A 52,608-nucleotide genomic window follows, 5' to 3' on the forward strand; every position below is an offset into this window, starting at 1 on the left:
CCATCACCAGAGGGATCAGTAAAAATCTCAGTTGTGTATTTCGAGTGATGGGGATGATAAATGTAGTTCATGGTACAAGTTTACACTACACATTCTGTTCTCATTCCCTCCTCAGCCACAGGCACTAAAAGGTTTTCTTACCTGGCATATTTTACTCCTTGCAACATTCCTGACAAACACTGCTCCTGGGATTCCTTTGGAAAGTTTTCCTTTGTTCTGCTGTGCATCCCTGTAAAGCTGAGGTGTTAACCCCATGACACCAGCCCCTCTCCATCTAATGAACTGGTCAGTTCAGCAGTTTTTCTACCCACTTCATCATCTTGAAAGGCAGTATTGAAGGGTTCAGCAGGGTAGGAAGCAGCACTGTGAGAAAAACATTCTTTTCTCAATGGAAGACAAATTTTTCATGCTTTTGCAGAGTGTCGATTTTCTGTGCTGAGTCTCGGCTGTGCTGGTTTGTGTCACACACTCACAGGTGAATTGGAGCTGCAGAGCAAACATCCTGCACAGGGGACTGGTGCCACTTTGATGAGAAATTCATCATTCAGGATTTAAAATAACAAATATTTTGTAGTCATCATATGTGAAAGTAGGGTGGAAATGGGGGATTTTAGACATGCTCATAGGTGGAGGGCTCAGCATAACTCCAGTGGAGGTGGATTCCCCAGCTGAAGGCTTGTTAAGTTGCCTCTGGTTTGTGCTGAACGTAGCTCTCTGTGGGGCATCATTCTTGATGGCTCATGGACCATTGCTTTCATTTTTGGTCTGCACCTCCTTTCCCTGTAGGTAGGGGGCTGTTGGATACGAGCTGGGGGGAAGGTGAATCCCTTGTCACTGGGAGCTGTAGCAGAGCCAGTGTGAGATCCCAGCCCTGCTTCAGAGCTCACTGGGCTCTTCCACAGCCACCTGGCAACAGGCAAAGGCAGCAGGGCCTTGCCTAGGGAGGGGAGCTGCTGGTACCAGCCCCTCTGAGGGGGCCAGAGGCAGGGCTGGATTCTGCCCTCCCTCCCTGGAGCAGAGCAGTCGTGGCTCAGCCTGACCTGCAGCCTGGGCTAAGGACTGCTGCTGGGCCAGCTGGATCCTGCACCTGCTGGAGAAGCCTTGCTGTGACATGAACCTGTGTCTCCCCAGCTCCTGGGAGCTTCCTCTCCTCCTTCCTTAGAAGTGGGATAGGTTTTGTGGTGTGGCCTGGGGAAATGCTTGCTCCACATGCAGTGCCTTGGGGTTAGGGGCTCTGCCCTCTTTACCATAGCTGGGTGCAGTGCAGACTGGGCAGAGCACAGTGGAACTCGCAGCACTTTGTGGGGACAGGGGCAGAGCCTTACCCTCTTTGAGCCCTGTATTTTTGTGGGTGCTGCAGCTGTGGAGGGTGCAGGATTAACTCAGTGTTAGGGGATGGACAGGGCTTCACTGCAGGGAAAAGCCTCCAAAAAGATATTTGATAAGTGCAGGTAATATAGATCAATAATCAGCCTCAAAAAGCAGGCAGAGTAAGAATAGGACCCTGTTTGAAAATGTGGAGACAGACTGTGAGAAGAGAGTAACTGTCCCAGCTCACATCTGGTTCCTTTGCTGCTGTGTAGCATCAACAGAACAGATTTTAGGGGATTCAGTAAAGCAGAGACCTTCCCATTCTTGTGTTGACTGAGGCTCCTCTTAGCTTTCAAAAAGAATAATATTTCAATGCTGAGACAGCCTCAAGAGAGCAGTTAGAGGAATAGGAGGGGGGTGGAGGGGCCAGGGGCTTGAATGTTCTTATGCTCAGAGTCCATCTTTCATGGGCTATAAATAGACTACTACTCCCCTGAGGCTTTCCCCCTTGTTCATAATGCTCAGCCCTGCTTCTGAAGGGAGTTTAATCCTGCCAATTGCTGGAGTGAAAGTCATCCCAAATAGGGATGAGGATGATCCTCAGTCACAAGCAGGAATTAAAGACAGTGATTCACAAGCTACACCAGCCTGCTTGAATACAGCTGATGGCACGTCATGGCAGCTTCTGGGAAGCTTAATGAAGATGTACTGGTGAAGGCATATCCTCAGTTCAGAGACAGAAAGACAAACTGCTCCTTGTGTCAGCTCAGGAGCTCCTGGAGTCTGGGAAGCTGGCTTCCAAGGCATTAAATGCAATATCACCACATGTATTTGCACTGTGGCAGCCCCAGCAATCCCAGGTGCTGGGAGCTGTACAAACACGATGCAGGACACAGTCTTGCCATGCCGAGCTAAAAAGACTAGAAAGAAAGAGAAAGATTTCTTTTTTCCCTTTGATAGGTGGGAGTTATGGGCTAAAGAGATTAATTAACTACATTCAACCCCTAGACACGGAGGCATGGAACAGTGTTCCAGGCTGGGAACACTCCTGCTGGGCAAGGCTGAGTCTGGATGAGCACACAGGCCACAGCTGCCCAAGGGCAGAGCACTTTCTGGGAGAGGTTCTCAAGCCACATTCTCTGCAGGTCAGAGAGGAGGGTCTGTGGAGGGACAGCCTCAGCATGGGTCATGGGGAGGTTAGGGGCTGTGATGATCCACACTCAGATGATTCATCTCCCCTCTTGCACTTGGTGCCCTGGACAGACTCGGGCAATGCCCCTCCAGCAGGTACCTTCATCAGCAGGTGATTCATCTGAGGCAATGTAGGGAAAAGTGCATAAGGAACAACATAAAAGGGCTTGAAACTGCTGCCTGAAGAGTTGCCCTTAATGAAAACCAGAAAAGCCTGGAAACACACATCCCCCGTGGGAAGTCAGTGAGGAGCTTTGCAGCCAACCCCAAAGGCAAAGCCTCCAATGATGCTCGGGGATGTCTCTTGATCTAGCAAGAAGGCCAAGATTGTTTTTTATGTGCAGTTCTAATTGGAAAAAAAGGGAAGTCTTCCTTGGTCCAGAAGGCTTGTTGGGGACAAATAGCTTGAAGTGATCCTAGCTGTGCTGCAGAGGAAATACCTGTGGGATCCAGATTTCATATCCGGAGTCCACTCTGGCACCATCAAACTCCTTTTGGTTCTGTAGAAAAGACCAAGAACCCGGACCCATGGGCACAAGTTTCCTCCCCGCAGAAGAGCCCATAAGATACTTTGTGGTGCCCTTGCCTTTACTCTGCCTCTGGGGCTCCTCACAAGAATTGCACCAGCTGATTGCAGCCACAGGGAGCATCTCTGATTGCCAGAGCTCTGCTTGCACCACAGGAAAGCTCCCTTTGATCCCACCCAGCTCCCAGCATCTCTGGGGAGCACCAGATCTGCCCCCAGCCCCTGTATGGGAGAGCACCAGGCACTTGGAGAGAAGCATTCACTGCTGCAACAGAGTCCTAATTCTCAGCAAGCAAAGCAGCAGGATGTTTATTGAGCAGGATAAGAGAAGATATACCTAGGCAATAAAAGTTATTATGATGAAGGAACAGACTGTACTCTTTGTTCACTGAACATCTTCTGACTCTTCGTCAGCTTATCACCAGAATAACAAAATAAAAAGCACTTTTATTCCTTTTCCCCTCACCTTTGTCTTTATTTTATTAGGGAACTATTTGGTTTTTTTCCCAACACCCAATTCCCCTTCTTAGAATAGCTGTTTGGCTGGACACTGTGGGTATCTCAAAAAACTTTTTGTATTCCAGTCTTAGGAAACTTACCCCATAAACAACTTGTAGAATACAAGAAAAAATTAACAAAGTTACAAAAAAACCCCAAACCCACAAGTTCCGTTTTCTTCATATATATAGTGAAAATGCCAGTTTGTGCCATGAACTATTACTTCCAGCATCATCTGATAAAGAAACACACCTAGTCATTCAAGTAACAAAATTAATTTAATGAAGGTCTCTAGTATTTTCTACAAATATGTCCCCCGAGAAAACACAAAGTAATGCAAACCCAGGCTTTGTTTAGCACCTAGACTGGCTGCTGGACAAGAGAGAGAGTGACTTGGTCCCACATACAGAAACAGAGCATCCCTCCTGATGCTCTCCACTGCTTTCCTCTCCCTCCCTTGCAGCTGGCTCTTGCAGACAGCAGCCTGCTGTGCTCTGTGGTGCAGAAGGATGGAGCGCTGCTGGCCTCCAGCCCTGGAAAAGCATTCCCAGGAGGTGAGCTGAAAGATGCTCCGGGCCCTCCATACTCATCCCACAACCCCTGTTAGGAGGTGTCCCAGGCACAGAGCCAAAGTCAGTGATTCCCTCCCAGCCCTGCAATAAGCCCAGTGCTGCTCTGCCCCAAGGTAGATCGTTTGCTCCCTTACACAGAGCTCTGTACTTTGCCTTCAAGGAAAATCTCTCCTTCGGCACATGACTGAGGTTTAGGAAGAAAAAGGATCCCTCTGGAAATCGGTTGTCACATTTGCAGAGCTCTTTTGTAAACCTTTTCTGGCAGCTCTTTTTTCCTGCTTTACTTCTTGTGCCTGTCAGGTTTCGGATTCTTCCCAGGGGCTTGAACGCAATGTTCCTCACCCTGTGTGTCTGTCCCCCACAGCAGCGTGTTCCCCGGAGGGTGCCATGTGTGGGGAGCACAAGCCCAGGACCGGGGTGCTCTGCAGCCAGCAGAGAGAGCCAAAGAGCACAGAGAGCCCCGCTCCAGGTCCGTGCGTGCCCGAGCAGATGCTGAGGATTAGGGTCTTCTGAGCCACGAGCTGCTCCACCTCTGGCTGCGAGCTCACCCCAGCGAGATGGGCTGCAGTCAGAGCTCCTGCAAAGAGGGGCTTTCCATGGAGCAGCACTTCTGAGGGCCAGAGCTGTCTCAGGATACAGGCAGTGCTGTTGCCCTGACAAGGATTTTTTTTTTCCCCCAAATTAAGTGCCTGCTTCTCGTTTCTAAAGGGCATTTATCATGCCACAGCTGCCAGTTTTTAACATGTCAGAATAAAGTTAAATAACATAATAATAAGTTAAGTGTTCTACCTAGGGTAAAATGCTGTGGGTTTTGTCCTAATGGTAACTTTCAATAGACTGCTTCTATGCAAATCTGCTTCCTTTGTCATTTTTCGTTTTTTCATTCTTTCCTTATTCACTCAGATCTTCTGAAACTTCACAGTCTAAGCAGCAGTGGCAGAGGCAGAGGAAGGAATTGGCCTGTTAAAAACAGTTGGGGATCTTCCTGAAGAATATGTGAGGATGCTGGGTCATATTGCAAAACAGGAACCTGGCAGATCAAGAGTTTCTTCAACAATGTGTTTCAATGAGAAGCCTCAGCATGGCTTAAACACAAGATGTGAAGTCTCTTGTCAGCATGCAGACATCCATCCTTGACGTCAAAGCCCACCTGCTCTCAAGGAGGAAATTTCAGTGGTGGATATGGCTCCCCAGACACTGCCTCCACATGCAAGTAAGCGAGCAGGCTGGTCTGCAGAAAACACAATCTCTATAGACTGAAAAATATAATCCACTTAGATATAAACCCTGAGTTCCAAACCCTGCTTATCTCCTCAGACAGTGATGACACATGTCATAACGTCACCTCCACCACCAATTCCCTTATTTGTCACATTAGCAGGGGTGATACTGACACCAGCAACAAGGCAAAGAAAGAAATTGAGGAGATCCTGAGACAGAGGAACAAAGTAGAAGCCATGTCTGGGCACATTAATGAGTTCCTTGTAGCCAGCTTTCAATCAATCAAGTTTATCAACCAGTGGCAGGAGGAAGATAAGAAATGAGGGAAGGAACGAATCATTCTGTGATGTAATTCTGTCATCCTGTAACTCTGTCTTCCAGGAGAAGAAACTGGCTCAGGAGGCCTTAGTGGAAATGCTTAAGGATGTAATGAACAACCTCTTTACCTTAATGCTAGAATTCCTGAATGGAGACATGGAGGAAAATTAAAAACTAACGCAGCCATTAATGTCCTCATGAAGAGAATGTTGGAAAAATCTGACCCATGCCGATTTTTTGTGCTCCAAGTCATGCTCCATCCTGACAGCTGAGGGCAAGCCAGATAAGTTTTCTGAACTGCTGGCCAAGTGCCTGTGGAGGATCACATGGCTTCTGCCAGGCACATTCAGCACCAACCTGGATGTGATCCTGCTGGATGCCCACACGCTCATGAAGACTTTCCTAAGGAAACACCAAGGCAACACACGAACAAACTCCCACTGCAGACCCTGAAAACTGTTGCATAACTTGTGCAAGCTGTGAAAAAAGTGAGGATGCTGGATCACCTCATCCTGACTGATGCAACTGGCTCTGAGGTAGAAGCTTCTCTCCAAAAGACAGGCAGTCCTACAGCCAAGCACAGGGCAAGTGAAGTAACTGTAGAAGGAGGGGAGGTGCTCAGGGCAGCTCACAGAATTGCAAAGCACAAAGCAGGTGATATTTTAGAAATAATTTTCTAGAAAATTTTCTCCAAATAGAGTTTGAAGGTCTGGAGGAGTTATATATACCAATGTAAGAAAAAGTGGCATGGGGGAAGTTGGAGTTTTTCATAGAAAACCCCTCTCTCTTCTTGCAGAGCTGTGTGAAGCAAAGCCTGGACATCATCCAGACAGAACAGGACACCAGAGAAACTTCGTCCTCGTCCTCCCTTGGGGAATACCCTGAGATGGAAAAATCTCCTTTTAGATCCATGGAGATCACAGGAGGGTCCATGAACGGGAAGGAGTTGATGCTGTCCTGCCACCTGGAAGACTGCAGCAACAGCCATTATCCTGCAGAAACAACACAACCTTGCAAGCTAAACAGCCCACAACAGATTCCCTGCCAGTCACATCCCCTCGAAGGATGCTAATATCATGTTTCTCCCTGGGTTGATATCCCTGGGAGTAGGAAGAACTACCAGCAGAAAAAGCACTGGGACCTCAGAATTATCCAGGTCTTCACACACACATCAGTGAGCAGATGGTGAGAACCACAAACCAATAAAGAATAAACTCTAGCATGAAAAACCGTGTGAAAGAAAGGTGGGCAACACTGAAACCTTGGGTCAAAACTGGGCACAGAGCACAAAAATCTGGCCAGGGCAGAGAACTACTTGTGTGCTGACCCTTCCTGGACAGCCTTCACAGGAGTCCTGCCATGGGAATTTCCAGCATTCCAACATTCATAGCGAAGTATCAGACCAACGGTGCCCTGGTTCCCAATTGAAAGAGAAATCATGGCATCCAAACAGCATCTCTACCTTCCTGAACATTGACCATCAGTTGCCCAGGGAGCCTGTCAAAGACAAAGGTTGCAAGAGGAAATTCATAGGAGAAAGAGATTTGTAAAAGTTGCAGGTTTCTCTTAGGTAAAATCAATATATAGACTTTCAAACCCACTTTCACTTGTCAGACTGAAAGAGTTTGAGAGAGCAGAGTTGCTATGGATGATTGCAGAATGCCAATGCCTCACCCTGGCCCATCCATCAGCTCCACTTTTCCAAGTACACTGCTATTCTCATGTAAAATTGACTTAATTTGTCTTTAACACCCCTCTTGTCTCTAAGTCCTGAAGGTGGGAGTCCTTAGCTTTGTGTCAGGTATAACAGTAAGCACTTCAATGATGCTCACTAAATTACAAGGCTTTTTTACTAATAGACAATTCAGTCAATTACAAAATGCTATTAAGCATTTGTGCTCAGGCAGAGCGAGCTAGGTGCCTAGTGAACATGGCAAACCAATATTTTTAATTAAAATAAGAAGAAAGGAATACACAGGCTGATTACCAGCCAACAAGAAAATTACCTCCCAGAGATCTCAAAGTGTAATTACCCTTTCTGAATGACCAAAATGACTGGTTTGCTGCAGACTATAATTCTCTCTAATGCTGCTACAAAATCATGGCCACCCTCTCACCTATCCCATTCATCCAGTGCTGTATCTGCCCAGGGGCTGCTCAAGTACTCATGAAATCATGCTTTGGTGCTCATATGTGGTTTCTGCCTAATTTTCTGGCTATGTAGCTAGAGGATTCACAATGAGAACATGGCTGATGCCTGCAGAGTTTCTGTTCTTCTATTCCTTCCTGCTCTGTCCTTGTGACACTCTCTGTTTTTGTGCTAAAGGACATACCTGGAGTGGAGCTGTGTCACTCACATGCAACATAATTGGCTGCCCTGTATGTGGCCTTCTAAGAGCAAATTCATATCCATCTTGAGCTCTGAGGTCATGCAACTGGATGAGCTGTTCCAAGAGGCTTCCTTCAGTGCTGTGCTCACTTTTTCCTAGTAGCAAATGCGCCATGAGCAGCCATTCCTGGAAATGCTCTCTACAGATCCCCAAACACCATTCCAGACCTGGTAAGTCTGACCATTCACTGCCTTGTCTCTCAGTCCACACCAAAATTTGCCCAGTAAGAATGTTCCCTTTGCAAAAGCCCCCCTGGCCATAGGCTCTCACCAGGCTTCCTCCTGCCCCACACAGCAGCTGCAGTGCTGCATCTGGCTCACTGCTAGAGGAAAAACCATTGAAAAGCTGACAGAGCACACTATGATGCAGCCGGGGGACACATGTAGACTCCTTTTCTATTATGCTGAAGGTCTGATCCATTCCTTAAGGGTTCCAGAGACTTGAAAATGTGTAGAAAATGGGGGAAATTGTTTGGAAGTTTTGCAGTATTTGGTTGGCAGACAAACTATGCATTCATGCTTTCAGAGTGCCTCAGAGCCCTTGCCAGCCTCCTACAGTGGGTTCAGAACAAAGTCAGAGCAAGTGACAGTCCTTGTCCTGCAGATATTGCATGTGATAGGAGCTCCTACAGGAACAAGCAGCCTCTCGAATATTCTCAGTGTGTTCTCCCAGGTGCCCCCCAGCACATCCTCACAGCAGCACTCAGGAGTGCCCTGAGCACCCAAATCATGATCTCTACAAGTCATTCTTGCTTGCAGCTCCTTGCCCCTGACAGACAACAATAAGGGGGTATCATGGGTCTAAGTGCTTATTCTGGATCTTACACCAGAGGAGCAGGTTCCTGCCTGTGAAGCAATGGTTAAGGAATGAGTCCTAACACACGGGATGATGCTCTTGCCAGCTCCACAGGCTGAGCTTTGCTAGATAACAATTCAATTTTCCCCTCTCCTGCCTCCCAGCCAGACAGTACTCCAGGCTGTTCATCTTCCCCCACAGCCCTGGGGAAGAAAAAAGAGCAGAAGAGCACCTGGGTCATGAGAGAAAGAAGGAGAGTTGCAAAGATCTCATAAGGGAAAGCTGACCTGGTACCTTTTGCTCTTTCCTGGTTCAGTCCTCTTCCATTTGCTGGAATCACAATCAAACTGTGCTCTCAGGAGGTAGCAGGGTCAGGGAGATCAAGGAATTATGAATAAATACAGTATAAACAAATCAATCAGAGGGATAAAAACATTCAACAGAGACACACTAATTAAAAATATAATAATCCAGATAGTGGACATTTATTTAAAATGGTGCAATTACAGCTTTTAATCATCCAGGTTTAAATTAACAGCAGCATTGAAGTGGCTGCACAAATGTGTTCTCTGTAATGAACTGATATTAGAAAGCCAGCCTGCTGATCTCTCCCTCTCTCAGGCTAATTCTCCCTCCTCTCATTGTAAAATAACCTTTTGGTGTCATTTTCTTGTAGAGTCTTGAAGATGAAGACACAATATTGGAGCTAAATTAAATCCCCTTCACATATTTCTCTTCTTTCAAGCTGTAAAAATTGCTGGTATCAGTCATTCAATCTCTAGTGCTGACGCAACCACACTTGAGGAGAACATCTGGGGGCCCCAAGAGTCATTATAGGGAAAATAAAATCCTATATTACAATCAGTCAGCAATTAAAAGGCAGGATGCAAGAGGGCAAATCCTGAAAGATGCTGAGCAGGCTTGATGGGGAAATCAAATGTTAGACCTATGATGCTCTGGGACTCTTTTCTTCTCAACCAAGTCTTTTGAGAGGAGGTTAGAAAATTTCTACATCTGCTCCTGCCCAGAAAAAATGGTCTTGGAAACAGCTTGTGTTAATCTGAGCCAGTACTGATCCAGAGGATACAGGTTTCATATCAACTGGCCTCGTCTGCAGGGCTGTGGGAACAATCTTGCCTTGGCTTGGCAGGTGCCAGCCAGGCTTGGGATTCCAACAGCCATGGTGTGATGAAGGCAGCACTCAGCATCTCATGTGAAGCCCACATGGTTACAGTGGGCTCAACTCAGGCACAGGCAAGTCAGAGACAGGAAAGCTCTCTGCCCCTGTTGTGGTTCTGACTTAGGAACACGATGGGTCTGACCTGCCTGGCAGCTGTCATGGCCTTTCTCCCACAAGTGGATCCCTGCTAATGCATCTTTCCTACAGAAAGCCCTGTGCCTACCAGGCAAGATGCTGAGGAGCTCACTGCAGTGGTGGAAGTGAGCAGATTTACAGACACATGGCAAGAAAAACTGTTGGAGGAAAATCCTTTCAGACATGACTGTCCTGAGATGGGTTCAAACTCACAGGTGAGACAATTCTGCAGTGCCTGCTAAAGCCCTGCTGGTCTGCAACCCCTGCTGCTACCAGCCAGCAAGTGCAGCTCTGTCCTTGTGTCATCTTCTACACAGGGAAAGTCACAGCAAGCCAGAAACAGACCCAAAAGTTCCTGAACTCAAGACTCAGCTTCCAGAAATGTCCCACAACTCTTGTTGGTGACAGCGTAGGTCCTGCTCACAGCGTTAGGATGCTTCACATCTCAGCTCGATTTGCTTCAAGACTGCAAGAAAAGGGACAAGAATTAAAAAACAACATTAAAAAAAACCCCAAATTTTGGAAGTATGGAATGATTTCTGTATGGGAAATGACTACCATACAGAAGAGTAGATGTGTAACTCTGCGTGTGTGGATGACACTCTGCGTGTCCCAGAGCTGCTGAGCCACTCCTGGACTCTGGCCATGGTCACCAAACATGATTACCTACCTGCATCCTTAGGCCTGAGCACATGATTAAAATCAGGAGCCCTTTGGAAAGAGAATTTCAACTCATTAGCACCAAACCTTCCTCTCCTTCCTGTTTACCCGAAGGGTGTGCAAACATACAGTGAGAGAGCAAAAGTCACACAGCCCTCACTGCTGTGGTGGGCTCTGCAATTACCAGGCAGGCACATTAAGATTAATAAATATTAACTTTACTTATGTTTATACTGTCCACCTAAAATGGAAACAACATGCTTTGCTACTTAATCAAATTAGAGTTATAAAACTATTTCCATTTTAAAAGGTTCATTTCTGTTTGGTTGGCAATTAATGTTGATGATTTGAGTCCCATCTTTGAAGCATTTTGAAATACAGAAAAAATGGCAGAAGTGCAACAGGGCTTTTATGGAGTTATAGCACACATCAGGTAATAAAGCATAACAGACTGTTTACTTTGAGTGCTCTAATTATTTGAGAGCTTTTTTAAAAACAGAAAACCGATACGTGAAAACTGTAATTTCACTTGAATTAAGTTTTTTAAAGAAGCTGGGAAAAAAAAAAAAAAAAACAAATAAAAAATCCCAAAACCTGGTTTTTTAAGATGTTTGTTTCCAATTCCCTGCAGTCAGGCCAAGTCCCAGGCTAACACTGAGGAGCAAATTTTCCCTTTTTTTTTTCTCTAGCTTTTCTCTCTTCAGGGTGTGCAGGACAGGGATGACCAGCTGAATCCTGGGTCCTCACATAACCACTCCTGCACCATCATTGAAAACATCTCAAGGAATCATTGTCCCACCCCTCTCTGAGCTGCAGGGGACAAAGTCACTGTCATTGCCTCACATAAGAGACACAAAAACCCCTTCAAGATGTTTAGCACAACCAACAAAGTATTTATCAGATGTACCTTCGCCTGGGACACAACTCTCTGGTGAGGCAGAGTGCATCTCCCACAGCTTCCCTGCCTCTGCAGAATGAGCAAGGTTTAATTCCTCTTCTTTTCAAGCCAGCACCAAAGCAGCAGCACAACTGAGGCAGGATGGGACCTCTGGAGGCCTCAGTTCCTCTCCCCTGCACAAAGGGTCCACCTTTAAAGTTAGATTGTGCTGCTCTGGTCTCGTCATGCTGAGTCTTTAATATCTCCAAAGACAGAGATCCTCACAGTCACCATTTGACTACAGCCACAGAGAAGACAAAATTACATGGAAGACACGGAAAGGCTGGTTCCAGCAAGAGGAAGCAAGACCACACAAAGAGGGAGGTGCAGAATCTGGCCCCAAATCTGGTGGCCTGGTTTCCCGAAGCACAGCTGTTCCTCCTTTGCAGTACATGGGCTGTTTCACAACTAAATCTATTTGCAAGGCAGTACAAGCCAAGACAAATTTGCCCCCAAAGTAATAACTTTTCAATTACCTTCGTTATGCCTTGCTCAACACAACAGCACAGCACCTCTTGAGGGAGCAGCTGAGTATTTCTCTCCAGGGTGCACATTTATTATTTTAAGAATCATTTAATTTTCCATCTGAACAAAAGGGGCAAATGTAGGTCCTGAATGACTCCAGGGCCCTGTTCAATACATTGCTGTGCTATCCATCACAGCAATTAGACATGGTAATTCATCTCTAGGAAACTTCAGTGCACAGATCTGAGAGCATTTGACATATCTGGCATGGCTCAAAAGTCTGGGAGCCCGTGGAAAAAAGGGATCATGACTGGGAAATGTGCCATTATGCCCAAGAAACGCAGGCAGAAGTTTCAGAACTGGGACTAGCACACTGACAGCCTGCACCTGGCTTCCAGTACCTTTCCCAAACTCTGGCTTCCCATAGCACACACTCATCCCTGCAAGCCCCATTGCTGGAGCCAATTGGATTTACAGTATTTGTGTGATGATGTTCTTCAAAACGGGTTCCCTGTTGGCTCTGACAGTGAGAGAAATGTGACCAAACACCACCACAGCAAATAGTCCTTTAGAGACACCATTAACTCTCTGAGGTCTGTGTGTGTCTGTTACTCTCTGAGTGTCCATAATTCACTGTCTCTTCATCAGTGACCTGCAGGGCTTGAACCAAAACCCACTGAGGGACAAATAGAAAAGTTTAATTACAATTTCCATATCTAAAGGAATTACCAAGACAGCTCTGATCTCGTAGCTGAGATCTCTCCATGCTTCCAACCACTCTCTCCCCTGTTTATCTGCCTCCCAGTATCCATTTAGAAAAGGCTGCCTGGGACAGAGATTCCAGGATCAGATATCCAGGATATTCTCCAGATTCTCCTCACCTGGCTGCCTGTTAGTGGTGTGAGCACAGTCCTGGTCTGTAAGGCTGGTCCCTCAGCACTGCACATAATTTCATGGTGCTTATTCAGAAGCTCTCCCTGCCAGCTGGGAGTGAGTGGATGGGCTCCTGCCAGCTCCTCAGAAGCAGAAGAAACATCTCAGATGAAGCAACAGAGTTGTGGGGCCAGACTCAGAAAATAATGAGAACCTCAGCTTGTTTCAAACTGCTTCAGCTACAGGCACATACCTCATGCTGAGAGGCCACTCTGCATGACTATGCCAAGTGCTGATGACTGAGGACAGGAGCCCCCAGACATTCTCCTCAGTGTTGCTGCCACTCTGTCAGCACTCAGCAGTGATGAGTGCAAACTGGGCACACGAGTGGTGTCCTGACTCTGTGATCAGACATCTAAGGAACATCCCCTCCCAGACCCCTGAGCCCATCACACAGACTGGGAGTCCCCTGTCACCAGGCACAACAAGCAGCAGTTTCATTGGAAAGTTAAAGGTTAGCAGTACTTTTCATTAGGTCACATTTGCCTCCTTATGGTTATTCATTCTCCTGTTCTGCCCAGGCAGGTCACCAGAGTGAGCATCCTCACTGATCCCAAGGAAAGGGTGGCTTGAATCCTTCCTAAAGGAAAAGGTGAAAGTCAGCCTCTGGGATTCTATTTCTCTGAGTCCTAGGAAGAATAAAGGTAGTAGAAAATCTGGTTCCATGTTGTCTTTGGTCAGGGGAAGCCAAACAACAGAGAAGCAATGGATTTTAGTAAATCTTATGTTTAGAAATATTAATCTCACCCTTTCTTTTGACATTGTGGACTACACAGTTCAGAAAGCTCTACCCAGATATCCAATGAGCACACCTGATTGAATAGACCATATGTTTTCAGGAAGATTTCCCATCAGTGTTCGGGCTGTTGAACACCTGCAAACCTGAAAAGTCCTGCCCTGCTGCAATTTCAACTATAATTCAGAACAGCCAATAGGGAGACCTCAATCTCCTCAGCCAGGGTACTTTGGCAGACACAGAAGCTGTATTGGAAAAGCCACATGAAAGCCTCTGAGATGCAGACTAAAAGAAGAAAATGCATTAAATTAGTTGGTACTCACAGCCCAGGTGTGCTCAAAGCAAGACCCACCCTCGAGGCTGTGGCAGTTTGTATCTATCAGCAAGGAATTGCTGCTGTGAGGCAGTGGGTTTCTTTTATTTTCACCAGGACAGGTTTCTCTGTTCTGCAGGAGCTGATTGAGATCAGTGGGTGCTTGGGGGCCAGCAGATCCTCTCCCTGAGCCCAAGGCTTTTGCCACTGAGGTTTCTGAGACTGGCATTCATGCAGTAGCATTTGCAGGAGTCCAAAACACAGGACAAAGCCCAGAGAGAGCAGCAGAGTCCCTTTACCTTCATTTCTTCCCCATTGCCACAACAGTTGTAAAGCAGATCTCTGGCATTTTCCTGGATATGGAACATATCCAGATATGAACCTGTTCTTGACTCTCCTAGTTTTTGAAGAGCAGAAAGAAGGTGAATTGAAAGTGTAGAAATGACAAGCAGATCTGCATAATGCATTGGTGAGTTCTCCACAGAGCTCACGGGAGGTGACCTGCAAGTTTGGCTAATTGGAAAATCATCTCTGTCAGGTAAAGGGCTGCTCCTGAATTATCATTTCTCAGAGTATCATTACTAGTAGGGGAGCAGAGAACAGATACCTCAAGTGCTTGCATTCCTGGTTCCTCTCCTTTCTCTCTCCAGCTGGTAAACAATTTATTTCTTTACAATTCCCCAAATTATCACAAGTCTGGAAAAACCTGTCTGCTGTGTCATTTGCAAGCAGTCCCTCACTGTGCCAAAAAAGCACTCAGTGTCACTTGGCTCAGTTAGGAGAGAAGCATGGCAATGCTCAGCTGCTATTATTATTCCCACTATCATGCCCTATCAAATTGTCCAAGGAATAGGGCTTTTCCACAGCCCACCGGGTGACACTGCTTTTGCTGGAAGTGTGTGCAACTGGGAGCCATCTTCTCTGCCTGCAGGAATAGGAGAAATCCCCTCTCACCCTGCTGCTGCTCGCTGCCTGGTGTGACATTGTTTGTGGTTAGAAGGGCAAGAACAGGTCTGAAAACAGATTTAATTTGTAATGTGCACCTTTTCTGCCAATGATGAGGTCCCATTCTCATATTCTCTGAAAGGGCTAGTACCAAGTTCCTCCCACTGCTGAAGGTTTCATTCTGTGTACCAAAATATTTGGCTGGGGTTTTGAAGGCAACAATTTGTTGTCTGATACAAACCAAATTATCACATTCAGGTGAAGGTTTCCCAAACTCTTTTAAGGTTTACAAGTGGATTTCTTCTCCTTTTACCATCTTGGTGCACTTCTACCACACACAGTTCATTGATGGCTCAGCTAGGCAGAGTCAGGACAAAAATTTTTTTTTTTATTGGCCTCTTTGCCAATGGGCTCCTTCAGAGTGGCCATAAGAACCTTTTTGCTGCTCTACTTAAACCTCTGCAAGGGCTAAATCAAGGTGTATGCAAATACAAAACATGAGAAATGTGTAGCTCTCATCTGCCTCCATCTCCCTCTTGAAAAATAAAGCACTTAAGTTTAATTGTGTGGACTTGCTGTCAGCTACAGGGATGGCAGCAGGGTGAGTTGCAGAGCAAGGAGTTTGGCAGACTTTTTTATCAGTGTGAGGTAGGCTGTATCCAGGAATACCAGAGCATGTGAGCACTGCCAAACACATGAAACAGGGAGAACCACTGTATTTTCTTAGCACTGACAGACCAAGGAGCTGTGTAGAGAAGCTGATCTCCCAGAGTCTTGCACAGATTAGGATGAGGTAGAGTGAACTTTCTTCCAGTGTCATGTTTAGTGGACGCTCTTTTTTTCCTTTTGCTGGTAACTGGAATATAGTCACTATAAACATTTGATACCATGCAGGGTACACAGAAATAACAAGAAAATAACATGCCTAATTAGCCTTGTGGATTATTTTAACCAGCTCCCTCTGGAATACCCTCATTGAACAGGGTTAGATTTCTTCCCTTCCCCCTACAACAGATCCTCACATTTAATTAAGCTGGAAACCTGGCTGTGCCTGGCTCACATGGAGTGTTTTACCACTTATATCATCTTTGCAGACAAGAGACACTGCTGCTATTGCACAAGTGGAGATGTGGCTGCTTTGTACATTTCCTTTGGGAGGCTGCTGCTCCAGCCACCTCAAACAGTGGCAGATGAAGGCAGAAATAAAAGATTAGAAGCATTAATTTCCATTACTTCTGTAGGTAAAACAATGCTGTCATTAATCCTTGATCCTTTCACCTAATTGGAGGGGCTAAAGATAAAAAATTGTCAGGTGAATGGGAGAGAAGAGATGGGTTCAAGCTCAGATTCCACAAGAATAGTGATCTTCTCCAATAGCTTACTCCAAGAATGATGTCAGGCAGTGTTTGGAGGAAACAGGGTGGCCATCCCTTCCAGACAAGGATATTCCAGGCAATGAAATTGATATAATTGACAGCCAAGGTGAAATAGCACTATACAAAATCCCCTCTCCCATGACCTGATCAACACATTTTCAAAGAACATAAAATCAAGTTCCTCCAGAGAGGGAGGGATCATCCCATAAATAACACAAGATACTGGGTGGAAAACTCAGCATTTCCTCTGGACTAGCCCCTGATAAGACCTTAAAATGGGAACAACATTATGGTCTTTTTCCCCAAAATATTTGTTTATTTAGATCATAAATTCTTTGATGTCCAGACCTCGACCTTGTCCTTTTTTCCATGCTGTCACCATTTGTCACCCATATGCTGTGTCCACCCACAGCCAGAGACTGTGTCTGCCCCAAGCCAAGCCTTGCAGAGGGCTCACTGGCATCCTGGAGCTCTTTGTGCTACAGTTGGATTTGGTTTCCATGTTACACTAGCAAGAATTGTTTGAATCACATAACTGTACAAATTTTTGCCTTCTCAAAAGTAATTTTCTTCTGACAGGCTCAATTCCTCCCCTGCGTCTCTTCTTACACTAATATGCAGCTTTTCAGACAAAGACTTCAAACTAATTGTGAACAGCAGCAGGTTAATGTGATCAAAGGAGCTAATAGGCTTTCATACGTATTTACATGATATAAGCTCCCAGATTCAAAGAGTGGATCAAGAGATTTGAGATAAATTGTGTGAGGATGATTTGTCTGCCTGTTGTGCAGCAGAGAACTTGTCTCTGCTCTGTTGGAAGAATCAATGGAGTATTTGCCTGGGGTGGGAAATGGAAGCTTTCTCAATAACACCACCCAGCTTTCCTCATGCATTATAAACACAGGGAAAGCTGGGGAGGGGCATTACCCTGACCGAGATCTTTGTGCAACAGAGGAGAGAAACAACCTCAGCTGTGGCCAGGCTTTGAAATGCTGGGACGGTGCTCACAGGCACATTCTACTGAGCAAGGAACACTGAGGGAAACACAACAGGAGAAATGTGGGGGTTTTAACTGGAGGACTGGGAAATTTCATCTAACGAAAGCAAAGGCATCTTCTGTCTGCATAAAATTAGTCAGGCTAGGGAAGAGGAAAACACCTTGATGGAGGGATGCTGCACTAAGCAGGGTCCAGGCAAAGCCTAACAGATCTGTTCTATTTACCTTGTAGAAAATTGAAACAATAGGACAAAATGAGAGAAGTCCGTGACAGAAAAATAAAGCTTTTTATTTTTAATAAGAGGCATCCAAATCTCCAAACTACGTATGTAAGGGATGTGAACTCTGGCTTCATCCTTCCATCCTGCCAGCCCATCAGTAGAAGAGTACTGTGGGAGCCTCATATTTTTTTCATCAAAATTCGACAAATCCTGCTCTTTTTTTTCCCCAGTTCTGAAGTAGAAAATCACGAAGTTTTAAACTCTCCCAATGTTCTCAGCTCGTAAAAACTGTTTTAATTGCAATGTTTAGTTTTAGTGAATTCAAGCTGCTTTTTGGGTTGACCTTTAAAGCTATATGAGAAGTATACACATTATAAACTGTGGATTTGTTTTTGAATCAAAACAGATGAAAAATTAAAATCATCCAATGCCAGGATATGAATACAGGATAATTTGAGCCTCTTTTCCATAGATAATATTGTGCTGAAATTGATATGTTTTGAAAAAGATTTTCATTTAAATCAAAATAGCCTTTTTTTCATCCAAAACTGCAAAGCTTTTCTGGCCATCTCTCTTAGGGGCACAGCTGATTATCATCTCCCTTCTCTGGGTATGACTTTACTGAACACAGTGGAACCCACTGTGCAGCTGGGATGTGACAGGGAGCTGTGCCTTGCAGCAATGCTGGTGCAATAAAGGCGGACAGTGGGTTTGAGGAGGGGGGGGAAATGTCCCAGTGCCAGCAATGTGACTTTGTCATCTCCCTTCATGCCCTCTGTGTCTCAGTTTTTGACCAGTTTCTATGAGAGCTTTGCAAAGCTCTGCTAGATCTCCTCAGGAAACACGCTGCTTAACAAAGCCTTTGCACGGCCTTTTTATTTCACCAGGAGATTTGTGGTTTGGTTCCAGAGTAGCACTATCTCAAATGAGAAAAATTGTCTGAAATTTGTCATCTGCTTAGAAAACAGAGAGAAGAAGAAAAGTAAGAAGGAGGGGAAGATGTGCTTTTCTGATATTCACACTGCATGGACCACAGTGCTCCACAGTGCAGCCCCAAGACTTCCCAGCATCCTGCATGGGCAGAGGGTATTAGGCAATGAATTCCTCTTCTTGTAACATAATTGTAATTTCTGCATAGAGATACACAACCTTCAGAGATGAAAGCCCATTTCCTGGAAATTGGGAGCACATTAAATGTGCCGATCCTTTTTGGGGAAAGAGAAAGAAGGGACATGTCCTGGGAGGTAGAGAAGAGGCCAAAGCCAGTGAGATGGGAGCCTTGGTGTCAAGCAGTGTCTAAAATATCCTCCTTGCATCATATTGGTTCTTTAATTGTCACCAACCACGGAGGAACTGATTGAGCCCAGCAAGGGTCCAGAAAAATAGATAATTTCTCGCAGGCATCTAAAATTCATGAACGCGGTGGTGGTCCTGTCACACCATTGCTATGTTGTTCCACGGCCCAGAGTCTCCCTTGAAGGGCAAAAATATCCGGGGTAATATTTTTTTCCTGGGAGTGGAATACATTTGGGTTGTTAATGCACGGCTCTCACTTCAGGCGGATCCTCACCGAAGGGCCGAGAGCTCGCCTCAAACCGCGTGTTGTAAATTAACTCTTAATGTGATGAATGCATTAAAGGGCTGTAGGGCCTGAAGGATGTGCTCGGAAACCCGACGTCCTGATTAAAGGCTTGATTCATGAAAGCTTTACGCACTATTTGCGCAGGTTTCTTTATTGGAATTGTTACTTGGAAAGAGCTCTTGAGTAGCTCCTTCCCAGAGAAATGGGGTTCGGAGTCTGGACACGTGTGCTTGCAAGCATATGTGTTTGCAGAGGCAAGGACAAGGAGTGGACACATGCAGAGACCCCCAGGCACTCATCACACACTCCTAGAGCATGTGGCTGCTGGCCCTGAGCTGCCCATGAGGCTGAGCTTTGTGGGGTGGGTCCTGCTTCAGGCTCAGAGCCAGGCATTGCTCAGTCCACAACCTTGGTCCCGCTCAGGGATGTGTGGCTACTGCAGGCTGTGACTGGGCCAGAGATTCCCCAGACACAAGGATGCCTTCTCTGCTGGGCTTTGGGCCACAGAGCTGCCCTGATGCTCAAGGCTTGGAGAAGCAAATCCTGCTGGGCTGGGCTGGGCTGTGGTAGACTTAACTCTCTGCACAGTGGCTGGTCTGGGCCTGTGTGTTGGATTTGTGTTGGATGCAGGGCTGAAAATGCAGAGATGTTTTTGTTATTGCTGAGCAGGACTTAACGCAGAGCCAAGGCCTTTTCTGCTTTTTGTACTGCCACGAAGCGGAGCATGGGGATGGGGGACAGATGGCACAAACTGATCAAAGGGGTACTCCAGACCGTATGACATCATGTTCAATATATAAAATTATGAGAAGAAGGAGGAAGAGGAGGATATTTGGAGTGATGGTGTTTGTCTTCCCAAGTCATAGTTACGTGTGATGAGGCCCTGCTCTTATGGGAAGGCTGAACACCTGCCAGGCCATGGGCAGCAGTGAATTAATTCCTAGTTTTGCTTTGCTTGTTTGAGAATTTTTTCTTTCCCTACTGAACTATCTTTATCTCCACCCATGAGTTTCCTGGCTTTTACCCTTCTGATTCTCCCCTTGATCCTGCTGCTGGAGGAATGAGTGAATGGCTGTGAGGGCCTTGATGCTGGCTGGGGTTAAACCACAACACCTGAGGGAGGGAAACCTCAGTGGGATTAATGAGGTGGTGCTGTGCCAGGGTGGGGTTGAAGGGAAAAACCCAGAGATATTATGGAATAACACTTCTAAGAGGAAAAGCTCTGGGAAATGACCCATCCTGAGTGGGGCTGGGAGGTGTGGATAGGATGCCTTTGCTTATGCCTCATCTATACAAATTTGGGGCCTTCACATTTACAAAAAGATTCGGGCATCTCATGATGCAGGAACTGCACTGGAGCCTCCCTGGCAGGATTTTATCTCTTTCCTGCCTTTTCCTGACAGGAAAGAGAAGTGGAAGCCAGCTGCATTGGTGCAAGGGTGCTACCTGGGCTGTGGGGCACAAACAGCATGTGTCCCCAAGGGGCTGTGACCAAGGCTGTGTCTCTGCAACCAGAAGGAACAAACCAGCTCTGCTACCTGGGCTCCAGTTCAGGGGAAAATCTGTCCCTTGAGGAGGTAGGATGTTTAATTTCCACACTGGCTGCATGGAAGGAGATACATGCATTTTCTATATCTCACAGATCTATAGAGAGGAGCAGTCAGAAAATTGCTGGAGGATAAAAGATAATTCATATTAAACATGTCATTCCAGGGGGATCTGGATGAATCAGGTTTTAAGTGACACCCCACGCTGATCATGACAAACATCCCACATGCAAAGCAGCCTCAGGAATTTTACAGCCTTTACTTGAATATCTTACACTGGGAAACAAGGAGAGTTTGCTGAGCTCTGAGTAGTGGGGTAGTGCTGTGCTCCATGCTGCATCTGCCCTGTGCTATAGATTGAAGGATAGCCTCAACAACACCTGCTCTTGCACCAGCCCTGCTGACAGAGCCCACAATCTCCTGGCAGCATGTTTAGGACATATCCTGCCTCTGTGCAAATCCCTGCCACCTTCTACCAGTTTAAATTGGTATCCTGCTAGTTTCAGTGAGGATGCTGTGGGGTTTACCTAAAATCTCCAAAATCTCCATGATTACATCCTCCTCAAGCCTTCTCCTCTCCCTACTAAGAATATCAGCATTCTTATTGTCTTTTCCTAAGACACCTCTCCATCTCCTCCACTATTTCAGTCTTCTCTAAATATTCCACATCAGTGCAAAAGACCAAGGCTGTCCACAGTGCTTAAGTGCATCCCCAAACCCACAGTAGAGCTTGGACTCAGGATCTCATCACCCACCTCCTGTGCCAGCTTCTGTGAACCTGGGGCATGCCAGGTGTTATCATTGGCTTGTGCAGTAGGGACAGATCTAGTCTAGTCCTTCAAGTTCTGAATTATCTTGTATATTATACCCAAAATTCCCTAATGCACCACTACAATGTGCTCCCTTGTGCTGAAGGGAAAGGAATTGGAGGAAGCTGCGAATCTGTCCTCTGCATTTCACCCAACATGCCTGGATGTGCACAAAGCCAGAAGCTCTTTTCATCAAAATTTAGTGATGACATTTATCCTGATTTTAATTATAATGTGCTTCTGTGAGTCTGCTGTTAGCGGGATAGAATAATGGCCCGTTCAATCCAAGCAGTCTGCTTGATCCCAGAGATGTTTAATCAGGCAGCAGCAACTGTACCTGAAATCCTCATATTAGCTATATGGCAACATCCCTCCTCTCAAGATGCTGCAATAATAAGTCCCTGTTCAACAGGAGGGGAGTTTTATTTGAAGGGCATAAGGAAAATGATGGATTTTTCTGGTTTTAATCTCAGTATTTTTTGTTACCAGCATCTGCTTTGGTCTCACAGCCAGTGTCAGCCCCAGAGCCCTGGCACAGCAAGGGGGCAGTTTAGGTGGCTCATGTGTTGCACCCACTGCAGTCATGTCTGACCCCAAGTACCAATAAGTGAAAATGGAGAAACGAGGAAAAACCAGACAAAGCACAGCAAATCAAACAAAAAAGAAAATTAAAATGTGATTGTTCATTTATGACACTTAGACGTGTCTAATTTTCAAATGTTCTGTCAGAAATTTGTTCAGCAGGCAAATACAGGGATGCAGCAGCCAGGAGGGGAGAATTGGCTGTGTCCAGGCTGTAATTCATGTGCCAGGAAGGATACCACGTAGCCCTCCTATTCCTTAGGTCTGTCCAAGGCATCTCCCATTTGGGGTGCAGTCTGAGCAGCTAAGAGAGCAGGACTGAGCCAGCAGAGATGTTTGCCTGGACAAGGAACGATCCCCACATCTTTGTCCTGTGCAGCCAAGGTTCAAGGTCCTTGTCTTGCACTCCTCTGCCCATGCAGCTCAGAGTCAAGCTGGAAAAATAAGAACCTGAACAATGTCAAATTGAAAAAGACAAATTAGCTTCCCAACATTGATTGTAATTGCAACAATAAAAATTAAATTTTAAAAAATATTTAGTCTGGCAATTTTTAAGTAAACCTCAGAACTTTGAAGATGGAGGATTATGTTCACTTTGAGAATGTACAAGGTGATCAGGGCAAACCGGAGGGTCTGTCCTGAGAGCTTGTTTACAAAGATACTTTTTTCCATCTTTTTTTTTTTTTTTTTCTGGCAGCATAAAGCTGCAGTTTAATCACTGTTTGCCGAGGAACAGCCACAGGAAGCTCTGCTCCCAAGAGCAACAACCAGAGACATTCAATTTTGAAGCTGCCAGTCAACAAAAGGGCATGAAGTTATTAGCTCAGAAGGCTCCATTACCTGCCGGTTCAGACCCCAGATACCATCTTTCATAGATTTTTCTGGGGATTCCCATTTTGATTACAGCTAGAGGCCAGATTACTGCTAGGTGATTTCCAAAACCTCTCCAGAGGAGCAGTAAACACAACTTAATGTTCGGAGTTAGTGCATTTTTATAAAAACAAGCATGTTGACAAAGTGAATATGCACAAGGATATGTCTGTCCAGGTATGTGAGTGCTTTTAGGACAAGCAGATGAAATGCATAATGATGGGAAATTTTGTGGGCAGATGGGGCTATTTTGCTTCCTGTGTTCCCTGTGGTCTCCAGTCATCCCCCAGAGCATACCCTGCTCAGTCAGGGGATTCTCCTCAATTCCCAGGGCAGATTGATGCCAGAAGTGCCCTTCTGCAGAGGGTGAGTCTGCAGGGACAGGATGGGCAACACCTCATAGGAACAGCAGGAAAGGTCTGTTTTGAGCATTGAAGAAAAAATAAATAAGGGTTTGCTGCTTAATCCCTGCTCCAGCCAGGACTATTTCAGATTTTTTCAGTTAAACTGCAGGCGGATTTATCTCTCAAAGAACAGCTTTGAACACCTAAAAAAATTGCACGCAGAAGCCACAAAATGATGGTGTCAGACCGACAGAAGTGAGCAGATAACGGGGTGAGGAGTGAGAGAAGGGTCAGTCCCTGTCCATCTGCCTGTCTGCCTATAAAAGTAAGTGGATTAAATCAGGAAAGTGAGAAAAATCCCTTGGAGTGGCAAATAAGGTTTAAACTGCATAGCTTCACTACACCCCCCAGTCTCGGTGGTTAATAGACTGGGGGGCCTTTTTAGCAAATTCCTCTTGGAGTATTTCCCATCATTTTTATCTTGAATAATCACACGTTCCCTGGTCCCCAGCTCTTCCCTTCAAGCACAGCATTAATAAGTTTCTGAGCTGCAGAAGCCGCTCAAAGCACAGCCTTCCAGCTGAAGCACAGGGCTATCATTTTACAATTTGCCTGTGGGTAATGGAGTAAATAGAATGGAGTTCATATAGTCATGATTTAAAAGGAAAAATATCTGTATTTATGGGCAGAAAGGAACGTGCTCGCAGATATCCTCTACTGTGGATCTCTGCATCTCAGAGCCGAGTGATGCTGAGCAGCTGGATGCAAAGATGCTGTAGTTAACAAGTGGTGGTGGCATCTGGACAAGATCAGAGAGGAGGGTGAGGATCACAGGGAATTGTAGAAGTACCAAGGCAGGCTCGCCCACACTGGAGGCAGCTCGCTGCCTCTCAGGACTTCAAACAGGATAAATTCACAGGGGGTCCTTCCTCTGCTTTGCATGCAGCTGAGGAGGAGGAACAATGTCTCCAGTGAGCAATTTGGAGATGGCACCAAGCCTGAAGTCCTCCTCGTGCTCTGACAGACCCCTTTCTCTTTCCAGTGCCTGTGGAGTAATTTGGGGAACTGACAGCTAGCACAGTCATACAAGGACAAGGCAGCATCTGGGTACAGAACAGCCTGGAACTACCACCATGAAACTCAGCACTGGAATTGGCTGCTCCCCTCTGGCTGCCGTGCTCAGGGCAAAATCTCACAAATGTCTCCTCCAGGACCTAGGAGAAACCTGTGACAGCACCACCAAGCATTACAAAGCATCTGAGAGCTGTAATCTAGCCTTGCTGACACATTAGGCTGTGTTGCTATCCAATTTATCTCTACTAATCCGCTCTTATATAGGTCTGTAAGATAGAAATCTCAAAAATTGAGGGAGAGCTGCCAGAAAGCTTTTGAATTGACTGTGGGTTGTTCAACTGTTTTAGCACACTATCATCCTAAATTGTCTGCTGCTCAGTGCCTGCACCGGCTGCCCTAATGGCACTTCTGTACCACGCAGAACTGGAGGCTGCATTCTCCTGTGTTTATGAGAAACCAGAACATTATGTGAAGGGGAAATAAAACATCTCCAAGATCAGTTGTTAGCACCAGGGATGTTTTATTTGTTGGGCCATGGGAGAAACTTTGGAAGAGCAGTAGGGATGCCCCAGGGGCTGAGCAGTCAGACACACAGTCATCACCAAAGGCCAGGAGTGAGCCCTGGATCGTGAATTCATGGAGCTGATAAAACACTGACGGCAGCAGAAGGAGGCTCATTTAATGGGGTTTGGCCATGGTTTGGAAGGATCTGCCCCAGCATAGCATTTAACTGCCATTCAGAGGCTGAGTTCTGTGAATAATTTGCTTTTATGTTTTCCAGTTCAGGGAAGAAGACATTCCCCACCCCTGCATGGGGTCTCTCCAATGGCCCTGCAATAGTCAGAGCTCCCCAAAACCATCCTCAGCATTGGTTTCATCATAGAGCAATATTACTAAGACCTAGGGATGTAGTAGCTGTAGGAACCTCCCCCAAACCAGTTTCTTTGAAACTTTTTTATTCGGAGACGAGTCGAAGCCTGGCTTCTGGAAGCCTGTTTGCAGCCAGTGATACAAACAAAGCTATTGAGTGAGAGAACTCCTGCCTTGAGGAAGAGTTTTTCTCTGAAATTGGCAAAAATGAACTGCAAAAACTCTTGTTTTGAAATACATCAGTGATGAAGGAGGCAGTGAGGAAGGGAAAACCACACAGGCCCTTCTTGCTCAGGGAACAACAGGTCTTCACTCAGGCTGAGTGGGAAGGCACTGTGGGCCTGCATGCAGCAGGGTCAGAGTGACTCTGAACCCTTCTGCAGAGGACCAGCCCTCTCACTCTTCCATATCTGTATCTTCCAGGTAGCCCCAGGTACAGTTTTGGGGCAAGCAAGACATTTCCAGCATGCTCCTTATGCAGCACGGGCACAGCAACACAGAGGGTACAAGGGAGCTGCCAGACACTGCAAGCATTACAGACAGACCTCCAAAGAGAGCACAAAAAGGAATGAAAACAACCTGGACCCAAGATGCTCAGTGGACAGCTCAAGACAGGCAAATCACTGTTGCAGGATGAGCATGGTCTGCTCTGCAGACATGGCTCCTCCAAGTCTCATCCAGCCTGTGTGGTTGTGACCCTCTTCCCTGCTGAGCCTGGCCAGACCATGCAGAAGGTTAAAACAGGGGCTCTGGGAGGCAGACCAATACTCCCCTCTTGCTGTACTAAAGGTATCCTGTCACAGCTTGGGTGGGAAGGGGTGATCTCCCAAGTTATGATCAGGAAGAACACAAGTCTGCATTGCACCCCCTCGTCTGATGTGCTGGGCTACAAAGGCATCCCACATCCTGGCTGTGAGTTGCCAGATTTTTGTTTCCTGCAGCCCTCAGCCTTCCTCTAATTCTTGTCTTTGTCAAGCCAGAGCACATTTTAACATGAAGACATATGGGAAAGCTGCAGTAGCTACAAGGAGTGAGCCAATGGCTTCATATATCTCCTTGAGATCCCTCTTTCTATCGTAAAGAACAACCTTATTCACAACTCTCCAAGTTACCCAGGTCAATAATTCTCAAGCCTCTGGTTCTGGTCAAAACACAGGGCTTGGAGACAGCAGCAGAGACATCTCGAGCTCACAAAATATTTCATTAAGCCGATACCACAGAAGGATGCTGTTCTTGCTGCAGGGATCACTCAGCGCCAGTGTGTGAGAGGCACAGAGCACCCAGCCCCGTGTGCTGCTGCACAGAACTGATGCATTATGTTATTTCAGAGGCTGCTGTAGTGAAGAGGAAACGAGAGTGTCACATTAGCAGCAAAGGCGGGTCGTCAGTGTAATAATTGAGTACAAGATCTGTCCAGTGGGGGGGTAATAGAATAACAAGCAATCAACAGCAATACAGGAAGAATAAATTAAGCAGCGTGTGTCTGCTTTCATCCAGGCACAATTAGTGCCATTAGTCCTGGGAGATCATCTGGTTTCTGTAGAGAACTTGTGAGACAGGTAACTGTGCCTGCACCCAGAATGCTGCTCTGGGGCAGATGAGTGCAACCAGCACATGGCTACATCCCCCTGGATGTGCCTTCCCTCTGAATGTTCCCCTGCCCACCTGGGAACAACAATTCAGCAGAGTTTTGGCTGAACCTCTCATTACAGCAGCTCCCAGGGGGTTCTGTGACCTTCAGGCCACACAGAGCTATGAATGTCCATCAGCTGGTAAAAGACTATCAACAAGACCAGTAAAGCTATGGCCAAAAAGCTGTGGGTCAGATACCAAAACCCAAGGTATCTGGAGCTCTGAATTTTATCCCCACTTGAAAGCAAATATACTGTTCACAGGGTGAAACAACCTGTTTACAGCCTCTTCACTCCCAGCCAAACAGTCAAATTGCCTCTTGCCAGCAAGTTATATTTGTCACCTTATAAATTAATCACTTTCAGGCTGTTTCTCAGCTAAAGCTGTTAAGATCTGGAGAGTCTAGGACAGTTTAATCTAGAGTAAACAACTCTGCAGGAGCTCTTCTTATTTCTGCCTTGGTTTTCTTTTTTACCTCTAGCACAGAAAAAAATTGGTTGTATTAATACTTTCCTGATGTTTCCTCTCAGGAGCAAAACTTCAAAGTGATTTCACAGTCTAGCTCACTCCTGAAAAGAAATAAATCACAAAGTCAAAGAGGCTGGTGGTGGAGTGGTGGCGGGGATTGTTAAAAAAGCTGTTTCCAGTCTTCTCGTTCCTACCTCACTGATTAATGCAACAAAGGAGGACAAAGGCTGCAAACCGGCACACAGGCACATGGGCACAAGGAACAGAGGGCCTGGGACACTGCTGACAACAGAAAACAGAGGGACTGGTGACAGCAACACAGATTATCCCTTTATCCCACAAAATAAGGAAGGAGGACTTGATTTTTAAAATTATTTCCATCTCTAACAAAAGAGCAAAGTGGCTCAATAACTATTTGCACCACATGAATTGGCAAAGAGACTGACTTAATGAGGCTGCAATTTGGACAGTGGGGTGTTGGATGCAAGTGGTGGATGTAGAAGCCGCCCCCCTTTGGTCACAGGTGATCTTGAAAGTAGGATTCTCTAAAGAAGACCAAAGACTGCCTTTTGTTGTGAGCCAGAACTGCCAAAGGGGTGGGCTATGAGAAAGCTTTGTGGTAGCAGCTCAACTAATGGATTGAGCAATAGCAGGGCTGAGGCAGAGGCTGTACTGATTAGTGTACTGCCAGTGCTGAGGCCTCCCACACAGACAGTTCTGTCTGCCTTCCCTTCCTTCACACACTCAAGGATGCCACATTCATTAGCGTGTGTCTGAGCTCAGCACCCTCCATCCCTCACCCGGTGTCCTCTGCCTGTTTGTTCAAGCTTAATGCCAAGGCAAATAATCCTCCTACGAGGCACTTTTTCACACTCCTAGTGAGAAGCTCTGTACTCCGGGTTAAAAGAAGCAACCCTCCAGCTCTACTTCATCCTTGAGAGGGCTGGGGATGGCAGAGTCAGTGCTTGTCCCACACTGCAGGATGTGTGACTTCAAGTGCTTCAAAGAAACATCACCACCACCTCCAGGAAATGCTGAAATGCCTGCAGGGAAATTTTCCTCCCATGTTTCAGCTGACTGACTTTGAAAAGGGTGAGTCTGGTTCTCCATCCTGCTAGAATTTGGACTAAACAAGCATTTCGAGCCAAGGCAGTGAGGGATCATTGCTTCATGCAGAAATACTAATGCTTTTAAAGGGATCATAAAGTGAAATTCCCATCTCTGCCCAGCATGGCCTTGGGAGTCTTATGTGCTGCATAAATGCAGTGGTGGCTGCTGGAAAGATCCCCTGCCTCAGCAAGAATAAAGGAAAGGGGACATGTCCCCCTGGCCATGGGATGCAGAGAATGCAGAGACACCAGAGCTGGAGGCAGCAGGGGAATCTGGGTACTCCTCACCTGTAGTGTCCACACTGAAGGGCATTATTAGTGCTCAGCAGAGCTCAGGGAGTCTGTAATGCTCCCTGTAGACCAAGACCTCCTTCTCTTCATCTCCATCCTTCTTCTACTCAAGTAATATCCAGAAAGTGTAAAATTATCTGTCTCACTTTAGTTACTGCCCTGCTGCATCCATCTCCCACCTGGGAACGGTGTGAATGCAGCTGCTGACATGTCATTTAACAGAAAATCCTGAAAAACATCCGCCCCTGGAGTTCTGAGATGGATTTGGGTCAGTCCCAGGGAGATTTTTACTAAGGGAGCTTCAGAGTCCCCTGCACCAGTCCTCATTAACGGAGGCTGCAGCAAGCCACCGCCGCAGTGCCAGGGAAGCCGAGGCGGGGGGACCCAGGAAAGCCGAGGCAGCTGCCTCCCTTGAGCAAATCCAAGGTTTTTGGTACAGACAGGGCAGCATTTTGAAGACAAGATGGTGCAGGAGCTTTGGGGCAGCAGGAAAAGAAGGAGATAGACGAGAGAAGCTGGACAGATAACAAGTGTTACTTGGGATGGTTCAGACAAGGTCCTGGAGAGACATGCCAAGGGGACTGGGAGCCAGGGCATGATGGATTCAGGAAGGAACATGCTCAGACGATGCTCTGGCTTTGTTTCAGCATGCCAGGCTCCTAGAAAAGATCTGCAATAGCATCCCAATGGTTAAACAGCAGCCAGGCTCATTTCCTCATTCTGATGTGTCTTTATGTAAGGGGAGCCCGGGATGCACAGCATGTGCTGGGGATCTGGAGGTGGGAGCCCCTCGGAAATGAACCGTGCTTTCCTCTGATTGCCACCTTCAGGAAGAAAATTGTCCTTTCATTTCTAATTTAAAAAAAAAAAAAGGAGAAGATCAATATATGTGTGTGCATAGATATAGAAAGCAATTGCAGCCCCCACAGAGTGAAAGGAATAAATAAAGAAGTGGGAGAATGATTCAGTAGCAAAGGCTGGTTATGTGCGTGCCCATTAGCAAAACTTGGAGAGGAACAGGGCTAATGACATTGAAATAATAAAGTCATTAAAGTGAACAGCCAGAGCCGCTGCTTACACCTGTAAGTGCTGCTGAGTCTTTGAGTAGATTAAGTTCATTTTAGTGACCGTGGCTGCCTCTTCTAAAGTAATTATTGACAGATCCATGAGCTGTTTGCTTTGCATTTAGTGATCAATTAGTATGCAAACACTCTCGCCTTCTCAGCCAGGCCTGTGGGATGTTTCTGTAGTTAATTATTTAAATACTTATGTGACAGGATAACGGATTTCAGGAATTTTGTCGTATTTAAAGCCTGGCTGTGCCTTGTGATGTGGAAACAATCTGACTCTCATTTTAAAATTTCCATCCCAGCAAGAATTTGCTCAGTTAGAGAGGGGAAGTAGCTGCAGATGCGTCATTAAGAGCATGCAATAAAATGGAGCATTAATGCAGTGCTCTGAGCTGGGAGTGTGTAGATGGGAAGGGCTGGTTTGAGGGGGAGGAAGAAAGGGGATGCCAGGAAAACCAGGAACTTTCTGACTCAGTTCTGCAGTTAGTAAGGATTTTGAGGAAGCACCCACAGGAGAAGACCTGGATGTGGTGGTTGTAAGAAAAGGATCCTGAGCAGGATAAAATAAAGGCATTAAGTAGAAATACAGAAAAACTTTGTTATTTCCTGCTTGCTGCCCCAGTGTGACCGTCTTTGAGGGGCTTTGAGCATGACCAATGTCTGTTCCTGAGAGTGTTCCAGACACTGGAGGACAGCAGGAGCTGTGACATTCTGGTCATTTTGACATTCTACCCCAGCCAGGACCATCGTGGTAGGTAGGCATAAAGCTGCCCTGACCCAGAACTGCCCCTCCTAGACTGCCTTGCCTGACAAAATCTCGGTTTTAAAACAAAAGCTCTGCCCCTTTACTTGTGGTTGAAAAGGAAGAACCAACCAATACAGCCCAGCAGTGCTCAGTGTAAAGATGAGGGTGCACTGCAAGCCTTGGTCAGTGATCCACAAGTGACTTGCCCAAGCCCCAGCCCCTGAGAGATAACCCATGCCAGTGTGGCTGCCTGAAGGAATGTGGTCTTTGGTAAAGAAGGTGCTGATGATGGTGCCCCATCTCGTCTGAAGTGAACATTCAGGAAGTCCAGCTCTGTGCAGGCAAATTGGCTCTGGCCCTTGCTAATGAACTCTGTGGCCTCCAGTCTCATCCCTGGTGCACAGGTGTGGGTTTCTCACCCACATACCAGCAGAGAACTGCCATCAGCTCGCCCTGGATCCTGGCAAATGCCTGGATGCAGACAGTGCTGTGGCTGGCAGGGGTTCGCCTGTGCCAAACAATGTGGCAGCATGAGCCAGTTTGGCCTGTGAGCCACCAGACAGTGTCACCTCAGGCCGGTCCCTTCGGCCTCTGAGCTGCTCCTGCTGCAAGCCATCACCTGGATCAAGGGACCTGGCAGGGGACAGACCCATTCTGACCATGCCAGAGCAAGGTGAGGCCGTGCAGTCCCACACCACAGCCCTCAAAAGCCACATTTCAGACAGACACAGAGCTCCTCTCCCCGCAAGTCAGATGGATTAACATGGCAAACCATAACCAAGCAAAGTCTCTGTATGCCATTATCCATCTCCTCAACCATTCTGTCCTCCAGTGCAGCATTCTTTGCAGAGCAAAACAGCATTGATTTCAGTGCCAGTTCTCCAGCCCTGTTATTTATTTAGCATGAAAAGGCTAGTTTGCACGCTTCTTCCCTCTCTGCTTATCAGTCAAGAGATGTTTACACTGTGAAAAGCATCTGTTAAGACAACAGTAGCTTTCTCCATAGTAATTTATTGTCCTCAAAAAAAAGAGTGGGGCAGTTTAGTACCTTGTTAACGAGTCTGTCAAACTGACTGTGATGGCTGGGGAAAAATACAAAATAAAAAATGGACTTTATATTGAAATCAATGGGAGTCTAACTACTTTTTAAAATGACATTTTTCCCATTGGGTGTCGATTAAGCTGTCAGACTTAATAGGCCTGTCCCAGAAAAAAAATATATCTTCAATAAATAAACGACCTAGATAAATACATTAATAACTGGTATGTACTGAAGACTCCTCTGCTGGTACTAGTTATTTTTTTTCTCCTCTCTCAAGTTTACATAACTGTCTGAGAGCTAAAAAACATTAATTCTCTCCTAGCATATGGCTATTAAGTAGGATTTACTGTAAAAAGTGCTTTCTGACATGTGGCTAATGAAGTCTGTGTATGTCTCGGCTCTTTAATAGGCTCTTGAACTACAGCCACATTTCCATGCTGCTGAGGACAGAGCAACAGTCTGCCCCAGCTATCTACCAGCTCCAGACTAATTTGGCAAGTTTGAGGAGCTCCTCATCATTTCTTCCTCTCTGGTCACAGCTCCCCATCCCTGCCTTTGGAGGGGGCCTGGAATCAGTATTCCCAGCCAAGCAAGCAGCTCACGTGCTGGCTGCCAGGAGGAGAAATCACACGGAGAATTTTGGGTGCCTTTGGGACCTCCTGGGTCCAGGACTCCCACAGTCATAACAAGGCCAAGACCTAAAGAAGGAAGTCATCAGGATGCATAAAAAATGGGTTTGTCCTGACTTTTTATCCCATGATTTGGCCTTCTCTCATTATCCTGCCCAAAGACTTGATGCAAAGAGGATATCTAGACATAGAGATGTAAAACCAAATCAAAGGTTTTACCTTCTCTAGTTTTAAGTAGTAACAGACATCTCTGAGTTTGCTGGAATTACCTTGGGTATACAATCACAGCTGAGCCTTGAGTTTTGCAGACTCTCATGCCAGTACATAGCTGTTGGTGCAACAGGCTCAGGACACAGACTGCTCACTCTTCAGGGTCGCAGGGTCTCTGTCCCTCCACTCTGGGTGTTTGGGACTGTCCCATGCACATGTGATCTCTGATGCTCACTACCAAGATGTCCTTTCCAATAAGAACGTTTTCCTAAGCTCTGTACAATTTTAAAAAGCCACTTACTGAGCAATCACCTGCTAGAGTTACATGCTGCCAAAAGCCTTGTGCCTGCTCTCCCAGGACCTCAGATTCTCAGGCAAGGACCTTCATGGACTCTTCCTACAAAAAGCAAGTACCTTTTCCTACAAAGAGCTGCTCCTTGCTCCTCTTGCAGCAGTTTTTTCAGCAAATAATTCTTCTGGATGAAGTAAATGTCTTTGTTAATTCTCCTGTCTGAATGACACATAAGGTCTTGCTGAGGCCCATCAGCCACTTCTGGGGGTGACAAGGCTGGATGGGCTCGTGAATCCTGCTGTCAAGAACAGCCAGCCAAGACACCCATCCAGGGATGCTCATTAACACCTGGCCATTCCCATTAGAGCAGAGATGACTGTAAGTCACGGCAAAAATAGGAACTGCCATGGAGCAGGGAGCATCTCTCCCTGGCAGGGCTGATTAGTTCCCTGGGATGAATCGCTTGCCGTGGGGCATTGGGGGTCCCTTGTCACAGGGCTCGGAGAGGTGGCAGCCCCTCCCTCCTCCTCCTCCTCCTCCCTGCCGGGGCTGAGCTGCCGTAGATACAACTAAGTGGAGTTACTTAAATATTCACAGACTCCTTCCCCCATGATGTTTACTAGGAATTTACATTTCCACAAGTACTTTGATTTCACCACATTTCCTTTCATTCTCCCCCCAGGGAAAGGCCACCAGGGGAGGTTTCTTCGCCTTTGCTTTCCAGCAAAGCTTCAAGCCCTCCCATTTCAATTTGGAGTGTTTCCTTTTTCCTTTCCTCTCTTCACTTTTCTTCAAAGAAAGAAAACAAAGAGACAACAGAGGGGAGATGAAGGAGAGCCTCTAAAAATACCAAAGTCCTCCCCCACTTTCAAAAAATACCACATAAAAACTCCTAGCATTCCCAAGCATCCCAGACTGATGAAAGAGGTCCCTGTAAAACTTCCAGAGCTAAATCCATTGCTTGCAAACACTCAATGAGAATTCATTCCTGTTTTACACCCAGCTTTGCCAGACACCCCAGCGTGGCTGCTGCTCTCCAAAGGGATGCATCCCTTCCCCGTGCTCCCTGCATTCCCACCTTCCCGGGCAGGCAGCAGGCAGTGTTCGGAGCAGGAGAGCTCCCACTCGCAGCCGGGCTGGCTGGCACGGCGTGTTGGCTGCCAAGCCAGCTGGCCAGGGCTCGGCTGAGCTCCTGCTGCTCGGGCAGCTGCCGGGGTTTTGGCTCCCAAGCTGTCCTGGCAGCCCGGCTCTGCAGGCAGCCTGCGGGCCAGATGCTGCGTAGGTCTGCGCTGCAGTAATAACCATAATTAATAACAATAACATGCCTGCAAACCATGATGACAGCAGGCACTAATCTTTCATAATACTTTTAAGACAGGAAGGGGAGAATCCTGCCATGCAAGTCCTGCTCTATATCCGTTTGGAGCCAATACTTAGAGGAAGCAGAAGACCTCTTAAATGGCATGCAAATTTGTTTTTCATCGAGCCAGGTTCTATCAAAACCTTCTGTCTTTACGCTGTCACTGAATTTACTTTGTCCTAGTCTGTGTCTATTGCATTAGGCAGCAAACATAGTCCTTGCAGGCAGAAAATATTCAGGAGAATGGCATTTTTGTATGGTTACAGCATTTGTATGGTTACAGCAGCTTCACAAAGGTGGGAACCAGGAAGGACTGACTGCTGTGCTGAGCATGAGGCAGTTTAGTGCTGTTGCTTCTCCGATGAGGTGTTTGACTTGATCAGCCGGGAGCAGGGTGGCAATGGTGCTACCTGAACCCGTGCTGGCGAGGCAGCGTGCAGGACAGCAGCTCCAGGGGCACAGCAGCTCCCTGGGGATCAGGGTAGCAGGGCTCAGTTTCCCCAGCCCTGCCGTGTGTCAGTGCAGAGGACAGGAGCTGACAGAGCTGCCCCCTCCTCTCTCCACAGCGCTGGTCTCACACCTCCCCATGCTGCTGTCTCATTTATTTCAGGCTCATGAGCCAGATATCATCCAGGAAAACCTTTGGTATGTTAAATTCCCAGCACATGAAAGAAGGATGGAGCACAGGCAGCTTTGCTAACTCACCTCATCCCCTGCTTCCCCCAGCCTTTCCCTCCAGTGCCAGCTCCATTAAAACCAGTTTTGCCCCCACTGTGAGCCAGAAATTTCTTCCCCCACAGCATAGTTGATGTGGCAGAGTCTGGTAGAAGGTGGACAGCCATATCCAGACTGTCCCAGGAAGAAAGGACACCTCAGAGAGTCCACACCATGAAACTGCTGCTCCTTGCCCCTGGATCTTTGGAAACAGCTTTGGAGGAAGGTTTTTGGAGGAAGAACTCCCCACATCTACCTTTTCTAGCCCCACAGACCTCCAGGGACAGAGAGGAGACAGCACTCACTATTCATGCTCTAATTCACAGCCCTCTGCCTCAGTTTCCCTATCTGTGACATGGGGGTTGGAAAACTACCTCCTAATCCCTGAGGATAAATTGGGAGCTTTTCATAACTGTAGACAACCTGTGGGTACCTAGATACAGTGGCAAGCATTTATGGAGTGGAGCTCCAGGGGCAGAGGCGTTGGAACTCAAGCAGCACAGAAACAACAGATGCTATTAAAGAAGTGCTGTTGCATTGTTTGCTGAACCCTGCAAGGAGTGATTACAGAAGGTCCCTGTGAGATGTCAGAGCTGATGGTCCCCTTCACCCTGTTGTGTCTCAAGTTACAGGACTCACTCCCACAACAGCCCGGTAGTTCAGTGGCTGGGTGGGCTCTGCTAGAGTGGAAATATCTCCCAATTACACTAATGAGGTGCAAGTTCCCCAGAGGGATCTGGAGATGAGGCACATTGTTTTAAGAGGCTTTTAATTGGCCTGGGAGTCTGAGGGCTACTGGAGGTGCACAGCAGGCAGTGGAGGTTCCCCAAGGTCCTGCTCCTCTCTTGGTGCTGGGGACAGACAGGAGGCTGTGCACATCAGCCACTGTCATGGCTGAGAGGGACACTGGGTGACCTCACTGAGGACACAGAGTGGTTTACAGCCACCATGTGCAGCCACACCAGCAGGACTCTCCGAGGCACCTGGCAGTGGGCTGGACTCTGTTTTCTGAGGACTGGAGCTCTCTATTCTCCAAAGCATCAACTCCAAGCAGCCATGGAAAAGGGAGCTTTGATCTTCAAAGGGTCCTCTCAGCATGTTTGCTCCCAGAGAAGCAGCCAGGAGAGCTGCTTTAGCTGCTGCCACTCACAGAAGGGAAAACCCAGTGTTTTATCCAGCAGAGCCCTCCCAGCCTGCGTGGCTGATGAGAGCTGCCTGCTGCTGTGCATTGCAGGGACAGGACTGAGGGACCAGGCAAGCCAAACCTTGATCAGGCAAGGTTGGGGCCACCCTGTAGAGTCTCTAAACACTCAAGAAGGTGAAGGGGAGCTCTTACAGGGGTGATAATGTGGCAGTGTCACAGGGGAGATGTCTCTCATGGACAGTTGCAAAAGCCTCCCCTGGTGCTTGCTGCAGGGGATAGATGCTGGCTCAGCCAACAAATGCAGGGCAGAAAGTCCTGGCTCTGCCATGCCCTGCCTGCCTGCTACACCTGTGCTCCCAAACACTCTTCTGGAAGCTGGCTCAGCTTCCTGGATGTGAAAATTCCCAGGGTGAGTCTTTCATTCACAGTGTGACAGCTCTTGCCATTCTGGGATGTGAGAGCCTGTTGAGAGGCTGTGAGATATCATCCAACTCTTTAGTGTTTGATTTTTCAGAAAGGTGACCTTGGGAGGATTAATGTAAAATTTGCTGAAGAAAAGATGGTTTTCCTTGACAAGCTCCAGAAGGTCCCAGTCTGGGAGTTCCTGCTGTATTACCAGCCCCAGCAGAATATGAGGGTGGATGGGTGGCTGGTGTGTTTGTGCAAAAATAAAGGTTGTACATCAATGCATAGATAACTGCGGGGTTCACTGCAGATGGATGGGTGCATGGATGGATGAACTTGCTAACTAGCAAAATAATGCAGATCCTCAGAAACAAGATATTTGAAAAGTCTTGGTAATGTCTGCCCTGAACTCACTGTGACTGTCTGCTTTGTCAGTCTCAAATTCAGAGAAATGGGAAAAGCTTTTACAAATCTCCTTCATATGCCAAAGGGGTAAACAAAAGGGATTGCCTGCTCCTGTAACTTGGGGTGAACTTGTCCATCAGGTGATTGGAAATCTGAAAGTAATAGAAGCTTTAGAAAGAAATGCCATTTATCTATCAGCTTTACATTTGTACTCTGTGTTAATCTTTTTTGTTTTAAGTCAGAGAAAAGCAGTCCTTTCTTTTGGAGTGATTTTGGATGTATGAGAGATATTTTATAACACTGCAGAAAGTGACCAATCTGAAGTAGAGGATGAATATTATTCCTCCTGCTGGGAAAATTATTAATAGAGCTGTGGGAATTGTTCACCTTATCTTTATTTGAGGTACAGAACTACTGCATCATGCATCAAGTTTAATACCCATATCTGCAAGGCTTACACAAGCTTTCTCCAAAAGAGCTGCAGGCATGATCAGGAAAGCCTAGCTTTATATATATATATATATATATATATATATATATATATATATATATATATATATATGTATGTATATATATAAATGTGTAAGTGTATAAAATTGTCCATACTTTAACATAGGTACAATTTACTCAATTTACTCATTCCTTCCAAGTAGAAGCATTGAAAAAAACCCACAGAGCATGACGAGCTCATCATCATAATTAACATTTTCTTCAACAGTTTAAAGGAAATAAATTCAGTTTGGTTTCTTTGGGTTTTTGTTCTTACTTTCAAAAGTAACTACTTGCTGTCTTAAGAAAAGCCTACAGATGAGGCAGAGACAGAAACTGCTTATTTAAAATGCTCCTTATTATGGAAATGTTTGACTACCCTTTTGGGATTGTTTCAGAGGAATTAGGCACACAAGACTGGAAAGGAAGAAAAGGGACTTCAAGCCACATCCCCAGCAATTGCAGCCCCAGGGCAGCCACGTGATGCAGGAGAGTCCCCAGAGCATCTCATCCACATCCCATGTACACAGCACACCAATATCCCCTTGAGATGCTGGAGCTCTGACAGAAAACAAACCCACAGCTCTCAGCTGGCACAGGGAGAGGGAACAAGAGGTAGCAAATGTGTCACCAGATGTCTGAAAATGCAGTGGGTTTGCTTGGGGAAGTTCAGGAATGCCCAGCTCAGGAGATAAGAAGCTAGAGCTCTGTAACCCCAGAAGCACTGGTAGATGGAGCAGGCAGCATGCTCCTCTTCCAGGTAGAAGCCACTTTGTTAAAAATGCATGACTCATGGAACAATCTGCCATCAGCCCCCAGCTGCTTGATCCTCAGTCGCTCTTCTCCACCTGCCCACAAAGCTTTCCAGTACTTAGTGCTGCTTCCCTTTGCCCTGCCATCAGCTCACCCCCAGGCTGCCAGGTGAGGAGGTGTGCAGAGGTCTTGCCGAAATATGGCTTTTGCCATCTGTGCCATCCACACAACAGATGGACATGCTAAATAGAAGTCCTTAGCAAAGGCCCATTTGAGCCCTGGATTTTGATGAGCTGTCTATCAAACCCATTAGAAGCACCAGCTCTGTGCACAAAATTAAGTCATTGGTAAGCCAACACAGTGATGAGAATTATATAAGGGCTGTGGGTTCATTTCTTCCTCTGGCAAGGGCAACACTTCACCGAGTCAGATCAACTGTGTCTGCTGCTGGGAGATGGGTCAGAGTGTGGAGCCCGTGGTGGCTTCACCCACAGGGCAGAAGTGGCTTTAGGCAGCAGCTGCAGGGAGAAAAAGTTGAAGTCTCCTGGCTCTCCTTCTGGCTCTTTCCTTTGTATGTCCCTTTCCATTCCCACAACAAGAATAGCCCAACCCCAGTTTCTCATCAAGAGCCATGATTTGGTCTTAGCCTACAAATGCAAGGCCTGAAAGTTCAGGAGGAGCTCAATTAGCAGAGACCACAGCTACAATGAGGAGGATCCGTGGCATCAATATCAGTGATTGTTTAAACATCAATCAATATCAGCATGGCTCTGGGACTGTGTCACAGATCTATAAATACAACTGTGTGATCCAAACTCCTGACTACAGGAATAGTCACAAAGGCTGCAGGAGCCTGCTGTAAAATCCCAGCCCACAGAGCAGGAAGCTTTTAAGCAAGGGGACACGTCCCTTTCACTCACCCTTTGTGCAAGGAGACTGACTCATGAGTGACTTCATTATTCATCAGCCTCACCTCATCTGCTGTTCCTGCAGCCTGGAACATCCCTCTCGTGTTACTCCCTCTACACAGCCTCCTGCATCTCCCTCCTGCAGTCATGTCCCACCTGAAAACATGCATCTTTTTGCTCTTGACTCAACAGAGCCAGTAGCAAAGTGAAGGAGCAAATGAGCTTCCTTTCTGTGTGCACATTAACAACAAAACATGACTGACTGTCTCCTGATTGCAAACTCTTTATTCTTGGTGACAGCATGGTAGAGGCACAAAGGATACAGTTGGATTTGCAGAGCCCAAGATGAGCTCTGCAGAACTGATAATTAGAAGAAATCATCTTTTGACTTGTGAGCTGAGCACATTTGAACTGAGATCAGTGAAGGGAATAAATATGAAAACTAAATATGTCATTTGAACCAAGTCACTCCCCTGATTATAATCACCTCCCTGAATGGGCATAAAAAAGGTGAAAAAATGCCCGTGTCAAATTATTAAGGAATTAGGGTGACCAGACTGCACTTAATGACTCTCTTGCTCGTAGAATTTAAGTGAAGTTGTCTGATGGGATTCTGAAGTCAGATGTGCACTGAGAGGGATAATTGGAGCATGGGAATGAGGATTTATGGTACCATTGTGGTAGAAGTCTCAGCTCAGGTTGTACGGTGCTGCACTGCTACAGCAGGAAATCTCTCTGCTAGCATGGGCTGGAGACACAGCAGCAAAGTGTTCTGCAGGGCAGTTCCTGACATAAGGTTTTACTGTGATGAAAAACAGAGTTACACAGCCTGATGGTCCAGCACCACTCCTGGCATCCCAGCAAGAACTCCTTGATGGAAGCAAATGGAAGAAGAGAGGACTTCACTCAGAAAGAACATGAGAGGTCAGGTCAATGCTGCATGAAACAATCAATTGCAATCTTCTTGTGAATGTGGCCGAGATCCAGTATGGTCAAAGATCCACAGACACAATCCCTAAAAGTGGAGATGATGCCAAAGGATGCACTTATCACTAGTCTAAGGTTGGTTTTCTGAAGGATGTTGAGCATCTATAAAAGGGTACCCAGTTTCCTCCTTAGAAACACATTCACATTTCTCATCTGGCTGGTCCAAATTCACCAATAGTTTGTCAAGAATATGCCTACATGCAGCTGTGCTGCAGGCAAAAGAGAAGCCCTACCAGAAGCATGCAGCCCTTGCACCAAGCTCCAGCACCTATTTCACCATCATAACCTCTGGAAAGCCTTGGGATGAGAAAAAGCTTAAGAGCTGTCTGGTCTGTCTTGCTGTTCTGCATGAACCAAGCCTGTGCTGAGGAGCTTTCTGAGCAGTGTTTACACACTTACTTCCACTAAGCCCCAGCAGATTTGCTATCTCTCAGATGTTTTAAGAGATACATTTTTGATCCTTTGTTTGCTATCCACTGGAGGTCTTGTGGAATCTAAATTAAATACCATTAGGAGACCTTTAATCTGCAGTGCTTCCAGTAAAACCAGATGGTCTCTCTTGAGCACACAGGCTCATTCACTGAAGACTCTCCCAGCACGCTTACCCTCAACACTGCAGCTCGGAAAGCGAGCCAGGAGCTCAGCAGGCTGGAATTGGCTGGGTTCCCCTGCCATCAGAGGGGAAAAGCCACTCTGTGCCAGCCAACAGTCTGAACCAGTATTCCCTCACAGGAAGGAAATCAAGGAATTTGGACAGCTCTTCCCAGCAGACTGCCAGGATCATCTAAGAACCTGCATTGCTGTCTTCAGCTCACACAACAATTCAGGAGGACAGAAATACTTGTGTCTGCCAAACTCTTTAATCTCCCTGGCTTAAGCTGCCTGTCCAAATTTGAAATCTGACTAGATTTTCCCCAGATTGCTTGTAACTGTGTCTTACCCTTTTATTAAGATGAAAAAGATTATTGGAAGCTTTTGTTCTTTACAAATCCCCCCGTGCAAAGGCAAGGTGGCGCTTTAGATGAAATCTTCACTCCGGGCTGCTCAGATGAGAGATGCAGTGCTTTCCCACAAAGGATTTAGTGACATTGGATGCTGAAAACTGGTACAGCATTGCTGGGGAGGTGGTATATGATGCTCTAGTCCCCATGATTGCTGTTTCTTCCTTCAAGCCTAAGAAGCTGTGTTACTTCAACCCCGCAGAATGAGTCAGAAATTCTCATTTTTGGTGCTAGAAGCATAAAAATAGGCAAATTTTCATGTTAAATGGAGGACAGGAAGAGAGTTCCCTCTGACAACTCACAAACCTCGTCTCCTCTGAAAGCCTTTTCTTAGCTGCATCACTTGCTCTTATTTCAACTTGCTTTAGTGATTTGCAGTCATTAAATCACTCAGCTAAAACATGTATAAATCTTAGTGTTGAATCCCTGCAAGCTAAACGTCTCTGGGGAAAGTCTGATCGGATCCCCCTCAGGGGGACCTAAAGGATATTTGCTCACTGGTTCACAGATATACAGACCTGCTGAAAACAGGCAGCAGGGACGTTGGCTGGACAATTTTATCCTCAACAGAAGGGATGAATCAAGGAGGTGGGTCTGTCCCAGACCAAGGGCTTTAGAAAGCACCCAACTTCACTCGTGCTCTGTTCAAGGAGCAGGGCATAGCCATGATACACATCCATATCTCATACCTCCTTGAATCCTGTAAGAGACAAGGACTGAGTGTTCTGGATGGAAAAATAGATAAGGATTTGCATCTGCAAAAGTGTCAACAACTAGTAAAAGTGCAGGTGTGGTATAGGGGAGCAGGACCTCTCCAGAGAAACACACAGACCCAGGGGCAAGGCGTGCAGAGCAGGTACCATGGTGAATCACTTCCTCAGCCAGTTTTTCCCAAGCATTGCTCAAAAGAAGAAAAAAAGCCCCTTTTGTTGGTGGGATACCCATCTGGGAGGTGTGCCAGTTTTGCCTTGGCCTCCAGGGAGTTTCTTAGCACTGGTGAGCGTTTGAGGTTCTTAGACACCTTTTTGAAGTTGGGTCTTCATTTCTCTGCGTTTCCAGCCTCTCTCCTTTGTGTAGCCCTTTCAGACTGTAAACGTTTCAGCTCAGGAAGTCTCTTTTATTATGTACAGCACCTAGCACCACAGAGCCCACTTGATGATGCCATCAAAAGCCCTGCTACATACCAGCAAGGGCAAAGAGAGATGCTGAATCAAAGGGGCTCTCATTAGCAAGCCAGGCAGGGAATGCTGGAGGAACTGCCACACTTCGTGACACGCTGCATATGCACCCAAGAAGTCAAGAGCTCCTTTCAAAGCTGCCTGACGTCCTCCTGTGATCTGCTTGCAGGATGCTAACAGGGCCAGCAGGGAAGTGATGTCTGACAGGAGCAGTTTCTGATTGCTGTTGTCACCTAGAGGGCACCAGTAGAACTGGCTGCTGGGTCCATCCTTCAGTGTTTGTCCATGCTCAGTATTTTCATTTTGCTGTGACAGAGCCTCTCCTCCTAGGTAATCTTGGGAAGTTATGGTGACTTTGGCTTAGTCTTTGGGAAGTCGTTCTGGGGCGTGTAAAGGGAAGAATCTCGTAAGCAATTAGCAGGAGGAACACGTGCATTGCAGATGGTTAATCTGCCTGCTTTCATGTGAACAAAGGAGAAGTCCCTTGAATGAAAGGAAACGGGTAACTTTAATGCAGGCTACAGTAAATGCAAATTAACTCCACAAATAAAGAAGCTTTTCTTCTTGGAGCCAAGAAAACATTTCTCAAAGTCTGTATTTTAAATATACAATAATCTCTTTTATACCTCAGAAAGCTGTCCCTGCCGTGAGCAGTCTGATATCTTCCTTGCAGACAGTAATCAGTCCATCACCAGTGCTCAAGGATGAATATAAATATTTGATTGTTCTCTTTGTATCCTGGCACGTCCAGTTGCAGGGCTGGAACCAGACTCACTTCCCCAGCAGCCTGCAACCTGCCTAGCCTCAGGTTTAGGCTGGAGTCCAAGAAGGTGTCTCACATCAAGCTCTGGAGCATCCAAAGACCTTGGTGTGGACCTACTGCCCTCCCAAGCACTAGGGTGTATCAAAGTTTTAATCCATTGATCCATGATGCTGTAAAGACCCCATATCAATTCAGCTTGTTCCAGGGAGCTCATCCCTTGGGAGGGGCTGTGAACCCTTTTGAGGACACCTCAAGGTACTCCAGGACAGCCTGAGAGCCAGGCAGAGGCAACAGCTTTAATCTGATGAGGGATAGAACTGAGACAGAAACAGAAAATTTGGGGCATTTCTTCAGCAAAGGGTACCCATGGTAGTTATGAGCAGCACTGCTGTCCTCTTCCTTCACAGCAGCACAGAGGCAGAAAAGTGCCTTAGTTGAACACCCTTGGGCTGAGAACAAATTTTAATGAAGAGAGCAAAAGGTGAGAGGGACAGCAGCCTGCTGCAGCTGGGAGAGCCACGTCTGTGCTTAGGGAGCAGCTGGAGTCACTGCTAAGGGCCTGACTAATGCAGATGCAGGGGAAGAGAGTGGAGCCAGATGGAGGCAACAGGCTGAGCCTGCAAGAGTCTGAGGAAGCATTGCTTGAAGATATGACCAAGAGCAAAAACTCCCAAAGTAACCCTGGCCCCGCTCAGCACTCACCAGCACCTTTACCCTCAATCCTGCTGGTCCAGCCCTGTGTGACACAGCAAACAGGCACTTCAGATAATGCAGGAGAGGATATGGAATACCAGTCTCCAGCACTGGCTAAGGTGGTCCAGTGCTGGCTCTTTCCTGCTGAAGTTTGAAAGGGACATGAAATCCAAAGCAATGTCAGGCATCTCAGCCCACTCAAGCACAACAGATTTGTAAGTGAGTGAAGCTGGTGGCGTTTGTGAGGATTTGGTTGCAGATGGATCAAAGAAAATCTATCCCAGGAGAGAGAATTTGCAATGAGAAGCAGTGTGTGTGTGTGTGAGACAGGGAGGAGGGAGCACAGTGGGGGTAGAGGAAAGGACACAATACAGAAGATTACTTTAATTTCCTTCTCCTTCAGGCTCTTTATTAACACCCAGCCAGATCTCTCTCCCTGGCTGTTGCAGCAGTGGTAGGGGCCAGGCTAAATATGATGGCAGAGAGGTGCAAATCAGAGGCAAGAGAGACCAAAGCATCTGCACATCCTGCTTCTCTCACAGCAGCCCTGAAATCAGATGTGACTGGAGGGGGCATGGGAATAAAGGACCAGGGACAAGCTTCTGTTTCTTGTGGCCAATCCAAGTGACCTGCTGCAAATACAACCCTGAGAGGTGCTAATATGCAAAGATGTAATTTCCTGTTCAGTCCACACCTGCTCAAGTCTGTACATCACCTACTGCCAGCACAGCTGTGCCAGTCCAGCAGCCACTTCCCTCCCAGGCTTGCCTGCAAGGTGGCACTCATGGCCTCATCCTAAGCAGAGCACACAGGCAGGGAGGGAGGAGAAAGCCTACAGAAGCTCTGGCTGGTTCTGGGATTTAAGTCCATCCTGAGACTTTAGAAAAGGGGCTCTTGTACAGAAAACTGCAGCCAATTTCAGCCCTCAGGTAAAGAGCTGCTGCCTCAATGCTGCCAGAGATGCTGCTTCTCCCTTGGCTAGAGAGATGAGGCTCATATGGACCAGCTGAACCTTGGAGTACTGTGCTGCCAAAGGGCTGCCAGTCTCCCCTCCCTGAAGCTTTTAAACCTTCAGGCCATTTCCAGAGAGGAAGAGATCCTAGACAACTGAAGTCTCCACAAATGTTGTGAGCTAGTAGATGTGACTAAGCTGAGGAGGGGCTCCTGCTATTTTTTCCACCAAGGCAGAACAGCTGGAGCTCAGCGCCTCAGTCCACAACAGAGAATACACAGAATACACACATATACACATGGAGACGAGCACACAGGCACAGAGCCAAGCTGGGATGCACTTTCACATCTTCTGGATGCCAGAGTGCAATTGTGAGAGAAGGAGGCACAGGAAAGATGGCTTGATACCGGTTCAAAGACCGCTCTAAGTCATTTCCAAAATAAGAACACATATAAGTGACATAAAGCCAGGACTGAGGAAGATGATAAGGAGAGGGAGCACTTCCCAACTCTCCTTGAGGTGCCTCAGTGGGTGGGCAGCTGAGCAAGTGCCTGGAAGCCTCCACTCCGTCAGGGGCACGGGAAGTTAAAGCACCACCAGCGAGACAGGCCCTGGAGTATTAGTGCTAATAGCCATCTCAGCCAAATTAATTCAAATTGCGTTCAGCCGACCATGAAAGCGTTGTTGGTGGCAGCGCTTCCCCATCCGCTCACATTTTCGTGAAGTAATTAAAGCCATTAGAATGTAAACCAGCTCTTTTGGCTTGGGAAGGAAAGAAAGCAGGAAGGGAAAAGGGAAGCTGAATGACAGCTTAGCTAATTCAGCTAATATTCCCACTATTTCCGTATATACTGATTAGTTCCCATTCTCCAGCCATTTCCACACCAATGCAGAGGCTCGGGTCCTCTGCAGAGGTTCCTACAGCTCCATGCAGCAGCACACCCTGACCCCAGCTCAGCACCCCCCTCACAGAGGATGCTGGCAATTTGGCTTTCTTTCTACCAGCCCTCATCCTCAAGCATTAATATCCCAGGGTGCAACTCTGCTCTCTCCCCAAACCAGGAATATGTGGAAGGAGGGGAGATAGCACACAGGCTTTGTGCTCAAAGGAAAGAAACCCTGCCATGAACCTCTAAACAAGTGGACATAAGCAGTAGATTTGAGGCAACCACAGTGCTCTGGAAAGTAATTTTGTGTCTGAAAAATCCTGCACATGACATTCAGCTGCCACATGAATTGCCTCAAGTGATGGAGCTACTTCTTCAGCATCTTTATTTATTGGGCAAGCAAAGGGAAGCAGCACTGTGGATGGCAGATGGCCAGAGCTGGTATGTGGGGCTCAGTTCTCTGCCTGCTGCTGGCCTGCATGCCAGAGGGCACGCAAAGCTCAGGGCCAGCAGGACCTGCAGTGAGGGTGGTTTTGTGGCAAGTCAAGGTTAGAGAGAAATGAGCTTGAAAGTAGAGAGGCAAGAGAAGGAGATGCCCAGCAAGTTCAGAAGGTTGCAGGGGAGTGATAAAAATGGCAATGCCAGGAGGAAGAAATCCTGCTGGACCCCAAGGCCAGACGTAGCTGTATCTAAGCTGGTCTCCACTGGTGCCACTGTGGCCGGGCCAGTGCCCAGGACCTTGTATCCTCCCTGGACAGTGTCTGGGCACTGCTGTCTCCACGTGCATCCAGGGCAGATGCTGCCTGCAGGGCTGGCTCTGCCTAGGGTGTCCTGCTGCTCATACAACTTTTTCCCACCTTCTCACTCACTTCATCTTCACCACCCCTGCTGAAGCAGCCCTATGCCATAGCAGGTGTCTCACGTTGCAGTGAGGACCTGGGCAGCACAAGCTGTCAGTGAAGCCTGAAAAGCAGGACTAGCCCCACGTGCTTTCTGTGTGGGCTGGAGCATGCACAAAGTGCTGTGATGGATGAAGAGGACACAACACAGTCATTCAAATACCTGGAGAGAAGTCCTTTGTGGAGAACTTCTGTGCTCTGCTTGTCTCTGGCTCTGTAGTCTTTCCCTCATCAGTCTGCCTCTGCTGTGTAGGCCATGTGGGGGTGTGAGTATTCTTACATTTATTTTCAAGGCAGAGGAGTTCAAGAGCATCTGAGGGACACATTTTGTCTGTGAACAATATGAGTAATTCCCTCTTTGGGAGGACCTTAAAGGAGACCAAGGGGCAAGTAATTTTGGATGCAGCAGCTATCTGGGGGCTCATCTGAGCTCAGCCTGTGCTTTATTGAACCATCTCTCCCTTGGGGGACTTTTCTCAACACTTCAGAGCTAAAAGCCTGGCAGCACTACAGGACCCAGAATGGTTTAACCATTTGGGCCTATGATCTCTCACATTGGCAGGTTGGAGAATTGGACTGAGAGTTCAACTTCCTCAAGGGATCAGTCTACCTGAAGGATGATTTGCTCACAGACAAGCTGGGCTAGGAGGCTTGTGAGCACTGCTGCAACCAGCTCAGCTGGCTGATTTTGCATATGATTGACCTAGCAGCACTCACATGGATTGTCCTGTGTGCCAGCACTGAGACACAGCAATGGGTAGCTGTGGAGGGCTACTGGAACTGAGTGAATACAGGTCAGTGGCAGGATCTGGACTGAGGAGGTACTCTCTATCTGTATACTTGGACAGCAAAGAAAAATCCCTTCAGGAAGTTAAGGAGCAAATTTACCTCTAGGATTACTGAGATAGCAGGTATTGGTACAAAATCAAAGGAGTTTGCCTGAGAAATACATTACTAGGGATCCCAAGGGGAGCAAGGAGTGCCTATAGTGCAATCTTCAAATTGAGGTTCCCACCAGTAGCTGCTCTTGGGCACATACCCCAGAGATCTCGGAGTAAAAAGCACAGGGAAGCAGCAGGAGGAGGAAGAGCTACAATTAAGTGGCAGATCTTTGTAGTGAGATTCCACTCCCAATTCCCCCAGGACAATCCTACTGCTGCTCTCACAAAGTGTGCCTCGAGGAGCACAGCACAATGCATCCCTTGCCCAGGCATTCATCCCACCTGGGCCTCCTGGCGTGATGTGGTGAGCAGCACTTTCAATCAGGCAACATTAAAATAAGAGAGATTAACTTTTCCATTGACATCAGCAAAAAAAAAAAAAAAAGAAAATAATAAGAAGAAGATGACACCAATTGAACCAAATGGGCTAAATAGCATCTTTTACTTGGTTTTCTATGGGCTCCCAAAACTATGGGAGAAAATTGAAATCTGTCTCTTTCTGTCTCCTTTTCTTCCTTTTTTTGTAATAATTCCTGGTATGCAAGGCCTTGTGCCAGGGCTGGTATTGTGGGTGATGAATCCTGAGTCAGGCGGCGGGGAGGTTTCTGTCCTATCAGCGCACGCTTGCCGTGGTTTGGGATAATGTGCCTGCGGCTTGTCAGGTGCTGATGGGGAGCAGGAGGGGTGGGGGGGATGAATGCATTTTTGATTGCTATAATTGCCACAGATTGGATGCTTGAGAGGAGCTAATTAACAAGGAGGCTATGGGCGGATTATACTTGCAGAACAGAATCCCATGCAGATCCTTTCCCTTTGTGCCACATGTATGAGATCATTGGTAGGTGATTATGGCTGTGAATATGGTGCTAATTTACTTTGCACGTCTGACGAAAATCCTGTACATAATAAAACGCGAAGGCAACTTAAAGTAGCCCAGTTCAGAGGGGAAGGACGGCGTTGCAGCTAAAACACTGAACCCAGAGCTAAGCTCCTGAGGTCTCCTACTTTCCCTGAGTAACCGTGGCTGTGTGACAGCTCTTCCCCCTGCCTCAGTTTCCCCCTCTACCAAAGGGAGAAGGCGAGCTCGTAACTGTGGATGTTTGCAAGGCGCTGTGCACCCTGTCAGGGGAGATGCTGTAAAGGAAAGAACAGAAATATCATCATGCCACAGGGGCAGATCAGACAGCGCAGCAAAAATAGCAGCCAGAAAGCTGTGCACTTGGAAAAAATACACGTCTTTGTGAGGACTCTTGCTCTCAGAAGAAAGGAGTGCAAGCAGTAGCTCCAGCTGTTTCTGCAGCCTCGGGATTAGAAAGAACTGACAGGCAGAAATAGCTCTGCCATCCCAGTCTTGCTTCTCCAACCTTGTTTTACCAGCATATCTCCTACATTCTCACAGGCTTCCTGGGGCCCTGAGGGAAAAAGGAGCAAAGGTGTCTCCTTAAAGCCCTCATCCACGTAGCTGGAGATGTTCGGGCTGGGGATTAACCCAGGCTCTGACTTCAGGGCAAGGCTACATTTATTTTCCTCTCTGGTATCTGGGCACTCATGGTATCTGTAAAAAAAATTATTCTGTAGATTCTGCACCAACACACAGCTGGAACATCACCAGCCAAGCAGGGAAAAGTTATTGGTGGTGGATGCTGAGCATCAATCCATCAATTTATCCATTTATCCATCCCATCCAGCCAGCCAGCCAGCCAGCCAGCCATTTCTAGCCATCCATCCAGCCAGCCATTTTCATCCATCCATCCATCCATCCATCCATCCATCCATCCATCCATCCATCCATCCATCCATCCATCCATCCATCCATCCACTCATCCACATCCCTCCACCCACCCATCCTTCTCTCCATCCCTGCAGGTTTCAAGAATAGGTTAAACTCCAAGACCCATCTTTATTTGGAGAGCTGGTGAAGGGTTTGCCCAGGGTCCTTTCACTGCTGGAACAGACTTTCACTGCTGTCTGTGCTGGTGGAAGTTAGGCTGGGCAAGCCTGCAGGGCTTTGGTTTTTCCAAGCAGGAACACTTTGGTGGGAGTCAGGCAGCTTGATTAAGTACTGGTAGACTTTTTTAGAAAGTTGCAGTATTCCTCATAAATAAATCACATCTTTACATTCAAAAATGGAAGTGATATTTATAGTATTGGATAATTTTCACTTGAAATATTTTCTGCATTTTTCAATGGAATTTTTTGGGGTGGGGGGGGCATTAAAGTCAGCATTTTCAGAGGAAAAGAAACAAAGCCATTTTCCAACCTTTTTTCCTTTAAAGTCAGCATTTTGGATTCCAAATTATATACAGGGATTTAGACCTCTTCCTTGCACAGATCATTTTACCACAGTCATTTTTTTTATTAAGGTTACTGTTTCCATAATAATGGCTACCCGTTGATTCCAAAATTAAAATATCACTTGCAGATCTCCTAATAAGAATACACTCTTTCATAATATTTCCTTAGTTTTATTTCATTTTGTGCTTATTTACTATGCTCTGCATGATGACTCCTAGAAAACAAAACTCCAGAGCCAGCCTTCTCCTACAGTCAAGAACTACTCACCTAAATTTTACATTTAAATTAATCAAGACCAAGAGAGAAAGCAATCCATCTGCAGGTTTAAAAAGACTTTCAATGTTGGACTAATTTCAATAACAGGAAATGGTTTTCTTCCAGAAAAAAGCCCAAGAGGTGTAAAAATGGATTTCCACTTCTATCATGACTGAATTCGAGAAGAACAGTCCATGAATGAGAAAGAATTGCTCTGCTGAGGGAAGAGGCTGCTGCCTATTAGCAATCTGGGCTGGTGGAGCCCAGGGAGATAAACTGGAAAGGAAATACTTCATTTATTGAGAGACAGGATTGACTGTCTCTCTGAATGCTTGTAGACAAGATAACAATTGAACCTTGCTTCTGTGCAGCTCCTCTGTTAGTACAAGGATGAGCACAGAACATTCATGCTGGCCATTTTCTGACAGTGTCTCAACCCCAGGCTGTGCTTTGGACCATTTCAAACAATGTCCCTCATCACGCTGAGGTTTCTCTCTTTGAAAAACCCTCCATTTTTCTTCTCTTCAAAGCAAAGTATTTTCCATCCTTCCACTTCAAACTCTGGATATTTGCCTTTGGAAAGTTGGACAGTGGAGCAGAAGGAAGGCAGGGATCAAACCCAAAACCCTGGAGTCACTTCCAAAGACAATGTGGTGGGGAGCTCAGCGGGAAGGGGTGATGGGTAGAAAGAGGACTCTTAAGAGGATGGTGTGAGGGTGTTGGCCTTTTTTAATCACTCAGCTTGAAACACTGGCATGATTTGCCCTAATTTATATGCAAAATATGTATCTCTGGTGCTGAGGAGAGACAGGTTGTCACAGATGTGGAACAAGCAAGGTAGAGGTACTGGCAGAGCACACTGCTAAAGGATCAACATTAGCATATTGGTATTTGGGCTGATGCTTTACCTTGGGCTGACTTCTGAATGAAAAGTAATTCCAGGTACTCTCCTTCTTCTGGAGCGGTCTGTTACTTTATTGTTAGGATTGACTTTTGTCCTGTTGAGCTCTGCCTTCCCCCACTGAGTGACCAGAGAGGCCAAGTCCTGCCCTGGGGAGAGGAGGGGGCAGTGGTGGAGCCACAGCCTTGTCTCCTGACAGCACTGGCGGGTACTGAGGCGAGGGAGTGGCTGATAAGGGATAGAAGGGGAGCAGAAGAAAGGCCCAGTGATGAATTGGGCACAGGCAGAAGTGCTATCCAGGCATGCAGGCTGGCAGTGCTGGAGTGCACAGCCCAGATAACAAAGCGTCATCCGCACGCAGAGCCTGCGACCACCTCCCCCTCCATGTCAGGGGGCTGCTGTCCCCTCTGCCACTGCCACCATCCCCAGACATGGCTTCTGGGGGAGGCCAAACTGCTGCTCCAGCTCTGGCTCCCTCTCTCCAGCCCCACATGATGTGTAGACAGGTTCCACCCTGCTGACAGCTCTCCCCGGGAGATTCTGCTTCTACAAAGGGCTTTTGTCTCTCCCATCTTTAAACAAAGGAGAGTCCCATTAAATACTGTACGGTATTTATTGGCCAATGGGTAAAATGAGCGGGTTTCTTCATGGCTGCAATGATCACTAATGAAACTTTAGGGTCCCTGTTGGGACCATGGAGCAGAATAAATGACCTCTTGCTAGTCATCATCTCCCTGGTTTCTAGGACTCTGCACCAGAAATGATCCAACTTCATTTAAGGAAAATCAGATTAAAAACAGATTAAAGTAAAAGCACCTCATGCCCCTGTTCTGATTTAACTGTGATGAAAAACAGACCATGGAGTAACTTTATAATGGGAGGAAGCTCATTTAAATATTCCCCTCCCAACAGAAAGAGATTTAAGAATTAAATGAATGAGGAGATTTTCCTTTTAATGAGATTAGCCTTTTATAATTGCTCATTATGGACCACTCCAGAGATTTGGAAGAAAAAAGTTATACAACATACCTGGAAAACACTGCATTAGAAACCAGCCAACCCTGCCCCTTCACCATCAGTTCCAAAAAGTGAAATTCAAACTAGTTTCTACTTACAAATCACTCATCTCAAGTGGCTCCAGCTCCTCCAGATCCTCTCTGCAATTACTGGCTTTGTAAAGAAAGTGAAACAGAGGTTTGAGATTAGCAAGCCTTAATACATTTGCTAAAAATTCTCCCCTTTTCCCATGGAAACACATTTATTTTTGACTGTCAGCTGTCTGGCAAAGCCATGTGATTTCATTTCATCTTTCCACATTTCAGTCCTACCTAAAATAAAGGCTGGACAGAGCCGCCCCTTCTGGCTTGGAAATGCTGGCCTGATTCAGAGGCACTACGGGGAGGTTAGACCAGAAGTTTTGTGTCTGAACTTGAAGCATTTGACTCTGAAGTCCCAGCTTTGGGCTGTACAATAATACCAAAGTAAGGACACATACACATGTATTATTTCATCTGTCTCTGTGATTTATGCTTAGTGTCAGGCTCTTTTGGATGAGCTGAAAGTAATACTCAGGGCAGGATTTTCTGACAAAGTGGGGCTGAACAGCTGTTTGCTCCATTCCTGCTGACAGCACCAAGCAGTAAAGGAGATCAATGGCTCTCTTTGTTTTCTCCATGTGCTGTGTATTCACAATCGAAGTCTTGCTCCTTCTCCTTATCTCTTCAGCTGCAGTGGCTGCAATGGATGGACATTTGGCCATACACAGGGCTGCAGGATGGATTTGCACCCTTCC

The 52,608-nt window shown here is 46.6% G+C and overlaps 1 long non-coding RNA gene across 1 annotated transcript; it reads right to left on the reverse strand.

Annotated features, from left to right (window-relative positions):
• Positions 1 to 9,283: 9,283 nt before the first annotated feature.
• On the reverse strand, positions 9,284 to 52,060 carry LOC148222673 (uncharacterized). The gene is made up of 2 exons (XR_015805616.1): positions 51,932 to 52,060; positions 9,284 to 10,603 (listed from the first exon to the last, which is right to left on the reverse strand). It is a non-coding gene; the product is annotated as an uncharacterized LOC148222673 (long non-coding RNA).
• Positions 52,061 to 52,608: the final 548 nt, after the last annotated feature.

Source organism: Sturnus vulgaris, chromosome 10 (genome assembly GCF_052056855.1).
Source record: "Sturnus vulgaris isolate bStuVul1 chromosome 10, bStuVul1.hap1, whole genome shotgun sequence".
NCBI lineage: Eukaryota > Metazoa > Chordata > Aves > Passeriformes > Sturnidae > Sturnus > Sturnus vulgaris.